At 47.3% G+C, this 72,089-nt stretch overlaps 2 protein-coding genes across 2 annotated transcripts in view; one reads left to right on the forward strand and one right to left on the reverse strand.

Moving 5' to 3' along the window:
* Positions 1 to 9,373, forward strand: part of fbn2b (fibrillin 2b) — a 202,553-nt gene extending 193,180 nt beyond the window's left edge. Inside the window, 2 exon segments of the mRNA XM_055658365.1 lie at positions 3,689 to 3,860; positions 4,658 to 9,373. Coding sequence (XP_055514340.1) covers positions 3,689 to 3,860; positions 4,658 to 5,032 — 547 coding nt within the window. The 3' untranslated portion in view covers positions 5,033 to 9,373.
* A 17,970-nt stretch (positions 9,374 to 27,343) lies between these two features.
* LOC129711018 (cortexin-1-like) lies at positions 27,344 to 49,074 on the reverse strand. Its single transcript, XM_055658366.1, has 3 exons — positions 48,755 to 49,074; positions 42,982 to 43,129; positions 27,344 to 28,398 (listed from the first exon to the last, which is right to left on the reverse strand). Exon 3 carries the CDS (start codon positions 28,253 to 28,255, stop codon positions 27,974 to 27,976), a length of 282 nt encoding a protein of 93 aa, XP_055514341.1. The 5' UTR covers positions 28,256 to 28,398; positions 42,982 to 43,129; positions 48,755 to 49,074; the 3' UTR covers positions 27,344 to 27,973.
* Positions 49,075 to 72,089: the final 23,015 nt, after the last annotated feature.

Genomic DNA, 72,089 nt, shown 5'->3' on the forward strand with positions numbered 1-72,089 from the left:
CGGGGTCGGCCATTTAGGACTGAGATGAGGAGAAACATTTTCACGCAGAGAGTTGTGAATCTGTGGAATTCTCTGCCACAGAAGGCAGTGGAGGCCGATTCACTGGATGTTTTCAAAAGAGAGTTAGATATAGCTCAGGGCTAACTGAATCAAGGGATATGGGGAGAAAGCAGGAACGGGGTACTGATTTTGCAAGATCAGCCATGATCATATTGAATGGCTGTGATGGCTCGAAGGGCCGAATGCCCTACTCCTGCACCTATTGTCTATGTTTCTAAGAAGGAACTACAGATCCTGGTTACTTGGGTCCAGAGATACGTCACTTATTCCTTGTCTCCAGAGATGCTGCCTGACTTGCTGAGTTGTTCCAGCATTTTGTGTCCAGCTATCATTAGATATTTTAGATCTGTTCACAAATATCTGAAATTGAACTCTTCCGTAGCCTGGGTTCCCATTTTTTTGAGGTTCCCAAAGGAGAATCACAACTTAAGCTCATCGTAGAACTAGGAAGAGCTTGTGTATGCTTTAGGGAGACAAAAGAAATCCCCCTCCCCTTTTACCCCCCCCCCCCCCACCCACCACCATCTTCCCTGCGCCCCACCTGCGTTCCCTCGTACACATCGCGGTCACCGTGGCGCAGCGGTAGAGTTGCTGCCTTGCAGCCAATGCAGCGCCGGAGACCCAGGTTCGATCCCGACCTCGAGTTTGTACGTTCTCCCCGTGACCTGCGTAGGTTTTTCTCCGAGATCTTCGGTTTCCCCCCACACTCCAAAGACGTGCAGGTTTGTAGGTTAATTGGCGTTGGTTTAAATGTAACAATTGTCCGGGGATCGCTGGTCGGCGCGGACCCGGTGAATCGAAATGTATCTCTAAACTAAACTAAACTAACTAACAGTGTGGCCCGGCTGAGTTACTCCAGCGCTTCGTGTCTGTGTGTGTGTGTATTCACTACGGGCAGTGTTTGGGGAGTGCCGCACACTTGACTCTTTGAACACAACCAGTTGGCCTTGCGGAAGATTCCCCATAACGTGACCTCAACAGGTCAGGACAGTGGCTGCCAGAATGAAGGGATATACTTGTAAAATGACTTACTGCACACACAAGTCATGGTGCGAGAAAGACAGTGGCAGGGCCGACCTGTGCAGCAACGTCCTCTACCGTCCTCATGGGGTAGTGGGGGCGCTTGATGGCAAGGTTGAGGTCCTTGGGGTTGATGCAGATCCGGATCTCGCTCTTGTCCTTCTTGGCGGCGACGACCATGGTGGAGACCCACCTGGTGGGAGCGCTCACCTCCTTGAGGATGCCCATGGTCACCATATCCCGCAGAGTTGATCCCACTTCTGACACCATGTAAAATGACTTACTGCACACACAAGTCTTTTTACTGTAACTGTTTATTAAACTGAGACTTTACACTAAGCTGTAGCTGTCCGTGGTCATCACTGGAGCTAGAGAGCGAGCTAGAGGTGGGGACACTACAATTATATGGTGCAATGGGGAGTGGTTAGTAGTCGCACTACCTACTGATCAAAGGTGTAAATGGCAAGGCATAAATAATTCCTTCGCACAACCTACTTCAAAGGTGATGCTGCCTGACCTTCGCTCCATGATGCTGCCTGACCCGCTGAGTTTCTCCTACATTTTTGTCTACCTTCAGTAGACGTTGCGATCACTGTCGTACACGGCAATGTAAGGAACGAGGGAAAACATGAAATGTAATTCTTCCCTCTCCTTGTTTCCCAAAAGGGAAGTTGTTAAACGATGCAAGACATTTACTTGAACCCCCCACCCCCTTATTATCAAGGTCCTTGTAATTATAATAAAAAATTGTTTGCACCAGGAAGGATAAATCATCTCTACTCCGTCAAATATGTTATTACATTTTCCACCTTCAACAGCAGGTACAGCTTGCATTAATAAAAGGCCTTTAATGTAAAGTACCAGACATCTGGACCAGCAATCCCTTGCTTCTATTCCCCGCTGCCTTCTCAAATCTTCAAGCTCGCTGACAGAGTCAGTAACTAATCTTTACTGGGCACCATCCAGACCTCACCAAAGCACCACCGTCGCATTCCTTCCTATAATCCACATGCTTCCTCGCTCACCCACCCCCTCTCCTCTACACGATCCTTTGGATTGCAGTTGCCACCCTGTTTCACGCCCATCCCTGCTGGAATCCCACACTCACTCAGTAATAAAACTCCTGTAGAGTGACTGTACCCAGAACTCTGCGGCTAGATTCAGATGGTATCAATTTAAATTCCTGATTTTATAATGGGCGGCACGGTGGAGCAGCGGTAGAGTAGCTGCCTGACAGCGCTTGTAGCGCCAGAGACCCGGGTTCGATCCCGGCTACGGGTGCGTGTATGTACGGAGTTTGTACGTTCTCCCCGGGACCCGCGTGGGTTTGCTCCGAGATCCTCGGTTTCCTCCCACACTCCAAAGACGTGTAGGTTTGTAGGCTAATTGGCTCGGTGTATGTGTAAATTGTCCCTGGTTTGTGTAGGAGGGTGTTAGTGTGCGGGGATCGCTGGTCAGCACGGACTCGGTGGGCCGAAGGGCCTGCTTGTGCGCTGTACCTCTAAACTAAACTAATAGCAGAAAGTGTGCACTGGAAAGATGATCTTTGATAGTATATTTAGAATGTTATAACTTGTAGGTACACAAAAGAAAACTGGAGAAACTCAGCTGGTGCAGCAGCATCTATGGAGCGAAGGAAATAGGCAACGTTTCGGGCCGAAACCCCATCTTCAGACTGATGGAGGGTGGGGGGGGAGGCAGGGAGAAGAAAGGGAAAAGGAGGAGGAGGAGGAGGAGCCTGAGGGCTGAGGGAGAGCTAGGAAGGGGAGGAGACAGCAAGGGGGTAACAGAATTGGGAGAATTAGCAGTTAGAGAGAACTGTCTCTGGAGGGAGGAGGAGAACTTCTGAATAGGCATCCATACATCTAGAGGTGTGTAAGAAAGAACTGCAGATGCTGGTTTAAATCGAAGGTAGATACAAAAAGCCGGAATTACTCAGCGGGGACAGGCATCATCTCTGGAGGGAAGGAATGGGCGACGTTTCGGGTCGAGACCCTTCTTCAGACAGGTTAGGGATTAGGGAAACGAGAGATATAGTTGGTGATGTGGAGAGATAAAGAACAATGAAAGAGAGATAAGCAAAAAAAAGTAAGGATGACAAAGGAAACAGGCCATTTGTTTGTTGGGTGAAAATGAGAAGCCAGCGCGACTCGGGTGTGGGGGAGGGATGGAGAGAGAGGGAATACCCGGGGCTACCTGAAGCTAGAGAAATCAATGTTCATACCACTGGGCTGTAAGCTGCCCAGACGAAATGTGAGATGCTGCTCCTCCAATTTGCGTTTAGCCCCACTGTGACAATGGAGGAGACCCAGGACAGAGAGGTCTGTGCGGGAAGGTGAATGAAAGTGTTTGGCAACTGGGAGATCTGTTGTAACTGTTCAAGAAGGAACTGCAGATGCTGGAAAATGGAAGGTAGACAAAAGTGCTGGTGAAACACAGCGGGTGCGGCAGCATCTATGGAGCGAAGGGGATAGATATTTCCTTCGCTCCATAGATGCTGCCACACCCGCTGAGTTTCGCCAGCACTTTTGTGTACCTCAGGTTATTGTTACTGGTGTGTTTAGATTTTGCACTGACTGCTTTTGTGTTTGTTGCTTTGTATGTACAGACACTGTATAACTGGAATGGGCTTCGGGAACGGCCAGTATCTGCCTGAGGAGGAGGAGGAGGTGGCGGAGGAGAATGTGTTGTCGCCCGAGACCTGTTACGAGTGTAAGATCAACGGCTATCCCAAGCGAGGCAGGCACAGGAGGAGCGCCAACGGCACTGGATCCCATGAGGTAATTCGTAGAAAGAAAACACACTGCGCAAGAATGCTACTCGCTTTCCAAATATTTCGCAGTCCAATACTCCAGATACTTGAGTATAGGGGCAGGGAGGTTCTACTGCAGTTGTACGGGGCCTTGGTGAGACCACACCTGGAGTATTGCGTACAGTTTTGGTCTCCTAATCTGAGGAAAGACATTCTTGCCATAGAGGGAGCACAGAGAAGGTTCACCAGACTGAGGGATGTCAGGACTTTCATATGAAGAAAGACTGGATAAACTCGGCTTGTACTCGCTAGAATTTAAAAGATTGAGGGGGGATCTTATAGAAACTTACAAAATTCTTAAGGGGTTGGACAGGCTAGATGCAGGAAGATTGTTCCCGATGTTGGGGAAGTCCAGAACAAGGGGTCACACAGTTTAAGGATAAGGGGGAAGTCTTTTAGGACCGAGATGAGAAAAAAAAATTTCAGTGGTGAATCTGTGGAATTCTCTGGCACAGAATGTAGTTGAGGCCAGTTCATTGGCTATATTTAAGAGGGAGTTAGATGTGGCCCTTGTGGCTAAAGGGATCAGGGGGCACAGAGAGAAGGCAGGTACAGGATATTGAGTGGGATGATCAGCCATGATCATATTGAATGGCGGGTGCAGGCTCGAAGGGCCGAATGGCCTCTACTCCTGCACCTAATTTCTGTTTCCAAAAATGAGAGTATTTTTGGCCTGATGTGGTTGTACTTACCTCATACTTTCTTGGAAATGTCAGAAAGGTATCCCTTGTAAGCAATGTAATCATTTTGTTTTTCAAACGACAGAATCACAAAATTAGTCTGGCGAGCTTGGACATCGACGCACCGATCCCGCTGAATGTGAATATCTCCAACCTGGGAATCCATGATCACATCATGGAATTCCTGCCTGCCATCGAGCCCCTGGAAAACCACGTGCGCTACATGATCTCCGGCGGGAACAGGGCCAGCTTCTTCCGGATACACCAGAAGAACGGACTCAGTTACCTCCATCTGAGCCACAAAAAGCCAGCACGAGGGAAGTACACTCTGGAGATTTCCAGCCTGCCTCTGTACAGGAAGAAAGAACTCCTGAAACTGGAAGATGAGAATGACGTTGACTACCTCGTGGGCGATCTCGGTGAGGCCCTTCGAATGAAACTCCAGATCCATCTTCTCTGATGTTCCTTACTCTGTCTCTCTCGGAGGGGGTGAAAAGCCCATTCTAAATAGCACCTCAGCACCAATCTGCCAATGTGATACTTGATGATGGGATACCGGGCTGTGTCAGCCCAACAAAACCTTATAACAATACTCCTATTCATACGGCCAACATACTGTCCCAATCTCACACATGCAACAGGTTTATCAGGCACTAATTGAGTAGGTAGAAGGGCTCGTTAATATTTAAGATTAGGGATTGGAGTATCCCAGTTTTCCTGTGTGAAGTTTAGGCCTAAAGTTGTAGGACAAAACGCGTTCCATTTGATCTTATTTGATTGTGCACGCCGGGTTGATTGCATTCGTCGAAGCAGGGAAGGTTCAACCACGTGAAGGTTGCATTCTCCCACCCCCTGAAGTCTAGTGAAACAAATTAAGAATATTTCATGATGGATTCGACTTTGTTGAAGTAAAATAAACACACCTGATTGGAAAGTTGATGAGGTCAAATGTCAGCAACCAAGTGCTACTGTCAGAGTTGGGATTTTTTTTTTTTCAAATTTAGAAGATCAATGGATAATATTTGTTTTACATTTACCTATCTAATGTCCTTATGATCGATTTAATCTTTGAAGAATTTTCCAGAGAAGGGCCCTATCCCAGTCACCAGCCCGTAATGTTCACATCAATCTCCCACCATTTCGAGCCCAGTTTTAGTTAATTTGACTTTATTTTTCCTAAATCTTTCAATTCTGTTTTTAGACAATAGACAATGGGTGCAGGAGTAGGCCATTCGGCCTGCACCGCCATTCAATGTGATCATGGCTGATCATCCCCAATCAGTATCCCCGTTCCTCATATCCCCCTGACTCCACTATCTCTAAGAGCCCCATCCAGCTCTCTCTTGAAAGCATCCAGAGATCCTGCCTCCACCTGCCCTCTGAGGCAGAGAATTCCACAGACTCACCACTCTCTGTGAGAAAAAGTGTTTCCTCATCTCCGTTCTAAATGGCTTACCCCTCATTCTTAAACTGTGTGGCCCCTGGTTCTGGACTCCCCCAACATCGGGAACATGTTTCCTGCCTCTAGCGTGTCCAAGCCCTTAACAACCTTTTTTTTTTTTGTTGAGGATTATATATCAAACCAGAAAACTCTGACCAGACTAAATTGTTTGCAGAAATGATGGTTGGTTTATTGCGAAGAATTTTGATTGAACCAAATTGCCCGCTGATTATTAAGCAACGCTAGGCCAGTGAAGTCAGACGAGTCTTTCCATCATCATTTTGTATCATTTTAACTTTATAAGAACTGGCAATGAAAGGCATTATCTTCAAGATTATGCTGGAGAAACTCAGCGGGTGAGGCAGCATCTATGGAGTGAAGGAATAGGTGACGTTTCGGGTCGAGACCCTTAAGGGTGAGGCAGCATCTATGGAGCGAAGGAATAGGTGACGTTTCGGGTCGAGACCCTTAAGGGTGAGGCAGCATCTATGGAGCGAAGGAATAGGTGACGTTTCGGGTCGAGACCCTTCCGGGTCTCGACCCGAACCGTCACCTATTCCTTCGCTCCATAGATGCTGCCTCGCCCGCTGAATTTCTCCAGCGTTTTCTGTCTGCCTTCGATTTTTCCAGCATCTGCAGTTCTTTCTTGAACATCTTCAAGTTCACTCCTCTTTCGATTGTAATTGTGGGGGGGGGTTTATTCTGCTTCACCGAGTCGGGATTCATTTAAAAAAAATCACAGCGTCATCGGTAATTAGGAATGACTGCATGTGTCACCGCAGGAGTTTCCGTAACATCCAAGCATTGTTGAGCCAGCACAGCCAATATCCCACCATCCTTTATCCTAGCTTCCACATTCCACAAGTGAGAGAGATCCACTCCCGAAAAACACTTCAGTATCAAGAGGCAAAGGAATGTTATAACCAGTGGATTCAGAATTCCCCATGTCCCAATGGCTTGATCCACTGGTGAGTCTACTGAATATTCCAGGTATATGTCAAAAAAAGGTCAGGCTCCCGCTGGCATCTTGTTCCACAGACGGTGTGAGGGTTTTGCTGGTAGGTGCCGGCTGTTCTTGCCCGCTGAAGTGTCCTCAGTCCAGCAAACTCGAGGCCTTCTAGTCTGAGGAAGGGTCTCGACCCGAAACGTCACCCATTCCTTCTCTCTGGAGATGCTGCCTGTCCCGCTGAGTTACTCCAGCATTATTGTGGCCGTCTAGTCCTTTCATTCCAGTCTGCAATGTTCCTATTTTACCGTCCTTGTTCCACTCTGCAATGATCGTTCTTTTGCCGTCCGAGAATCGTAGATTTTAATGCTCAGTCTGACAGCCCCCTAGCAGTTTTGGCAAGAGAAAGAGGTTCCTGCATTTGGTTACAATTAGGAATTACTTTACAGAAGTGTATAGTGTCATCTGAACGTTTGACCCTCTCCTTGCCCGACCACAACCAGCCTGAATGCTCCATCACCCCGCACATTCAACCCAAACACTGCCACCTAGCAGAGATAGCATTAGCTGGTGGGAAGGCCTACTCGTGCCTTGGTTTTGTGTATTCACAGGTTGTAGGAGTAGAATTTAGGCCATTCGGCCCATCGAGTCCACTCTGCCACTCAATCGTGGCTGATCTCTGCCTCCCAACCCCATTTTCCTGCCTTCTCCCCATAACCCTTGACACCCCGTTCTAATCAAGAATTTGTCTATCTCTGTCTTAAAAATATCCACTGACAACATATCCTTATGTTCCTATTCTCACCGTCCCAAAGGAAGAGATTTAGTCTCTTAATTTATCTGTCGACGGAGATAGAAGGGGATCTGGCCTATTCCCCACAACAGCTTGTTATCTTTGGAATCCCATCCTTTGCAACCAGCAGAAGAACACAATCAGTCCCGTACTTCAGTTCAGGCTGAGGTAGTGGAGTTATGCATGGGAGCTATTAAAATGATACATGCCATAGAAAAAATACATCTATCAATGCCCCAGATATAACAGGACACAAAGTATTCGTGTTCTGTTGAAGGGGAAGCACGAGGAGGTTCTATTTCACCCCCGACCCTTTTAACCACAAAAGACTGAAAACCAAGCAGGTTGAATTCCATCCAGCTCTCAATTGGCAAAGCCCTGGGGTGGGTGAATGATGTTTCACCAATAGCTCCCTCATCACGGATTCTGGGTTCCAAGACAGTCTTATTCATCATTGCTTCTAAACAACAGCAGGTAAACCAAAACTGGATATCAACATTTCTTTCTTAAAAGAGGCCCATACTAGCCTGAGCAGATCTTGTTCTTGCGGCCTTGTGCCACGCAAGTTGTTTCTGAAGGGTGCTTAACAGTGGCGGACTGGGTCTAAATATATTGGTTGCCAGGAGATAAAGGGGGCCCACTTCATCAGGGGCCCACTTGCCATCGGGCAAGCTGACACCCTGGCCAGTCCACCACTGGTGCTTAACATACAGGCTCCGATGTACTTTTATTTTGTGATGACCTAGACCGAGGCAGTCTGTGAGTAAACCTCTTGACAGAGTATGTCCGACTATTGGGGATATGGCACCTTGACTGAACTTTATAACAGCACGGAGCCCTGCAAACCATCTCATCGTGCCGGTCGGAGCTAGCTCTGTCAACTGGATTACAAAGGAATATTCCCTCTGGTCACTGCCTCGAAAATAGCTCGTAACGTTGAACCGTGCTTCAGGTTGAAGGACATGGTCATGCGAGCGGCGTTTTTGCCAGGGCGTGTAGAAGGACCGTTTTGCTCGACCACTGATTTCACCGCTCCAATCCCCCATCTTTTCCACGGAGATTTAACAAGTGAGTTAATCTTACCCGCTTCAAATAATCCCACTTGGACATGGCCCAGTGCAGGCAAATCAGTTTCATTAAGGTGCTAATGTTGGAGGAATAACACGTTTAACCTCAGACTTCCTGCATTCCTGTTGTCCAGTAGTGCAATTGACCTTACAATGGTGCTAGTATCTAAATTCAGGGTTCCTGCACTATCCATCCCATTTTATATTTATGTATAACCAACATTTTGTACTGTTCGTCAAAATATTTTTTGTGAGACCATATCTTGTAGCTTTTTTTTTTGTAAACATCCACTTCATGTAAAATAGAGGACGTGTTTATACTGTAATCAGCTAGTGACAAACTTGAAAAACAACTTTTTTTTTTAAATTGTAAACCTGTAATACTGTATACAGATTTTTCTACTGCAAAAGAGGGTTATGAATATAGTAATTCTGCCTAAAACACTGGACCCTCATCATCTGTCGACCATTCTGAATTTTGTATTAATGATGTGAAGCCAGAACTGCCAAAAAAATGAAGTACTGTTACACCACAGGCCCAGGCCAGCCTCGTTCATGTGTGTCCTGGTGTGTCATCATTTGGTGCGGAGGGTTTGGGGTGGGAGGGGGCTGGGGGATAAAGCAGAGCATAACAAACGCAACAGGTTCCCGAGTTGGTGCCCTTACAGCGCTCGCAGTGCCAGAGACCCGGGTTGGATCAGGCCTATCTTGGGTTATAGAAACATAGAAAATAGGTGCAGGAGGAGGCCATTCGGCCCTCCGAGCCAGCACCGCCATTCATTGTGATCATGGCTGATCGTCCCCAATCAATAACCCGTGCCTGCCTTCTCCCCATAATCCCTTGATACCACTAGCCCCTAGAGCTCCATCTAACTCTCTCTTAAATCCAGTGATTTGGCCTCCACTGCCCTCTGTGGCAGGGAATTCCACAAATTCACAACTCTGGGTGAAAAAGTTTTTTCTCACCTCGGTCTTAAATGGCCTCCCCTTTATTCTAAGACTGTGGCCCCTGGTTCTGGACTCGTCCGACATTGGGAACATTTTTCCTGCATCTAGCTTGTCCAGTCCTTTTATAATTTTATATGTTTCTAAAAGATTCCCCCTCATCCTTCTAAACTCCAGTGAACACAAGCCCAGTGTTTTCAATCTTTCCTCAGATGACAGTCCCGCCATCCCAGGGATCAATCTCGTGAACCTACGCTGCACTGCCTCAATCACAAGGATGTCCTTCCTCAAATTAGGAGACCAAAACTGTACGCAATACTCCAGATGTGGTCTCACCAGAGCCCTATACAACTGCAGAAGAACCTCTCTACTCTTATACTGAAATCCGCTTGTTATGAAGGCCAACATTCCATTAGCTTTCTTCACTGCCTGCTGTACCTGCACGGCAACTATCAGTGACCGGTGTACAAGGACACCCAGATCTCGCTGCACCTCCCCCTTACCTAACCTAACCCCATTGAGATAATAATCTGCCCCCTTGCTTTTGCCCCCAAAGTGGATAACCTCACATTTATCTATATCATTCTGATGTATCAAGCTGATTATATCGCTGTCACCAAAATTCAGTTCAATTTTAGGGCATGTCCCACTTTCACGACCTCTGCCGGTTTGCCCTTGACTCATACTCGCAGCATGGTTGTCCTGTGGTTGCAGGTAGGTGGTAATGTCTTGGCTTAGAGACTTAAAGCTGGATAAGATGACACAGACACGGAGAATCCTTCAAGAAGACGAAAGCCTTTATTTGCAAACATCAGCTGGAACATTCAGAGATGACATCATCTGTCCGTTCTCGAATTGCTCTCCGATTCACAGAAATAAGCAGTTTTAATTTCACTCTTTCAGCTTTATCTGCTACACCATCTTTCATGCTGTAGTCCTTTGCATCAATCTGTCTTTGATTCTAGTATTCACTGTCTCGCCAGCATTACGTCCGACCTTGGTTCCGTCTTATTAAACTTTGCATTTCCCGTCCATATCTCGTCCCTCACTCGACACTCTTAAAATTAACTTCTAATGTCCCAGCTTGTCCTGCCACCATTATGTTTCAGTTAAAGCCAAGGCCACACAAGCCAAGGCAACCCACACCATATTACAATGTTACATACTGGTTTACATGTTCACACACAAAGATACACATGTATTTATTAAGAATACAGATACACTACACAAAAGTAAAAATAAGTAACTTGTTTCGCGCCTTGATTACTAGATAAATGCTGCAAAACTAACAATCACGTGTGTGAGTACAATAAGCTGACTACGTAAAATAGCTGACATCGCTGTCTATGATAAATGATTTCATTAAGTCTTCTATAACGTCCACAGTAGCAGGCCGTCATGCTAGCCGTAGGCACTCGTGGCATCAAGTAGGTCGGGGCGTTTTTTCCAGCCTGATGGAAAATGTCCACGAGTAAAAAAGGTGGTGAATTAGTTCGTGAAAGTGGGACAGGCCCTTTAGTTTAGTTTACTTACAAAATTCTTAAGGGGTTGGACAGGCTAGATGCAGGAAGATTGTTCCCGATGTTTGGGAAGTCCAGGACAAGGGGTCACAGCTTAAGGATAAGGGGGAAATCCTTTAAAACCGAGATGAGAATAACTTTTTTCACACAGCGAGTGGTGAATCTCTGGAACTCTCTGCCACAGAGGGTAGTTGAGGCCAGTTCATTGGCTATATTTAAGAGGGAGTTAGATGTGGCCCTTGTGGCTCAGATTCAGATTCAGATTCAATTTTAATTGTCATTGTCAGTGTACAGTACAGAGACAACGAAATGCATTAAGGCTAAGGGGATCAGAGGGTATGGAGAGAAGGCAGGTACGGGATACTGAGTTCGATGATCAGCCATGATCATATTGAATGGCGGTGCAGGTTTGAAGGGCTGAATGGCCTACTCCTGCACCTAATTTCTATGTTTATTGTCACCTGTACTGAGGTTCAGTGAAAAGCTTCAAAAAAATTCAAATAAGGACCAAACCAATGGTCACACAGGAACAGAAACTGTATCAAAATCTCCAAACAACTTGATCATTTCCATCCCAATTCCAGCCCACTTGTGTCTCATCACATCTTGACTCAGGACATAGGAAGCAGCCAAACATCTTCAAGAAGGGGCTCGACCCGAAACGTCACCCATTCCTTCCCTCCAGAGACGCTGCCGGTCCTGCTGAGTTACTCCAGCACTCTGTCTCCATCTATCATCAAGTTCACCACTGACACCAACATCTTCGAGCTTTCGTCATCGAGCAGATGGTTCCACGCAGAATTAATCCACAAATAATCGGTTTCAGAACTTGAGAGACATTTGTCAGAAAGTTTGCCCCCAACTCGCTGCAAGCTGATAAAAACCAGAGCTACCATCATAAGGGATAGGAGTCGAATGAGGCCATTCGGCCCATCGTCTACTCCGCCATTCAATCATGGCCGATCTATCTCTCTCTCCTAACCTCCTGCCTTCTCCCCATAACCCCTGACACCCGTACTAATGAAGAATCCATCTAATCTCTGCCTTAAAGATATCCACTGACTTGGCCTCCTCAGCCACAACATTTAATAGTTAACTGAATGTTATTTAATATGCAGACTATTATTTTTGTAGGTACATGATGGAAGTATAGTAGACTATGTTAATGACCCCAAGGGTTCAAAGACATTCCCTGAAAGTGGATCAAGCAACATAACAGTAAAATAGACACAAATAGCTGGAGTAACTCAGTGGGACAAGCAGCATCTCTGGAGAGAAGGAATGGGTGACGTTTCGAGTTGAGTCTGAAGAAGGGTCTCGATTCGAAACATCACCCATTCCTTCCCTCCAGAGACGCTGCCTGTCCCGCTGAGTTGCTCCAGCATTCTGTGTCCATCTTCGGTTTCAACCAACACCTGCAGTTCCTTCTGACAACATGTACTGTTTCCCTGGGCAAATGCATGGAACCTTAGAATGCGGTTGTCACAGTGAATTGATGAATGGTCCCGGCTACCCGCGCCAGGCACAAGGACCCCAGTGAGCCGTGGCCTCACCCCGACAGCGGGCATGTCTCACCCGCATCGGAACCGGGAGATGGAAGCCACCAAGCCCGGCCACTGCTCATCCTGAAGATCGTGAACCGTACAGGAGGTCAGCAACGGTGGGGACCACGTGGGTTTTCTCCAGGTGCTCCGGTTTCCTCCCACACTCCAAAGACAATAAGTTCAAGAGGAGGCCATTCGGCTCTTCGAGCCAGCACCGCCATTCAATGTGATCATGGCTGATCATCCACAACCAGTACACCATCCCTTGACTCCGCTATCTTTAAAGAGTTCTATCTGACTCAATTTTCCAGCCTTCTCCTCATAACCCTTGCCACCCGTTCAACGACACCTCATTGAATATATTCCAAGACCACGGGAGATAGGTTCTTGGTTACAAGAAACAGGCGAAATTTGCAATAGAGGCCAATGATCTTACGGAATAGTGGGGTAGGTTCGAGAGGGTCTACGATTTACTGCTGCTCCTGATTCTTATGTTCTTTGTAGCCCATGACCACGGGATCAGATCAAAGCTTTGCGAACTTTTACATCCAGCTGTGAATAATAGAACAGGTTGAGGAAGTGCTGAATAAGTTCATCCCCCCCAGGGTTTGTTGCCCAGAATTTTTAGTGCAAAACACAATGCTGAAACACGGGCTTCATCCAGAAATGCCAAGTGCGTTATTCCATCTTGGTCCTCCGCCTAGTTACCAAGCATGGGTTTAACCAAAGGTCGACACAAAATGTCGGAGTAACTCAGCAGGTGAGGCAGCAATCTCTGGGGGGAAGGAATGGGTGACGTTTCGGGTCGAGACCCTTCTTCAGACTGATGTGGGACAGAGATAGAATGTAGTCGGAGGCTGTATGACTAGTGGGAGAACTGGGAAAGGGGAGGGGATGGAGAGAGATTCAATATGATCAAGGCTGATCATTGAAGTTGGAGTATGTTCGTACCACCTGGGGTGCAAGCTACCCAAGATGAAATATAGCCACAAGGGCCACATCAACTTGTGTTGGGCCTCACTCAATGACAATGGACTTAAGGCCCTCTGTGGCAAAGAGTTCCAGATTCACCACTGGGAGCGGGAAAAAAGTTCTTATCTCGGTGCTGAAAGCCACCGGGAGATGTAGTCGTAGGCTGTAAGACTAGTCTGAGAACGGGGAAGGGAGAGGGCTTGGAGAGAGATGCACTGTGTATGCTATCAGAACAAGGAGGAGATGTAGCTAAGACTATGGGTCCAGGCAACATCACATCTATGTTACACAAAAAAGCTGGAATTTGTGTTGGGCCTCACTCTGACAATGGAGGAGGCCCAGGACAGAAAGGTCAGATTGGGAATGGGAGGGGGAGTTGAAGTGCTGAGCCACCGGGAGATCAGGTAGGTTAAGGGGTCTGAGCGGAGGTGTTCAGCGCTTTGTTGCACTGTGTATGCTATCAGAACAAGGAGGAGATGTAGCTAAGACTATGGGTCCAGGCAACATCACATCTATGGTGCTAGAGACAAGCTCCCCAGAACAATCCATGCCAAGCATGACTACAACGTTGAGATCTAATCGACAAAGAGGAGACTGGTCCAGGTATATTCATGGCCACAACAAAGCAGGAACTCATCCAATCTGGTGTTTCCTCACTGGAATGACGTCCTCCTCCCCAGGGCGGAGCCAACCTTCCTGATGAGCTTGTTAATCCCGTTGGCGTCCGCGGCCTTCATCCCAGCCGCCCCAGCACACGGCAGCGGGGAAGATGGCGCTGGCTACCACCCATTGGTAGAACATCTGCAGCATCTTACTGCAGATGTTGACGGAGCGAAGTCTTCTCGAAAAGTACAGCCGGCTCTGTCCCTTCTTGTGCAGGGCGTCGGTGTTCCTGGACCCATCCAAAGGGAACATTCCCAATCAGCTTTCCCAATCGACACTATTTTGTGGAAGACAATAGACAAGACAATAGACAATAGGTGCAGGAGTAGTAGGCCATTCAGCCCTTCGAGCCAGTACCGCCATTCATTGTGATCATGGCTGATCATCCCCAATCAGTACCCCGTTCATGACTTCTCCCCATATCCCAATAGGGATGAGGAAGGGTCCATGAGGAAGGGTCCCGACCTGAAAAGTCACCTATCCATGTTCTCCAAAGATACCAGACACAAAATGCTGGAGTAACTCAGCGGGATAGGCAGAATCTCGGGTCGAGTCCCTTCCTCAGTCTGAAGAAGGGTCTCGACCAGAAATGTCACCCATTCCTTCTCTCCAGAGATGCTGCCTGTCCCGCTGAGTTACTCCAGCATTTTGTTTCTATCTTCGTGTGTAAGCCAGCATCTGCAGTTCCTTCCTACACAGTTGTCCAGAGAACTGCTGCCTGACAACAATAGACAATAGGTACAGGAGTAGGCCATTCGGCCCTTCGAGCCAGCACCGTCCTTCACTGTGATCATCCACAATCAGTACCCAGTTCCTGCCTTCTCCCCATTTCCCCTGACTCCGCTATCTTTAAGAGATCTATCCAACTCTCTCTTGAAAGCATCCAGCGAATTGGCCTCCACCGCCCTCTGAGGCAGAGAATTCCACAGACTCGCCACTCTCTGGGTGGAAAAGTTTTTCCTCATCTCCGTTCTAAATGGCCTATCCCCTTATTCTTAAACTATGGCCCCTGGTTCAGGACTCGCCCAACATCGGGAACATGTTTCCTGCCTCTAGCGTGTCCAAGCCCTTAATAATCTTATACGTTTCAATAAGATCCCATCTCATCCTTCTAAACTCCAGTGTATACAAGCCCAGTCGCTCCATTCTTTCTACATATGACTGTCCTGCCATCCCGGGAATTAACCTTGTAAACCTACGCTGCACTCCCTCAATAGCAAGAATGTCCTTCCTCAAATTTGGAGACCAAAACTGCACACAATACTCCAGGTGTGGTCCGCTGAGTTGCTCCACCACTTTGTAGGCACACAAAAATGCTGGAGAAACTCAGCGGGTGCAGCAGCATCTATGGAGCGAAGGAAATAGCCAACGTTTCGGGCCGAAACCCTTCTTCAGACTTTGTGCAAACAATTGGTCCACTCTGCCACCTAGTGGCCCTCGGCTGCCATTCTTCAAGAGAGCATTTGTAATTTAAAAATCCCTGGCATGTCTGCCATCAGACTTGTGGGTGAGCAGAGTTGTGCAGGAAGGAACAGCAGATGCTGGTTTAAACCGAAGATAGACACAAAGAGCTGGAGTAATAGACAATAGACAATAGGTGCCGGAGTAGGCCATTCGGCCCTTCGAGCCAGCACCGCCATTCAATATGATCATGGCTGATCATCCCCAATCAGTACCCCGTTCCTGCCTTCTCCCCGTATCCCCTGACTCCGCTATTTTTAAGAGCCCTATCTAGCACTCTCTTGAAAACATCCAGAGAACCGGCCTCCACCGCCCTCTGAGGCAGAGAATTCCACAGACTCACCACTCTCTGTGAGAAAAAGTGTTTCCTCGTCTCCGTTCTAAATGGCTTACCCCTTATTCTTAAACTGTGGCCCCGGGTTCTGGGCTCCCCCAACATCGGGAACATTTTTCCTGCAACTAGTCTGTCCAATCCCTTAAGAATGTTATATGTTTCTATAAGATCTCCTCTCATCCTTCTAAATTCCAGTGGACACAAGCCCAGTCGATCCATTCTTTCGTCATATGTCAGTCCCGCCATCCCGGGAATTAACCTGGGTGAATCTGCGCTGCACTCCCTCAATAGCAAGAATGTCCTTCCTCAAATTAGGGGACCAAAACTGCACCCGTTTATGGATCGAGGCCCTTTTTCAGATCTGTGCGGTTTATCCCCATGTGGATACAAGGAACTGCAGATGCTGATTTACAAACAAGAAAGGCACAAGGTGTTGGAGTAACTCAGTGGGTCAGACAGCGCCTCTGGAGAACATGGATAGGTGACGTTTCAGTTCAGGACCAATCTTCCTTGTAATCTTGTGATCATGAGGAGATGCTGCTGCTTTCATGTTTTCATCCCCTGCTGTGCGTTTGATCAAAGTCAGGTTTTGGGAGGGGTTGCCATCATCTCCTCCGGGCATAAAACATTTTTAAGGCTTACAACTTCTGAAAGAGCTTTGATATCGGAAAGTTAACTGGCGTGTGTGTCTACATGGAGCAGTGCAATAATATCCAGACAAACTGTTTACATTATATTAAAAGATATATATCAGCAGTGTAAACTGGATGAGAGTCCCTTCATTTCTTTCACCTCTTGCATCGACTCTATTTTTACAAACTGATCTAACATCAATTATGTATAAGAAAGAACTGCAGATGCTGGAAGAATCGAAGGTAGACAAAAATGCTGGAGAAACTCAACGGGTGAGGCAGCATTTATGGAGAGAAGGAATAGGTGACCTTTCGGGTCGAGACCCTTCTTGAGACCGATGTTGGGGAGGGGGCGGGGAAAAGGAAAGGGAGAGGCGGAGACAGTGGGCTGGGAATTGGAGGGGAAGGAGGGAGAAAGCAAGGACTACCTGAAATTGGAGAGGTCAATGTTCATACCGCTGGGGTGTAAACTACCCAAGCGAAATATGAGGTGCTGCCCCTCCAATTTGTGGTGGGACTCACTCTGGCCATGGAGGAGGCCCAGGACAGAAAGGTCGGATTCGGAATGGAAGGGGGAGTTGAAGTGCTGGGCCACCGGAGATCAAGTTGGTTACTGCGAACTGAGCGGAGGTGTTGGGCGAAGCGATCGCTGAGCCTGCGCTTGGTCTCACCGATGTAGAGAAGTTGACACCTGGAACAGCGAATGCAATAGATGAGATTGGAGGAGGTGCAGGTGAACCTCTGCCTCACCTGGAAAGACTGCTTGGGTCCTTGGATGGAGTCGAGGGGGGAGGTAAAGCGACAAGTGTAGCATTTCCTGCGGTTGCAAGGGAAAGTACCAGGGGAGGGGGTGGTTTGGGTGGGAAGGGACGAATTGGCCAGGGAGTTACGGAGGGAATTGCTCCCTGGTCCCGACCCGAAACGTCACCTATTCCCCCTCTCCATAGATACTGCCTCACCCGCTGAGTTTCTCCAGGGTTTTTGTCTACCTAACATCAATTATGTGTAGGAACTGCAGATGCTGGTTTAAACCGAATATAGACACAAAATGCTGGAGTAACTCAGCGGGTTCAGGCAGCATTTTTGGAGAGAAAGAATGGGTGACGTTTCGGGTCGAGACCCTTCTTCAGTCTCGAGCCGAAACATCACCCATTCCTAACATCAATTATAATGGCTCCTTTATTCAAAATATGTAAAATTTCATGAACAAACAAAGACATATTTATTTAAATATATTCAACTTTATTTAAGGTTTGGTTAAGAAATACAACACAGCAACCATTTCCCGCAAGGGCACATTCATCAACCAGGTAAAAACGACTTACATCCACAGAGTTGTACATTCACCGTACAGGTTCACAGCCCACATCATTCTCACGCAGTCATCCAGTGGAACATATCGAGGACCTTCTGATTTCACAATATCAGAAATTTTGCAAAATACAATGCAACACCACATTAACTGGTGGAATCTTTCATCCGGGAACAATCTGCAATGGCTACCACCCAAAGGGCTGGAGTAATTCAGCATGTGCTCAGATAGACACAAAATGCTGGAGCAACTCAGCGGGACAGGCAGCGTCGCTGGAGAGAAGGAATGGGTGACATTTCGGGTCGAGACCCTTCTTCAGACAGGGGGGAGAGAGAGGGAGACACAGGGATAAGGAAGTGTAAGGTGTGAAAACGAGACATCGAAGGGGATCCAGGAAAATCATTGCAAGCTAGGCGAAGGTGACAATGAAGCGTACAGAGATAAAATTTAATCAGGGTAGAAGGGGAAGGGAGAACAGGGAAGGGGGAGGGGATGGAGAGGGAAAGCAAGGGCTATTTGAAGTTAGAGAAGTCAATGTTCATACCACTGGGGTGTAAGCTGCCCGAACGAAATACGAGGTGCTGTTCCTCCAATTTGCGCTGGGCCTCACTCACTGTGACAATGGAGGAGGCCCAGGACAGAACAGGCAGCGTTGGAATGGGAGGGGGAGTTAAAGTATCTAGCAGCCGGTAATGCTTGCAATACCTGATTTGCGTGACTGTGATTCGACAGAGGTGACCATCGTGGCGTGAGGGCCTGCTTATTTCATTGTGCATTACGACATGCCAACTCTTTATGTCCGAACCCACTTCATACCACCCACGCTCCACGTTATTTTGGTCTTGGTTGCCATGTGAACACCTCTAGAAATGTGCCTACGTTCCAAGTAATAATGACAACAAGAGACTGCTAGCCATGTGCCTGGTAAATAATGCTCTGGTACCTCTGGGGGACTGGCTATGTATCAGACTGTGATTCTAACATTGACACCGCAATACGTCTGTCATTTATCATGTGATGCTTCTATTCTAGCGATTTAAAATCACAAATAGCATCACTGACAATAATTTAACTAATGCTACTCGTTGCAGGTTACGAGATGGCATCACCACCTCGAATAAATCAGCAAAATCTGTTTCAGAATAATATCTGGGTGCTTGCAAGTTGCTGGGGGCCGTGTGCTGTACCTGCCCGCAGGTGGACCTTGAGGCGTAATGTCTACGGGCCGAGACAGACCTTGTGTCCAAGGTGAGACAGGGGTGCAATGCCAGGGACCCCGGTTCGATCCTGACTACGGGTACTGTCTGTGCGGAGTTTGCACGTTCTCCCCGTGACCTGCGTGGGTTTTCTCCAGGATCTCCGGTTTCCTCCCACACTCCAAAGGCATACAGGTTTGAAGATTAATCAGTTTGGTATCATTGTAAATTGTCCCCCGGGTGTATAGGATAGCGTTGGATCCTGACTACAGGGTTTATCTGGGTGCTTCCCTTTCCTCCCGTACTCCAATGACGTACAGACTTGTAGGTTAATTAGCTTCTGCAAATCGTAAACTGTCCCTAGTGTGTAGGATGGCGCTAGTGTACGGGGGTGATCGCTGGTAGGCGTGGACCCGGTCGGCCGAAGGCACCGTTTCCACAATGTATCGCTAACGTCTGTCTGGGCCAAGAATGACCTGTGGATGGCCACTTTATTTTCCGATTCTGCCCCTTATCCTGAATGACCCTTCTTTAGACTTCCAGATATAATTGATGGAGTTTAGAAAGGATGAGAGGAGGTCTCATTGAAACATATAAGATTGTTAAGGGCTTGGACACACTAGAGGCAGGAAACATATTCCCGATGTTGGGGGAGTCCAGGACAAGGGGCCACAGTTGAAGAATAAGGAGTAAGCCATTTAGAACGGAGACGAGGAAACACGTTTTCTCACAGAGAGTGGTGAGTCTGTGGAATTCTCTGCCTCAGAGGGCGGTGGAGGCAGGTTCTCTGGATACTTTCAACAGAGAGCTGGATAGGGCTTAAAAATAGCGGAATCATGGGATATGGGGAGAAGGCAGGAACGGGGTACTGATTGGGGATGATCAGCCATGATCACATTGAATGGCAGTGCTGCCTGCCTCGAAGGGCCGAATGGCCTACTCCTGCACCTATTGTCTATAATTGATTAATGTGTAATGATTGTGATCTGAATCTGTTAATATTGCGACAGCTAGCCGAGAGGATGCAACACACCTATAGGTGGCACGTTGATGGTACAAGCTTTGATGATGTTACTGGTGAGATGAGCAATTCTCATTGCAGGCAGATGAGGTCTGTTTAACTTCATGTTTAGCATCATGTCCAGCACAAACATTGTGGGCCGAAGGGCTCATTCCTGTGCAGTACTGTACTATCCTCTATCTGTTCTTGTTGATGTACCGTTGAATATTCAAGATGTATTCAAGAGAGAGTTAGATATAGCTATTAGGGCTAACGGAATCAAGGGACATGGGGGAAAAAGCAGGAACTGGGTACTAATTCTGGATGATCAGAGGCCACAGTTTAAGAATAAGGGGTTGGCCATTTAGAATGGAGATGAGGAATAACATTTTAACCCAGAAGCTTGTGAATCTGTGGAATTCCCTGCCTTTTATCTAAGCCTTTTCACTATTCGGTACGTTTCAATGAAGTCCCCCCTCATTCATCTAAACTCCAGCGAGTACAGGCCCAGAGTCGTTAAACGCTCATCACCTACTTGTTCCGGGGATCATTCTTGCAAACCTCCTCTGGACCCTCTCCAGAGCCAGCACATCCTTCATCAGATATGGTGCCCAAAATTGATCACCATATTCCAAATGCGGCCTGACCAGAGATTCAGCATTATTTGTTTAGTTTAGAGATACAGCGCGGAAACAGGCCCTTCGGCCCACCAGGCCCGCACCGACCAGTGATCCCCGCACATTAATACTATCCTACACCCACTAGGGACAATTTTCACATTTTCCAAGCCAATTAGCCTACAAACCTGTACGTCTTCGGAGTGTGGGAGGAAACCGGAGATCTCGGAGAAAGCCCACGCAGGTCACGGGGAGAACGCACAATCACCATACGGACAGCGTCCGTGGCCGGGATCGAACCCGGGTCTCCGGCGTTGCATTCGCTGTAAGGCAGCAACTCGACCGCTGCGCCACCGTGATCGCCCTGTTACTTCCCTGTTTTTGTATACAAAGTCCTGTCAAAATAAATGGTGGCATTTGTTAGATAGGGGCCGAAGGCAGGCAGGTGGGACCCGAGTAGATGGGTCATAGAAACACAGAAAATAGGTGTAGGAGTAGAGGCCATTCGGCCCTTCGAGCCTGCACCGCCATTCAATATGATCATGACTGATCATCCAACTCAGTATCCCGTACCTGCCTTCTCTCCATACCCCCTGATCCCTTTAGCCACAAGGCCAACATCTAACTCCCTCTTAAATATAGCCAATGAACTGTGGCCTCAACTACCTTCTGTGGCAGAGAGTTCCAGAGATTCACCACTCTCTGTGTCCAAAATGTTTTTCTCATCTCGGTCCTAAAGGATTTCCCCTCTATCCTTAAGCTGTGACCCCCTTGTCCTGGACTTCCCCAACATCGGGAACAATCTTCCTGCTCCTAGCCTGTCCAACCCCTTAAGAATTTTGTAAGTTTCTATAAGACCCCCCCCTCAATCTCCTAAATTCTCGCGAGTACAAGCCGAGTCTATCCAGTGTAGGTCAGTGTGGGCAGGTTGACCAAAGGGCCCGGTTACACACTGTGCGAATCTACGACTGAATTATCCAGAGCTCGGCTCGAATTCCCGCTGTCATCGGCAATGCATCTGATCTCTGGAGAATGGATTTTCCCCTTGGGGCTGGGAGGCCGGACACTCTCCTGCCTGCTCTCAATTATCCTAACTATGTGGACAATTTCCCTCTTCAGACGCATCTAATGCTTATTGATTCCAACGCAACTCAATTGCTTCGGTACAAACTGAGATCAATAAATTCATATCAAGGAATCCAATTGCCCAGAAACAGACACTAATGTACAGTAACGGCCCAGTACCGCAGTACTCTTAATAAGTTTGTTTAATCTAAGAATGTATTTGAAATCTTGTCATTTGCTAATGGGTGCAAGACATGTTCGAGGGTAGAGTGGAATAATTCAACAGCATGCAGTTTGTTCATCTAATTCCCAGCCATCAAGTCCAACCTGGAGTATCATCCAATCTTAGCAATACGACTCTAACATTGCCAAATTGTCTCACTTTATGATTCGTCTAGTTTAGTGATACAGCATGGAAACAGGCCCTTTGGCCCACCATGTCCATGCTGACCAGCGACCACCCGCACACTAGTACTATCCTACAGGCTAAGGGCAAATAACCTACATATGTACGTCCTTACCTGTGTGGAGCTCTGGCCTGTAACTTGGTCTGATGAACCCCACAGGAAGTTTCTTGATGTAATTAATGTACATGTCATGAAGGAGGATGTGTTACAAGACCTAAAACAGTGATAGGTGGATGTTGTTAGCGGTCAGTATTGAAGACTCCTCTGAAATGATCTCACAAGCAACAGGAGCAGAGTTAGGCCATTCGGCCCATCAAACCTACTCCGCCATTCAATCATGGCTGATCTATCTCTCCCTCCTGACCTCATTCTCCCACCTTCTCCCCAATGGCACCCCTAATTTGAGGACCAACATTCTTGCTATTGAGGGAGTGCAGCGTAGGTTTACAAGGTTAATTCCCGGGATGGTGGGACTGTCATATGCTGAGAGAGTGGAGCGGCTGGGCTTGTACACTCTGGAGTTTAGAAGGATGAGAGGATATCTCATTGAAACATATAAGATTGTTAAGGGTTTGGTCATGCTAGAGGCAGGAAGCATGTTCCCGATGTTGGGGGGAGTCCAGAACCAGGGGCCACAGGTTTAAGAATAAGGAGTAAGCCATTTAGAATGGAGACGAGGAAACACTTTTTCTCACAGAGAGTTGTGAGTCTGTGGAATTCTCTGCCTCAGAGGGCGATGGAGGCCGGTTCTCTGGATACTTTCAAGAGAGAGCTAGATAGGGCTCTTAAAGATAGCGGAGTCAAGGGATATGGGGAGAAGGTAGGAACGGGGTACTGATTGGGAATGAACCGCCATTGAATGGCGGTGCTGGCTCAAAGGGCCGAATGGCCTAATCCTGCACCTATTGTCTATTGTCTAACTCAGCGCGCAGGCAGCATCTCTGGAGAGAAGGAATGGGTGACGTTTCGGGTCGAGACTCTCCTTCAGACTGATGTCAGGAGTGGGGCAAGGGTGTTGGGTTAAATTTGCACGGTTCATGTATTGGATACATTTATTACTTGAATAAAGTCTATTTTTAATTTTTTTTTTTAATTTTAATTAGCCGAGCTTCACCTCCCAGCAGAGCGAGATGTCCAACGGGGAATGTATCACGACTGGCCCGCTCCAGGCCACACGACTATCTGCAACTACCTATCCGGATTCTATCTCACTGGGCGACTGTTCTCTCAAGCACGATGCATGGATTCCATACGTAGCCTAATCTCTGACAAGCGAGACCTCCGAGACTGCAAAATAGTAATGGCCTGCTCTGGAGTTTTGACCTGTGGGAAAATATCAACGTTTCCACGTTACAAGAACCAGTAAGTCAATATTTAACTTCTTGGCAATTTACGATGCACTTATTTTGTTCCTAACGCATTCTCCAGGGTTCGCTCGGAGGACGTTATGATGCAGTACATTTTTTTCTCCCTGTGACAAGAGTAACAATAACATCTTTATCCTTGTCTGGCCTGGGTTATTTACTATGGCCAGCTCCATACACTGCAAACACTCTCTTTCATTCTCTTTCCTTCATTCTCTTTCCTACTTGCCTGTTAATCCAGGTTTTCAGGAAACCTCATTTGTTCCATTGTGCGGACTCACAGTTCAGTCCACACACCGTATTCATCTCTCACTACCGTGAGTATCGCAATTTTTTTTGCGGGATCACGCTGGGCGTTCAGAATTCCGATCCAAACTCCGCGTCAAAATTTACGTTGACGTGCAGGAAGGAACTGCAGATGCTGGCTGACACTGAAGAGAGACACAAAATGCCGGAGTAACTCAGCGGGTCAGGCAGCATCTCTGCAGATGCTGGAGGGTCTCAACCCGAAACGTCGCCTATTCCTTTTCTCCAGAGATTCTGCCTGACCCCAGGGCCGTCTTATCGCATGGGAACGCTGGGCAGTTGCCCGGGGCGTCACGGTCATAGGGGCCCACGCTCATCTATGTTTTGTCGAATGTTATTGTAGAACATGAAAACAGAGAAGGACATCACAAGTGCATGATGGCATGTTTGATTCGGCATAAAGAAACTGGAAGTGTAGGGGCCCCAGTGCACTGGGGGTCTATAATAATGACGGCCCTGCCTGACCCATCAAGATTTCGTAGATCTATCAACCTGCACTTTCGGTAACAAATCTCAAAAACGTCCTTAGCTGATGGAAGCAGTCGCCAATATTTAGTGCCAATAATCTGCTTTATCTGTGTCCTTCTCATGAACAAGTAGCAACATGTTTACACCCAACCAAGGGTGCAGTTGGCATACATGTCTTCCTGCATCTAGCCTGTCCAACCCCTTAAGAATTTTGTAAGTTTCTATAAGATCCCCCCTCAATCCTCTGAATTCCAGCGAGTACAAGCCGAGTCTATCCAGTCTTTCTTCATATGAAAGTCCTGCCATCCCAGGAATCAGTCTGGTGAGCCTTCTCTGTACTCCCGCTATGGCAACAATGTCTTTCCTCAGATTAGGAGACCAAAACTGTACGCAATACTCCACTTACCTTGAGATTTAATTTCAACCAACAGACAAGAACCCTTATGTCTGCTGCCTTGTGAGATAATTGGATCCATCTGGTACGCCACACATCACCCACAAATCGGAGATCACTTTGGGACCAATTAGTAACCGACTAATGTCACGTGCAAAAATCCCGCACCAAGAAATACATTTTACAGCCACTGAGCACTAATTTTCTTTGGTTAAGCATTCCCTTCAAATCTCTCCAAGGCAAGTCATATTTAGCCCCTAGTGTTCACAAGCTAACAAGTTATAGGACTAGAATTAGGCCATTCGGCCCATCGAGTCTCCTCCGCCATTCAATCCTGGCTGATCCCTGCCTCCTAGTCCCCATTTCCTGCCTTCTCCCCATAACCCTTGACACCCGTTCTAATCAAGAATTTGTCTTAAAAATATCCACTGACTTGGCCTCTGCAGCCCTCAGTGGCAATGTGAGTTCCACAGATTAACTACCCTCTGCCTAAAGTGATTTATTTTAGTCCTCCTAGTGAAAGATTCTTTAGTAACTTGTCAGTTTCTTTGTTGAACTAAATTAAGGCGCATGTTGCAATCAAAAGCGCTTGTACAATTGGTTGGGAAGAAAGCCAAACTGTAAGAAAGACGACTGCGCTTCCTTTGCAAGAGCAGCCAGCTCTTGCACAGTCGGTGCCAAAGCATCAACATGACCCTTATATTTTTTAATTTATTTTAATTTATCTTCCCCAAAGGCCGGGTTCTAGATGACTATATCGGACGATGCACACGTCAGCTTTAAAGAGAGGTTGTTTGCTTACTGTAGCTTTCTGCAGGTCTCGCAGGCTTTGTTTGAATGAGTGACCTATGTGATTTATTCCATTCTACACACGGAGAATATGTCTAATCAGTGCTGAGGATGATGAGGGTGTAATTAATCCCCATTAGTTGTATGTATATCAGGCCCATTTCTTATTCCAGCTTAACTAGAAATGTCACCAAATCATTATCCAGTTTGCTTTTCCCCTCCCAGGAAAATTGAGTAACTTGGAAACTCCCTCCCTCCGCCTGCCTGCCTGCAGAGTCTCAGATGGCTCTGGTAATGTTTGTGTGACACGTTAAGAAAAGGCAATGTATGCCACTGCTAAGTAAACAAAGTAGGGCTTTTTTTTTAAAGTGAAAATGCAACAATTTCTCAAATAATACCAATTGCAATAACTCAGCCGCTTTGTAAAGCTTTCAAAGAACCTGGCGTAGTTTGCTCGTTTCGGCGATCTTGCAGCCCTGCCCTGAAATAAAACAGCTGTTTCTATCCAGACACAAAATGCTGGAGTAACTCAGCGGGACGGACAAGATCTCTGGAGTGTAGGAACGGGTGATGTTTTGGGTTGAGACCCTTCTTCAGACTGAGAGTCAGGGGAGATGTAAACACAGAGATATGGAAGGGTAAGGTGTGAAAACACAGATCAAAACGGGCGGCATGATACGGGTGGCGCAGTGGCGCAGCGGTAGAGTTGCCGCCATGCAGCGCCGGAGACCCGAGTTCGATCCCGACTGCGGGTGCTGTCTGTACGGAGTTTGCACGTTCTCCCCGTAACCTGCGTGGGTTTTCTCCGAGATCTTCGGTTTCCTCCCACACTCCAAAAAGGTACAGGTTTGCAGGTTAATTAGCTTGGTATAAGTGTTAATTGTCTCTGGTGTGTAGAGGGATAGTGTTAATGTACGTGGGTCGCTGGTCGGTGGTGGGCCGAAGGGCCTTATTCGGCGCCGTATCTCTAAAACTAAACCAAACTAAACTAAACTAAAAGGGGATCGATGATTAATGAAATGCAGAATGGTACATTGAAGATGGACACAAAAAGCAACTCAGCGGGTCAAGCAGCATCTCCGGAGAAAAGGAATAATGTTTCTGGTCAAGACCCTTCTTCAGACAGTGGTAGCTATGGGGAAGGTGAGAACGAGGGATACAATCAGTAATTATAATGGGGGAAGGGGGGGGTCATCAGTTGACCAGGCAGCTCCAGTCGTAGGAACTGGAAGTGGAGACGCTGCCTTGGGTCACGAGCTGAGATCACTGTGCAACTCGCTGAATCTCACATTGCACACCAGTGCTGTCCCAACAACTGGCAGCAAACTCAAAGAATGAGACACCGTATAAGATTATTCAGAGTTTGGACACGCTGGAGGCAGGAAACATGTTCCCGATGTTGGGGGAGTCCCGAACCAGGGGCCACACAGTTTAAGAATAAAAGGTAGGCCATTTAGAACGGAGACGGGGAAACACTTTTTCTCACAGAGAGTTGTGAGTCTGTGGAACTCACTGCCTCAGAGGGCGGTGGAAAATTGAGGCCAGTTCTCTGGATACTTTCAAGAGAGAGCTAGATAGGGCTCTTAGAGATAGCGGAGTCAGGGAGATATGGCGAACTGGGAGGAACGGGGTGCTGATTGGGGATGATCAGCCATGATCACATTGAATGGCGGTGCTGGCTCGAAGGGCCGAATGTCCTACTCCTGCACCTATTTGTCTATTATCTATTGTTGGCCTCAGTGTACTACTGCTGTACACTTGTATTGTATCTGAGATACTTATCTAAGATGTATCTAAGTGCTTATGTATGGTGATACTGTACATGTGACAGATGAATTGGGGATGATCAGCCATGATCACATTGAATGGTGGTGCTGGCTCGAAGGGCCGATTGGCCTACTCCTGCACCTATTTGTCTATTGTCTACTGTTTGCCTCAGTGTACTACTGCTGTACCTCGGTACATGTGACAGATGAATTGGGGATGATAAGCCATGATCACATCGAATGGCTCGAAGGGCTGAATGGCCTACTCCTGCAGCTATCGTCTATTGTCTATTATTATACTGTACAGCGTAGAACGCCTCTTAAAAAATATACAGGAGAGGAGATAGTAGGGTGAGCGGGCGGCAGAGCGAGGTCTACAGCAGCTTCTCACTCCCGGCCTCACACCAAGGCGTAGTCAAACTGACCCCTCTCCAGCCCATCCTTGCCGTCCAACCAGGAGGAGGCCGGCATCCTGCTGTAGGGGTCCAGCAATATCCGGAAACATCGCACCACCAGGATGATCAAGAAAATGAGGAGGAAAATGACAAAGACAAAGACAGTTTTCTGCTCGGCTCCCATGGGGACTGAGTAGGCGGAGTCTCCGGCAAGGTAGGTGGCGGTGGACGCCAACAGCTCATCGTCCACCGTGGACACGTCATTCATGGCGGCGGCATCGTCCATCGCCCGCGCCTTTCGCCGCCTGATTTACGGTCAGCTCCTTCTAAATGTGAAGACGAGACCGTGCGCTTGTCATCAGGATGCCAGGGTCACCGTTGACTTGGCATCAGCTGCCAGGGTCTCACCAGCAGGCCACTCCTCCCCCTCTGCAAAAACCACAAACAAAACAGTTAACTCTTTCAGGATTGCTGCAGAACTCGTGACCTTTCGCTTAGTGTATTTTAGTTTGGAGATACCGTGCGGGAGCAGGCCCTTTGGCCCCACCGAGTCCATGCTAACCAATCATCACCAATGATCACACTTGTTCCAGGGCTGCCAAACTGGGGAGAGTTGTAGGGCCACGCCTGCACATTGGTATGGCGTTTTTGCATTTTTCAGCTTGAATTGTGCAATGAGAGTTGGCTTTAAATTGATTAGCTATGAATAAGGTTTGGCTAAATTACATTCCTAAATTACATTCCACAGTAAGCCAGGCTGATCAACAGGTGGGTCAGATTATAATCAAGCATTTGGCCCATGTTGACCAACCTGGGTCTCACTGCACACCTGGTACTGCTCCTGACCCTGACTCCAGTTGCATACCATCTCTCATTCCTGACCCTGAGTCCAGCCTTACACCTGGCCTCCTATTCTACCCTGATCATAACTGCTTACCTGCTTAGGTTCCCAGTGCGGAACACTTCCATTGTCCCAGCTTTGTCTGCACACCTAGTACTATTCCAGACCTTGACTCTGGATGCACACTTGGCCTTGCTCCTAGCCCCTCTGCGCTGACAATATATCTGGCCCACACATAAAGCCCCATATCTGACCCCCTGGACTTAACCTACTCCGTTCAAGTCCACAGGTGCTTATCTAATGCGGTAATCTTTTATGATGCACAAGACACCATTTTTTTACACACAGAGGCTAGATTCAGGAAGATGCTCCCGATGTTGGGGAATCTTAAGGATAAGGAATCCTTTCTGCCACACAGAGGGGTAGTCTGAGGCCGCAGTAGTCATTCATGGCTATATTTAAGAGGGAGTTGGATGTGGCCCTTGAGGCTAAGGGGATCAGAGGGTATGGAGAGAAGGCAGGTACGGGATACTGAGTTGGATGATCAGCCATGATCATATTGAATGGCGGTGCAGGCTCGAAGGGCCGAATGGCCTACTCCTGCACCTAATTTCTATGTTTCTATGTTTCTATGTTTATCTAACACGTCAGTTACTTTGTCAAAGAAGTCATCAATTGGTTGAACAAAATTTCTCATCAATAACATTTTACTCACTCAGCTGTACATTCTGTTACAATTTCCTTCATTTTCCTAACGAACTATCCTGAAGTCATTTTCACCCTCAATAGTTTTTAGTAATTTGCTGTCTACCCCTCAGCTGGGACTTTTCCGAAATGGAAAGTCCAATAATTGTATATTTAAGCAATAATATTCAATTTAATGTGATCTTAAGAGTACATAGTATTTTCTGTGGTGATCATAACACAACAATGACAAAAAGATCTTTGTCTTGATTGCACCTACCAACATGCATAAATTATTATATTACAGTTAATATGTACCGAGGGCAAATGTGTGTTCCAATGCTCCCCATTCCCAATTACTTTTACATTGAAGTGATTAAAATCCAAGTGAAGTTTAAATGGCATCAGAAAAATAAAACCTCCGGAATGGATGATATTCATTACGAGGTTGGTTGGAGTCAGTATCAGCACAATTACTATATTAAACTATGAATCTGCAAATGTCCTGGTTCAAAACTAAAGATAAATAATAACCTCCTCACACAGCAAATCGCTTTACGAGAAAGAAGCTTGCATCCCTGGAGAGAAGAAGCCAGCTATCAATGAGTTGGCATCAGTCTGAAGAAGGAACCTGAACCGAAACTTAAGGGCCTGTCCCACTTAGGCGACTCTTTAGGCGAATGCCAGGGACTAGTTTTAATGGAATTCACCTACACCTGCTCACAACCTACGACACCAAAAATTGTCGCCTCTGTCACCGAGAATATTTCAACATGTTGAAAATGTTGTAGCAGTCGCCTGTAGTCGCCCAAAAAATCGCCTATGTGGGACAGGCCCATAGTCTGTCCTCGCTCTCTCCACCGATGCTGCTTAAGCTGCGGAGTTCCTCCAGCATTGCTTTTTATTCAAGATTCCAGCATCTACAGTTTCTTGAGCTAGGATGTTCCCGGTTGCACACTGTCTCACACTGCCACATGGTTTAACTGCTTCGTAAACAGCTGGCATACGCATCATAGCGCTGTTTGCTTGGTATTACACACCACACTCCTCGCAATATCTGTTCCGTCAATGTCTCATTTGAGCTCAATCACTAGATATTCCTGTACACCGCCCCTTCACTCGACTGGCCATAGGTGGTGTACAGAAATATCCCACAGTGTTGTAGAGAATGGCGGGACATCACGTACCTCTCCAGTTCTTCTAAAGTATCTTTGGAGAAAGCAATTAATTGAACCCAGACCGATATATCAAACAGCACATTAACTGCCTGCCAGCCTATAATTAGCTGACCTTCATCAAAGTAATACACTTTGTATTATTTACATTAAGTAATAGGCACAGAGTCTCTTGCCCAGAGCAGGCGAATCGAGAACCAGTGGGCATAGGTATGCGGTGAAGGGGGAAAGATTTTATAGGAGTCTGAGGGGTAACTTTTTCACGCCAAGGTTGGTGGGTGTGTGGAATGAGCTGCCAGAGGAGATATCACAATGTTTAAGAGGCAATTGGACAGATACATGGATATAACAGATTTAGACGCAAAATGCTGGAGAAACTCAGCGGGTGGATAATTGGATAGTTGTATGGATGGGAAGGGAATGGTTGGATAGTTATATGGATGGGAAGGGAATGGAGGGTTATGGTCTGAGCGCAGGTATATGGGACTAGGGGAGATTATGTGTTCGGCACGGACTAGAAAGGTCGAGATGGCCTGTTTCCGTGCTGTAATTGTTATATGGTTATATGGTTATATGGTTATATGGGTGAGGCAGCATCTATGGAGAGAAGGAATAGGCTACGTTTCGGGTCGAGTCCCTTCTTCAGACTGTTGTCGGGAAGGGGGTGGGAAAAAGATGGGAAGTGGGCAGAGACAGTAGGACTTGTGGGAGAACTGGGGGAGGGGGAAGGGGAGGGGAAGGAGGGAGAAAGCAAGGGGGCTATCTAAAATTAGAGAAGTCAATATGGTGTAAACTACCCAAGCGAAATATGAGGTGCTGTTCCTCCAATTTGCGCTGGGCCTCACTCTGGCAATGGAGGAGGCCCAGGACAGAAAGGTCGGATTGGGAATGGGAGGGGGAGTTGAAGTGCTGAGCCACCGGGAGATCAGGTTGGTTAACACGGACTGAGCAGAGGTGTTCAGCGAAACGATCGCCGAGCCTGCGCTGGGTCTCGCCGATGTAGAGAAGTTGACACTTTGAACAGCGGATACAGTAGATGAGGTTGGAGGAGGTGCAGGTGAACCTCTGCCTCACCTGGAAAGACTGATTGGGTGCTTGGATAGAGTCGGGGGGGTGGGAGATATAGGGACAAGTGTTGCATCTCCTGCGGTTGCAGGGGAAAGTCCTCGGGGAGGGGTTAGAGGGGTATGGACATGAAGATGAACATTTTTAAATAGTTTTTTACAGACCAGGTAATTGTCAATCCCATCTCTAGCATGTTGAGCTTTTGCCAATGTTTGAAGCCAGGGTGTGATGAGTTCTCGAACAAAATGATCCTGGCAGATCCTAAAATGGCCATCGGCAAATTGGTTATTGATAAGTGATGCCTCTTAGCACAGTTGACAATCTCTTCCATCACATTACCGATGGGTGAAAGTGGGCGGCAATTGACGTTGGTCAATGAACACAAGGATTTTCGTAAGTAATAGGAGCAGAAATAGGCCATTCAGCCCATCAAGTCTACTCCGTCATTCGATCATGACTGATCTATCTTTCCCTCTCAACCCCATTCTCCTGCCTTCTCCCCATAACAATAGGCAATAGACAATAGGTGCAGGATTAGGCCATTCGGCCCTTCGAGCCAGCACCACCATTCAATGTGATCATGGCTGATCATCCCCAATCACTACCCCGTTCCTGCCTTCTGACCCCTGACACCCGTACTGATCAAGAATCTATCAATCTCCACCTTAAAAAATACCCAATGACTTGGCCTCCACAGCCTTCTGTGGCAAATAATCCCACAGATTCACCAGCCTCTGGCTAAAGAAATTCCTGCTCATCTCCTTTCCAAAGGCACGTAAATGAACATTGACCATTTTAACTGAACATTTGTTACCGTAAGTAAAGGAAATGTTCGATTAAAATCAATCCAATAACGTTAATAATGTTAATCAAACTAATGAAACCGCCTTCCAAGAAACTTAGGTCCTAAACACCAAAGATGGTGGTCCAGCCTGGGCTAGTTGGGCCGAAGGGCCTGTTCTCACGCTGTATGATCTATGATGCTTACACATTTCCCACTACGATGGCAAGGAGTTGAATGGACACCTAAGTTGCCTCATTGAAGCAACATAAAAGATAATATGCATTTCGTTGTCTCTGTACTGTACACTGACAATGACAATTAAATTGAATCTGAATCTGAATATTTTACCTTCATTATTGTTAATTAGGAAATCACATTTAATCCTGCCCCTCGTTTAGTTTTGGGCGTCACAGTGGCACAGCGATAGAGTTGCTGTCTCACAGCGATTCTGTATGTGCTGTCTGTATGGAGTTTGCACGTTCTCCCCGTGACCGCGTGGGTTTTCTCCAGATGTTCTGGTTTCCACTTACACTACAAAGACGCACAGGTCTGTGGGTTAATTGGCTTTGGTAAAACTTGTAAATCGCCCCTAGTGTGTAGGATGTGTTAGTGCGCGGGATGATGGCTGGTTGCCATGGACACGGAAGGCCGAAGGACCTACTTTCTACGCTGTATCTCTAAAATCTAACGTCTAAAGGCTCATTGAAGGGAAGGTAAGGTGGCAATGAAATTTAGGGAGAGAATTTTAGAAACATAGAAATTAGGTGCAGGAGTAGGCCATTCGGCCCTTCGAGCCTGCACCGCCATTCAATATGATCATGGCTGATCATCCAACTCAGTATCCCGTACCTGCCTTCTCTCCATACCCCCTGATCCCCTTAGCCACAAGGGCCACATCTAACTCCCTCTTAAATATAGCCAATGAACTGTGGCCTCAACTACCCTCTGTGGCAGAGAGTTCCAGAGATTCACCACTCTCTGTGTGAAAAAAGTTCTTCTCATCTCGGTTTTAAAGGATTTCCCCCTTATCCTTAAGCTGTGACCCCTTGTCCTGGACTTCCCCAACATCGGGAACAATCTTCCTGCATCTAGCCTGTCCAAACCCCTTAAGAATTTTGTACGTTTCTATAAGATCCCCTCTCAATCTCCTAAATTCTAGAGAGTATAAACCAAGTCTATCCAGTCTTTTCTTCATAAGACAGTCCTGACCTCCCAGGAATCAGTCGGGTGACCCTTCCCTGCCCCCCCTCTAGGGCAATAATGTCCTTCCTCAGATTTGTAGTTCTAATTGGCTTTGGTAAAACTTGTGTAGGGTGGAGCTAGAGTAACGGAGACCGCTGGTTGGCGCGGAACCTGTGGGCCAAGCGACTGTTTCCGCTTTTAGTTTCAGTGTTAGAACACAACAAGAAAACAGAAGTGATGAAAGAAAAGGTCCATTAATGTTTAAGACCGTGTCGGAATTGAACTTCAGACGCTGGTTTAAACCGAAGATAGACACAAAAAGTTGAAGTAACTCAGCGGGACGGGCGGCATCTCCGGAGAGAAGGAATGGGTGACGTTTCGGGTCGGGACCCTTCCGAAGAAGCTTTCTGTGTCTATCCGATGTTTAAGACTGAGTGATTTGCGGACATTTGTTGTGTTGTGAAGTGGCAGAGCGTTATACACTGTGACTCAGTGCACTGAAGTAGAGTGAGATCTGGAGCCAAGGTCACTGTGGGTGGGCCCAGGGGAGAGGTGGCACGACAGCCAAGCTCAATATCTATTGCACAGCTCAGTCATAAACTCACAAATAATAATGCTGCCATGAATAGACACTGGGCTAAGTGTGTCAGCAAGTCCAATGAGAGAGTCTTGGACCAGAAGGCACAGCCTCAACATAAAAGGAAGTCCATTTTGGAAATTTTTTACACACAGAGTGGTGAATCTGTGGAATTCTCTGCCACAGAAGGTAGTTGAGGCCACAGTTCATTGGCTATATTTAAGAGGGAGTTAGATGTGGACCTTGTGGCTAAAGGGATCAGGGGGTATGGAAAGAAGGCAGGTACAGGATACTGAGTTGGATGATCAGCCATGATCATATTGAATGGCGGTGCAGGCTCGAAGGGCCGAATGGCCTACTCCTGCACCTATTGTCTATGTTTCTATGTTTCTATGAAAGAGATGAGGAGGAGATTCTTTAGTCAAGTGTGGTGAATCTGTGGCTTTCATTGCCTCCGACGTCTGTGGATATTTACAATGTGGAGGATGATCTTGTGGGCTCATCGGTGCCAGCTTTGATGTGTTCTGTTCCTTTTCATATCTCCAGTTTCCCACTTCTCAGTCTGAAGAAGGGTCTTGACCCGAAACGTCACCCATTCCTTCTCTCCAGGGATGCTGCCTGTCCCGCTGACTTCCTGCAGCATTCTGTATCTACCCAGGTCGACAGAAATGCTGGAGAAACTCAACAAGTGAGGCAGCATCTATGGAGCGAAGGAAATAGGCAACGATTCGGGTCGAAACCCTTCTTCAGCCCCGAAACGTTGCCTATTTCCTTCGCTCCGTAGATGCTGCTGCACCTGCTGAGTATCTCCGGCACTTTTATCTGACTTCGATTTTCCAGCATCTGCAGTTCCTTCTTAAACACTGGATCTACCCAGATTTAGTTTGGTTTAGCTCACGTTTACAGCGTGGAAACAGGCCCTTCCATCTCCCGATCGAGTCTGCACCAACCACAAGCTCCATCCTGAGCACTGGGGACAATGTACAGAAGCCAATTAACCTACAAGCCTGCATGTCTTTGGAGTGTGGGAGGAAACCGGAGCACCTGGAGAAAACCCACGTGGTCCCCACTGTCGCTGATCCCCCTCCACCTCCTGTACGGTGCTTGATCTTCATGATGAGCAGTGTCCGGGCTTATTGGCTTCCATCTCCCGGTTCCGACGGGGGTGAGACGGGCCCGCTGTCGGGGTGAGGCCGCGGCTCACTGGGGTCCTTGTGCCCGGCGCGGGTAGCTTGACCCGCTGAGTTACTCCAGAACTTTGCGTCTATATTCGAGCCAGCACCGCCATTCAATATGATCATGACTGATCACCCAAAATCTGTGCCCCATTCCTGCTTTCTCCCCATATCCTTGAAACATATAAGGTTGTTAAGGGCTTGGACACACTAGAGGCAGGAAACATGTTCCCAATGTTGGGGGAGTCCAGAACCAGGGGCCACACAGTTTAAGAATAAGGAGTAAGCCATTTAGAACGGAGACGAGGAAACACTTTTTCTCACAGAGAGTGGTGAGTCTGTGGAATTCTCTGCGGCGGTGGAGGCCAGTTCTCTGGATGCTTTCAAGAGAGAGCTAGATAGGGCTCTTAAAAATAGCCAAGTCAGGGGATATGGGGAGAAGGCAGGAACGGGGTACTGTTTGAGGATGATCAGCCATGATCACATTGAATGGCTGTGCTGGTTTGAAGGGCCAAATGGCCTACTCCTCCTGCACCTATTGTCTATTGTCTATTGTCTATCCCCCGATTCTATTAGCCCAAAGAGCTAAATCTAACCCACTCTTGAAAACATCCAGTGAATTGGCCTCCACTGCCTTCTGTGGCAGAGAACTCCACAGATTCACAACTTGCTATATTTAAGAGGGAGTTAGATGTGGCCCTTGTGGCTAAGGGGAGCAGAGGGTATGGAGAGAAGGCAGGTCCGGGATACTGAGTTGGATGATCAGCCATGATCATATTGAATGGCGGTGCAGGCTCGAGGGGCCGAATGGCCTACTCCTGCACCTAATTTCTATGTTTCTATGTTTCTATGTTTCTCTGACAGGTGCTAATGTTATGTCCTTTTTATTCCATATCCCCATTGTGCATGGGCACCAGAGGTACGGGGCCCAGGGTTAGTGCTGCCCTTTGGACGAAGTCCAACAGCCTTCCCGAGGACTGACGTGCCTACGGGACAACTGGCAAAGAGGGAGCACCTGAGACGATCCATTTCAACTCCATTAGAGGTGTGGAAAATAATTGCAGCGTCGCAAAATTAAACGGAAGTCGACGGAAGCTAATGGGAAAATTGAAACAGGAACAAAATAATGCTGAAACTCAACAGCAACAGCAGACAGAGACGCGGTTAACGCTTTAAGTCTGAGACTTTATGTTTGTCAGAGTTAGAGATGAGGTCATGGTTGTTGAGTTTGCAGTCGTAGTGAAGGTGAGGGAGGGGGCTGGCCAGAGCAATTGGAGTCATAGAGTGATACAGCGTGGAAACAGGTCCTCCGGCCCAGCTTGCCCACATCTACCAACATGTCCCAGCTACGCTAGTCCCACCCGCCCGCGTTTGCCGCATGTCCGCAAATCTTAAACGGAAGATGAGGGTCCAATGATGCAGTCCGAGATCCAGCCAGCGGCTGCCATCGTTTGAGGGAAGGCGAAAGGGGACAACTGTCTGTCCTTCAGGTCTCTGCCAAGATCTGCTCCAAGCTGTCAAATACATTACGGTGGCGTGGTGAGGCTGTACAGGCCAGGTACTGATGACGAGAAGAGAATTATCAGCCAACGCTGACTCAGGAATCAAACTGTGTGACAGACTACAGGCTGGAGCCCCAGATGCACAGGCCTCCCTCCCTTCCTCCCAACAACAGGACTACACTGTTGGTCTGAAGAAGGGTCTCAACACAATACGTTACCTATTCCTTTTCTCCAGAGATGCTGTCTGACCCGCTGATTTTCTCTGTAAATTTGTGTCAATCTTCGGTGTAAACCAGCACTTCCTCCGTACACAAGACTATGATAACATACGGTGAGCGTTGGACGGCACTGGGGTTTAGAAGGATGAGGGGGCACCTCATTGAAACTTACAGAATAGTGAAAGACCTGGATAGAGTGGGTGTGGAAAGGATGTTTCCACTAGTGGGAGAGTCTAGGACTAGAGGGCACAGCCTCAGAATAAAAGGGGTGCACCTTTAGAAAGGAGATGAGCAGGAGGTTTAATCAGAGGGTGGTGAATCTGTGGAATTCATTGCCACACATGGCTGTGGAGGCCAAGTCATTGAGTACTAATAAAGCAGAGAATGACGGGTTCTTGATCGGGACGGGTGTCCGAGGTTATGGGGCGAAGGCAGGAGAATGGGATTGAGAGGGAAAGATAGATCAGCCACAATTGAGGGGCTGAGTATACTCGATGGGCCGAATAGCCTAATTCTGCTCCTATGACATGAATTTATGAAGACTCATACCTATTTCTAGCCCCTCCCCCCCACCTGTGTTCCTGCCCCTCCTCTCTTCCAGCTTTCTCCCCCCCCCACAATCAGTCTGCAGAAGAGTCTTGACCAGAAACGCTACCTAGCCACGTTCTCCAGAGATGCTGAGTTACTCCAGCACTTTGTATCTTGTTTTTGTTGTAAACCAGCACCTGCAGTTCCATGTTTCTACAATACTGTTATGGGCGGTACACAGTAAAAATTGCCAGACAACAGGATGGAGTGGAAGTCCCACTAAACACTCGTAGGAAGAAACTGCAGATAAACTGAAGGTTTAAACTGAAGACAGACACAAAATGCCGGAGTAACTCAGTGGGGACAGGCAGCATCTCTGGAGGGAAAGAATGGGTGACGTTTCGGGGTCGAGACCCTTCTTCAGACATGATGAAGCAAGCATGAACAGAAACGTGACCCAAGTCCCTCCCTTCGCTAACTGACTAAGCCCCTTTCTAGTTTGAAACAACTTGTGCAAATGCAGGCTTCACGCAGCAGGTGTATCTGTGACTAAAAAAAGAAAGGCATTTAAAATTCAGGCAGCAAATTTTCATCATAATCTGTCTACTCATCAAGACCAAATGAAAACAAAAATTCACCGCAGATGTTGGAAAACTGAAATTGGAACCAAAAATGCTGAAACACCACAGCAGCAGCAACAGCAGCAGCAGAGACACTGTTAAGGCTTTGAGTCCGAGGCCCTTGGTCAGAGTTAGGGAAGAGGCAGATGGAGTGAGTTTGCAGCAGCAGTGAAGGTGAGGGAGGGGGCTGGCCAAAGCAATTAGAGTCATGGAGCGATACAGTGTGGAAATAGGCCCTACGGCCCAACTTGCCCACACCAGCCAACAATGTCCCAGCTACACTAGTCCCACTTGCCTGCATTTGGCCCATATCCTTCCACACCAGTCCTATCCATGTACCTGTCTACCTGTCTCTTAAACGCTGCAATAGTCCCTGCTTCAACTACCTCCTCTGGCAGCTTGTTCCATACACCACCCACCCTTTGTGTGAAATGATTATCCCTCAGATTGCAAAGAAACCTTAAACCTTGATGTCCTCTGATCCTTGATTTACATACTCTGGGCAAGAGACTCTGTGCATCTAATTGTGTTCTGTCTTCCCCAGTTCTGGCTCAGTCCCAAGTCTCAGACTTGAAACATTTCTCTTTTTACTGAGATGCAAGGAACTGCAGAGGCCGGATTAGAAAAAAAAAAACACAAAGTGCTGGAGTAACTCAGCGGGTCAGGCAGCAACTCTGGAGGATTGGATAGGGCTCCATCTTGGATGTGTGGTGGCTGATGTGCTATAGACACGTCAATAGGATTCGCAATCGGACAGCTTCTACCCCTCAACACCCGAGTGAAAGTAACTCATCCTCAATCCCGAGGGACTTCTCAGAAGAAGATGTCTTTGAAGTCAAACATTCTTCAGAGTCGAAGCAGTAAAACAAAAGGCCCTTTGAAGGATATCAGAGGCTAGAATATTATTTTCAGACCATCTCATATTTAATTCAAAAATTATTATGAAAAACAGCATGAGGAAAACCGATGAAGAAAAATTACTTTAATTGCTTCAGTTTGGGGACAGGCCTAGTCCTAGTCTGAGCTAACTAGAGAATATTACACTTTGAGAGCCTTCAAATTGGCCACTCCCTCTTCTCCCCTCTCCTATCGGGCAAATTGTGCAGATTCAAGAACAGTTTCTTCCCAGCTGTTTTCAGGCAACTAAATCATCCTACCACAACCAGAGAGCAGGTCCCGAACTACTATCTACCTCATTGGTATCTTTGATCAGACTTTGCTGGCTTTACCTTGCACTGAATGTTATTCCCTTCCCATGTGTCTATACATGGCTCGATTGTAATCAGATCTTTCCGCTGACTGGTTAGCACGCAACAAAATCTTTTCACTGTACCTCGGTACACGTGACTATAAACTAAACTGAATTGGACTAAAATGAAAAATAGTCTTGTTTTTGTTTTCCAATGGAAAGTTTTCCAGTTGTATAGAAATTGAATGCAAATTAAATTGGATAGGCATATGGATGAGAAGGGAATGGAGGGTTATGGTATGAGTGCAGGCAGGTGGAACTAAGGGGAAAAAAAAATTGTTCGGCACGGACTTGTAGGGCCGAGATGGCCTGTTTCCGTGCTGTAATTGTTATATGGTTATATGGTTAAATTAATAAGCAGATGAATAAATAAGGAATCATACTTTGGGATTTTCATTTAGCTCCTCGATGCTGACTATCACTTGAGGGGCGGTTGCAGTCAGTTGCTCAAATAAGTTGACACATCTGCCAGAGAGTCATACAGCATGGAGACAGGCCCTTCGGCCCAACTTCCCCATCCCGACCAACATTCCCCATCCACACTAGTCCCGCCTGCCCGCATTTGGCCCACACCCCTCTATTAAATAGACAATAGACAATAGGTGCAGGAGTAGGTCATTTGGCCCTTCGAGCCAGCACCGCCATTCAATGTGATCATGGCCGATCATCCACAATCAGTACCCCGTTCCTGCCTTCTCCCCATATCCCCTGACTCCGCTATTTTTAAGAGCCCTATCTAGCTCGCTCTTGAAAGCATCCAGAGAACCTGCCTCCACCGCCCTCTGAGGCAGAGAATTCCGCAGACTCACCACTCTCTGTGAAAAAAAGTGTTTCCTCGTCTCCGTTCTAAATAATAATAATAATAATAATAATAATAATGTTTTGTTTATAGGGACAATGCATATTAATTAACATTTTGCATGTAAATATGTGAGATTGTAGCTAATCAGCAGCTAATTTCCGTTTCTAGTCCCAGGCAAAGGCAGGTGAAGTGTCTTGCCCAAGGACACAACGACAGTACACACTCCAAGCAGGATTCGAACCGGCCACCTTCAGGTTGCCAGCCGAACACTTAGCCCATTGCGCCATCTGTCGCCCAAATGGCTTACTCCTTATTCTTAAACTGTGGCCCCTGGCTCTGCACTCCCCCAACATCAGGAACATGTGTCCTGCCTCCTGTCCAAACCCTTCATTTGTTATAGATCTCTCCTCATCACCGTCTATATCTCTCGTTTCCCTTTGCCCTGACTAGTCTGAAGAAGGGTCTCGACCCGAAACATCACCCATACCTTCCCTCCAGAGATGCTGCCTGTCCCGCTGAGTTACTCCAGCATTTTGTCTTTATCTTCTGTTTAAGCCAGCATCTGCAGTTCCTTCCTATGCAGCTGGTTTAAGAACATGGGCGTTTAATCAAAACCCCTTGTCTCCCCAGTGAGGTTATGTTGTGTCTCTCCATGGGAGTCAGGCTGGTCTTTTAGACTGTTTAATGACTTTTCCGTGCCAACTGCAAGGCAACATTGGTAAAGAGCCAACCACTCACCAAACACTGCATAATTGGAGATCACAGCCCAGCCAACAGAACAAGGAACATCTACATACCCTTCACTGGAGCATAGACACAACATGCTGGAGTAACTCAGCACCACAGTCAGCATCTCTAGAGAGAAGGAATGGGTGACATTTCTTCAGACTGAGTCTCGACCCGAAACGTCACCCGTTCCTTCTCCCCGGAGATGCTGCCTGTCCCACTGAGTTACTCCGGCATTTTGTGTCTATCTTCGGTGTAAACCTGCATCTGCAGTTCCTTCTCACACAACGCTGCATTGAAGGATAAAGGGGAAATCCTTTAGGACCGAGATGAGAAGAACATTTTTCACACAGAGTGGTGAATCTCTGGAACTCTCTGCCACAGAAGGTGGTTGAGGCCCAGTTCATTGGCTATATTTAAGAGGGAGTTAGATGTGGCCCTTGTGGCTAAAGGGATCAGGGGGTATGGAGAGAAGGCAGGTACAGGATACTGAGTTGGATGATCAGCCATGATCATATTGAATGGCGATGCAGGCTCGAAGGGACAAATGGCCTACTACCGCACCTATTTTCTATGTATCTATGTTATGTCATTATAAACAGTGGCGCATGTGCACTATTCACATGTTGTCGGTTCCACATAGACAATAGGAGCAGGAGTAGGCCATTCGGCCCTTCGAGTCAGCACCGCCATTCAATATGATCATGGCTGATCATCCAAAATCAATACCCCGTTCCTGCTTTCTCCCCACATCCCTTGATTCCTTCAGCCCCAAGACCTAAATCTAAAACTCTCTCTTGAAAACGTCCAGTGAATTGGCCTCCTCTGCCTCCTGTGGCAGAGAATTCCACAGGTTTACAACTCTCTGGGTGAAAACGTTTTTCCTCATCTCAGTCCCAAATGGCCGACCCCTTATTCTTAAACTGTGACTCCTGGTTCTGGACTCCCCTAACATCGGGGAACATTTTTCCTGCATCTACCCTGTCCAATCCTTTAAGGATTTGTTATGTTTCTAAAAGATCCCCTCTCATCCTTCTAAATCCCAGTGAATACAAGCCCAGTCGACCCATGTTTAGTGTTTTCTGAGACATAGAAACATAGAAATTAGGTGCAGGAGTAGGCCATTCGGCCCTTCGAGCCTGCACCGCCATTCAATATGATCATGGCTGATCATCTAACTCAGTATCCCGTACCTGCCTTCTCTCCATACCCTCTGATCCCCTTAGCCACAAGGGCCACATCTAACTCCCTCTTAAATATAGCCAATGAACTGGCCTCAACTACCCTCTGTGGCAGAGAGTTCCAGAGATTCACCACTCTCTGTGTGAAAAAAGTTCTTCTCATCTCGGTTTTAAAGGATTTCCCCTTTATCCTTAAGCTGTGACCCCTTGTCCTGGACTTCCCTAACATCGGGAACAATCTTCCTGCATCTAGCCTGTCCAACCCCTTAAGAATTTGGTAAGTTTCTATAAGATCCCCTCTCAATCTCCTAAATTCTAGAGAGCATAAACCAAGTCTATCCAGTCTTTCTTCATAAGACAGTCCTGACATCCCAGGAATCAGTCTGGTGAACCTTCTCTGCACTCCCTCTATGGCAAGAATATCCTTCCTCGGATTTGGAGACCAAAACTGTACGCAATACTCCAGGTGTGGTCTCACCAAGACCCTGTACAATTGCAGTAGAACCTCCCTGCTCCTATACTCAAATCATTTTGCTATGAAAGCCAACATACCATTCGCTTTCTTTACTGCCTGCTGCACCTGCATGCCTACCTTCAAGAGACATTCATAACTGTCACTGTATGTCATGTTGTTACTTGTGGGCGGAGCACCAAGGCAAATTCCTTGTATGTGAATACTTGGCCAATAAACCTACTTACTTACCGATAGTACCACTTTGCCCCCCGAGACTTGGCTACTTGCCTATGGAGTGAACGTGGGTAACATCGGGAAGCTTCTTGCTCCCAGAGCTTCTGAATCCATCACGACAAGCAGGGACCTCTATTCCTTGTGGCCGATGAGAAGGCAGCCCCTGGGTATAAATAACGGTGGAATAAATAAAGGGGAATAAGTTCCAATCACAGACAGCACTCAATTGATTCTAACAGCGATATAAATGATTTGGAAACCTATTTTGATATTCAATCCTTGCTGCTTAATTAATAGAAGCATTTAACATTGCACAATATCTCTGATTACAGCAAATTTAGCACAAAGTTGATCAGGTCCACATATATATCTGGTTAGAATGAGGATAAACGGAGTTGTGAATCTGTGGAATTCTCTGCCACAGAAGGCAGTGGAGGCCAATTCACTGGATGTATTCAAGAGAGAGTTAGATTTAGGTCTTAGGGCTAACGGAATCAAGGAATATGGGGAGAAAGCAGGAGCGGAGAATTGATTCTGGACGATCAGCCTTGATCACATTGAATGGCGGTGCTGGCTCGAAGGGCCGAATGGCCTGTACCTACACCTACTTTCTATGTTTCTAATTGACAATCTCAAGTAAAATTAAATCACTGCTCATTGTGTTGTCGGTTAAGGTTTTCTTTTGACATTGATTTCACTGGCCCAAACTATTTATTGATCGATCAAACATTGTTCCCTCTCATTGCAGTGGAGGCCCAGAGTCATTCAATACCGCCAGGATGTTTAAATCACAGGGTAGCTGGTGACAGGATCGGTTCTGCCTCCAATTCTAGGGAGAGTTTGTAGTCTGCTGGTCCCAGCAGACGTGCCAGCTTTGAAACATTAAACATTGGCACCTTTTCCATTTGATGAGTAGATTCTGCAGATGACAACAGAATGCGGAAGGAAGGGGGACAAATCATCTGCCATTAAATATCAATGTCATAAGTGATCGAGGCAGAATTAGGCCATTCGGCCCATCAAGTTTCATTCGTGGCTGATCTATCTCTCCCTCTCAACCCCATTCTCCTGCCTTCTCCCCCTAGCCCCTGACACCCGTACTAGTCTCCGCCTTATGGATATCCATTGACGACCTCCACAGCCGTCTGTGGCAATGAATTCCACAGATTCCACAAGCATCTAGAACGGAAACGAGGAAACACTGTTTCTCACAGAGAGCGGTGAGTCTGTGGAATTCTCTGCCTCAGAGGGCGGTGGAGGCAGGTTCTCTGGATGCTTTCAAGAGAGAGTTAGATAGGGCTCTTAAAGGTAGCGGAGTCAGGGGATATGGGGAGAAGGCAGGAACGGGGCACTGATTGGGGATGATCAGCCATGATCACATTGAATGGCGGTGCTGGCTCGAAGGGCCGAATGGCCTACTCCTGCACCTATTGTCTATTGTCTATTATCCCAAGATGCTGGTTCTCCTGGTGAGTAGTGTTGTCGAAGAACATCAGAATCCTAGGAAAGCCATTCACCCCATCGTGCACCCTGCTATCCCTTATCCCTGCGACTGAGTAACGAGATGCTGGAGGAGGTAGTCGAGGCAGGTGTTAGCATAACATTTAAGAGACAGGTAGATGGGTAGGTTTAGAGGTTTATGGGGCAAGTGTAGCCCCAGGCCGCTTTGAGTTCGCTGGTGTCTGCCAGGGCACGAGGCATTGACTCGGCAGGAGGGGGAAGGAGGGAGAATGGATCATGAAGTGAATGGATCTTGTATGTGTGTTATTACAAAAGAAATGTAATCCCAATATAATTCTGGCTGAATCTGGCAGAATAAGTGACAATAGAATAATGCAGGTAGACAAAAATGCTGGAGAAACTCAGCGGGTGAGGCAGCATCGATGGAGCGAAGGAATAGGTGACGTTTCGGGTTGAGACCCTTAAGGGTGAGGCAGCATCTATGGAGCGAAGGAATAGGTGACGTTTCGGGTCGAGACCCTTCCGGGTCTCGACCCGAAACGTCACCTATTCCTTCGCTCCATAGATGCTGCCTCACCCGCTGAGTTTCTCCAGCATTTTTATCTACCGCTGAATGGATCATTGTTGGCTGAGGGGAAGGTGACAACGAGGAGTGCAATGAGTAAAATGTAATCAGGAGGCCAGTAAAACTAGTTGGAGAACCAGGGATGGAGAGAGTGGGAAAACAGGGGCTACTTGAAGTTGGAGAAGTCAACGTTCATACCGCTGGGGTGTAAGCTGCCCAAACGAAATATGAGCTGCTGTTCCTCAAAATTAGCGCTGGGCCTCACTCTGACAGTGGAGGAGGCCCAGGACATACGCACTATGGGAACTTCACTCACCCCACTGCAGGAACTATACAACAGGAGGTGCAACTCCAGAGCAAACAAAATCATGAGAGACCTCTTCCACCCCTGCAACGGACTGTTCCAGCTGCTACGGTCAGGCAAACGACTCCGTTGCCATGCGGTGAGAACGGAGAGGTTGAGAAGGAGTTTCTTCCCAGAGGCAATTCGGACTGTAAACGCCCATCTCACCAGGGACTAACTCTACAGAACGTTTTTCCTTCTATTATTTATTATGTAAAAGAATATGTGTGTTATGATTGTGTTTATAATTTGTTTGGTTGTTTTGTTGTTTGTCTTTTGCACAAAAGTCCGCGAGCATTGCCACTTTCATTTCACTGCACATCTCGTATGTGTATGTGACAAATCAACTTGACTTGACTTGACTTGACAGAAAGGTCAGTGTGGGAATGGGAGGGGGAGTTAAAGTGTTTCGCCACCGGGAGATCGCGTCGGACTAGGCGGACTGAGCGGAGGTGTTCAGCGAAACGATCGCCGAGCCTGCGCTTGGGCTCGCTGATGTATAAGAGCCCACACCTGGAACAGCGGATACAGTAGATGAGGTTGGAGGAGGTGCAAGTGAACATCTGCCTCACCTGAAGGGGTTGTCGGGGACCTTGGACGGAGTCGGGGAGGGCGGTATAGGGACGGGTGTTGCATCTTTGCGTTCAGCTTTGGTCTCCTAATCTGGGGAAAGACATTCTTGCCATAGAGGGAGTACAGAGAAGGTTCATCAGACTGATTCCTGGGATGGCAGGACTTTCATACGAAGAAAGACTGGATAGACTCGGCTTGTACTCGCTAGAATTTAGAAGATTGAGGGGAGGATCTTATAGAAACTTACAAAATTCTTAAGGGGTTGGACAGGCTAGATGCAGGAAGATTGTTCCCGATGTTGGGAAAGTCCGGAACAAGGGATCACAGTTTAAGGATAAAGGGAAAATCTTTTAGGACCGAGATGAGAAAAACATTTTTCACACAGAATGTGGTGAATCTGTGGAATTCTCTGCCACAGAAGGTAGTTGAGGCCAGTTCATTGGCTATATTTCAGAGGGAGTTAGATGTGGCCCTTGTGGCTAAAGGGATCAGGGGGTATGGAGAGAAGGCAGGTACGGGATACTGAGTTGGATGATCAGCCATGATCATATTGAATGGCGGTGCAGGCTCGAAGGGCCGAATGGCCTACTCCTGCACCTATTTTCTATGTTTCTATCTGCTGCGGTTCGAAGGGAAAGGCTTGAGTTTGCAGAATCCAACACTCAGACCAGTACCACTCGACGTTTCAAGGTAAATAATCCTGCTCAACGCCTCAGCCCAGCAGCCTTTATAGACATCGTTCAAATGTGACCTGTAACTGCGTGGGTGGAGGTTGGAAAAACAACCTCTCCAATCCTTCCATCCAATTTACCGAGAAACCAAACACACATCTAAAATATCTGGCCATGCGGAAATGTGTGTTAAAGCAACACATCGAAGCAGTCAACCATCTTCACATGGTCTGAAGGAGGGTTTCAGCCCGAAACGTTGCCTATTTCCTTCGCTCCATAGATGCTGCTGCACCCGCTGAGTTTCTCCAGCTTTTTTGTGTACCTTCGATCTTCCAGCATCTGCAGTTCCTTCTTGAACCATCTTCACATAGTGGGAGGGGAAAACATGTTTTCAAAAATAACAATTTTCAACCGAACCATCTGTCCCTTGGAAATTTGTAGCGATTCACCTTGTGAGTTATAGACAATAGACAATAGGTGCAGGAGTAGGCCATTCGGCCCTTCGAGCCAGCACCGCCATTCAATGTGATCATGGCTGATCGTCCCCAATCAGTACCCCGTTCCTGCCTTCTCCCCATATCCCCTGACTCTGCTATCTTTAAGAGCCCTATCTAGCTCTCTCTTGAAAGCATCCAGAGAACCTGCCTCCACCGCCCTCTGAGGCAGAGAATTCCACAGACTCACCGCTCTCTGTGAGAAAAAGTGTTTCCTCGTCTCCGTTCTAAATGGCTTACCCCTTATTCTTAAACTGTGTGTGGCCCCTAGTTCTGGATTACCCCAACATCGGGAACATGTTTCCTGCCTCTAGTGTGTCCAAGCCCTTAATGATCTCATTGATCACGGCTGGTATTTCTTCACTGAGGATGTTGTGCAGGGCTGTGCCCTGTCTGTGTGTGACACACAACATTGCCAAACAAATGGGGTAAAAAAAAGATCCGAAACGCAGTGTGTTTTTAAAATAAACCACCCCATTTACACAACGGAGACGAGGAGGCAGCAATTTGTGGGCATCAGACGACAGTGACTTTCCACTCAAGATCCTGACAGACCCACTCCTGATGCCATCTCCATGCCACTCACCATTCCAGGATGACACCCAGCGCTATGGTTAGCTTGCTGACTGGATCCCTCATTCACTCAGCTACCAATGTCAACAAAGGTCTGGCAATTGCCCTGCGGGAAGGCAGATTCCTCTCTTGGAAACCCCCTTCCCTCCCTCCACTGCCCTCTCTCCCTCCCTCTCACTCTCCCTCTCACTCTCCCTCTCTCCCTCCCTTCCTCTCCCTTCCTCTCTCCCTCCACCCTTCCTCTCCCTCCCTCCCTCCACCGCCCTCCTCCCCCTCCTCCACTCTCCCTCTCTCTCACTCTCCCTCTCTCTCTCTCTCTCTCTCTCTCCCTCTCTCTCTCTCCCTCTCTCCCTCTCTCTCCCTCTCTCTCTCCCTCTCTCCCCCTCCCTCTCTCCCTCTCTCCTCTCCTCTCTCTCTCTCTCCTCTCCCTCCATTCTCTCTCTCCCTCTCCCCTCTCTCTCTCTCCCTCCCTCTCTTTGTCTCTCTCTCCCTCCCTCCCTTTCTTTGCCTCTCCCTCTCCCTCTATCCCTCTCCCTCCCTCTCCTTCCTTCCTCTCTCCCTCCACCCTCTCTCTATCCCTTCCTCTTTCTCTCTCTCCCTCCCTCTCTCTCCTTCCCTCCATCTCTCCCTCTTCCTCCCTCCATCTCTCCCTCTCTCTTCCTCTCTCCCCCTCCCTCCCATCCTCCTTCCCTCTCTCCTCCCTCCCTCCCTCCCTCCCTCTCTTGTCCCTCCACCTCCTTCTCCCTCTGTCCCCGGTCTGCCCAGCTCCCAGCTAAACCCCGACCTCACACGGATGCGGTGAGATGACGGTTGTGTAGGAATGAGCTGCAGATGCTGCTTTAAAACGAGGACAGACACAAAAAAGCTGGAGCAACTCAGCGGGACAGGACAAGCTATTCCTTCCACGCAGAGATGCTGCCTGCCTGGCCCGTTGAGTTACTCCAGGACTTAGTATCTGTCTATGTTCAAGACAGCGAATAATCCCAGATAAATCGAAAGTAGAAAGCAACAAATGCACTGTGTGATATATTTTAAAAAATTTGGGTTGCAAAATTAATTTAAAAAATAAACAATCAGCATGAAGGTAAATTGGAAATTAAAACCTCACCTTAATGTCTCTGCAGTTCGCCACTAAGTTTGATGGGGAGATGTGTAGAGAGAGGGTGGTCAGACGGCAACAGCGTGCAAGGGAGACACCGCCTCAAAAAAAACACCACCAGCCTCAACCAACACAGCTCCGACCAGTTCCACAGATTAAAAAGCAAGCGATCAGATCCAGACTTCACATCTCCTCCTCCCACTAAACATAAATACAACCCCCCGGCTGCTTAGTTTAACCCAGTCATTGCTCGGGATGCGACCAGCTTCTCCAGACAACACTTTGATTCAAGGGAACTGTTGCTCCCCGCGGCACCGGCTCTCTCCCTGTCTCTCGCACACACACACTATCTCTCTCTCTCTCCCTGCCTCACTCTCTGCTTCTGAGATCAGAAACCTGCAAAGCGCTGACAGATACACGCACTCTCTTACACACTCACACTCTCAAGATTCAATTCAAGAGACTTTATTGTCATGTGTCCCAGATAGGACACACACACACACACACTCACACACACACTCACACACTCTCACACACACACACACACACACTCTCTCTCTCTCCCTGCCTCACTCTCTGCTTCTGAGATCAGAAACCTGCAAAGCGCTGACAGATACACGCACTCTCTTACACACACACACTCACACTCTCTTGTCATGTGTCCCAGATAGGACACACACTCACACACTCACACACACTGACAAACACTGACACACACACACACACACTCACACACACTCACACACACACATTCACACACACACACTCACACACACACACACACACACTCACACTAACACATTCACACACACTCACACTCACACACTCTCACACTCTCACACACACACACACACACACTCACACACTCACACACACACACACACACACACACACACACACACACACACACACACACACTCACACAACACACTCACACACACACTTACACACACACACACTCACACACACACACTCACACACACACTCACACACACACTCTCACACACACTCACACACACACACACACTCTCACACACACACACACACACACACACACTCACACACACACACACACTCACACACACACACACACTCACACACACACACACACTCACACACACACTCACACACACACACACACACACACACACACACACACACTCACATACACACACACACACACACACACTCTCACACACACTCACATACACACTGCCTGCAAACTCCACAGCACCTGTAGTCCAGACGTCGCTTGCATCTCCAACATCCCCACTAACCTGCCTCTCTGTGTCTCCCCCCCCTCAGCCTCTCTCTCCCTCTCTCCCTCTCTCCTGCATCCCAGTTTCCCCACTCCCTCGCTCTGTATTCAGTCACCGTGCTTCCGAAGCCTTAACAACCAGTGGCCGGGTCGCGGGGGAACGCAAGGCTTCCAACGTGTGAGTGAGTCTGTGTGTGTGTGTGTTTTTTTGTTACATGGCAAACCTCTCTGCATCCCGAAGCTGCGGGAGGAAAAACAAGAGAATCCGTTCGTGCTGTTTGCTTCCAGTGTGCCCGACAGAATATCTCAGGGCAGTGAAGTTATATCACAGGCAGAGCAGCAGATTGTTACACCTTGAAGGGCGGTGTCACAACCCGTGGCGCCACAGAGCGCAAAAATAAATTGGCTATGAACCAACTGTCTGACCAGAATCGCCATGCACATTGTAGGAGGAACAGTGAAACTCAACAGGGCCATTATTGGTACACAAAAACGCTGGAGAAACTCAGCGGGTGCAGCAGCAAGTATGGAGCGAAGGAAATAGGCAACGTCTCGGGCCGAAACCCTTCTTCAGACAGTGTCACACTCATTATTGTCATTATTGACTAGGGTGGGGGAGGGACAGAGAGAGAGGGGATGCAAAGGGTAGAGGAATCAAAAATCATACAACTGTCTGTTGCCGATAGTGTGTGTATAGATAAGTGACGTATGGACACTGTGTCTCCATTGACACTAACTGCCTGGTGAACCACACTGTGTGTACACAACACCCCACATCAAAGACCCAACCGAAGTGGAAACAAATCATCTTTGTCGTAAATGGGACTGTCTAAATGTCTAATCATCAAAGTACTTCATGATGTGTGAAGGTTTAGGGATGTTCTGGCCCGTACTTGCCCAGTCCATCATCGGCTCTGACCTCCCTATCACCGAGGGGATTTATCACAGTCGCTGCCTCAAAAAGGCTGGCAGTATCATCAAAGACCCACACCATCCTGGCCACACACTCATCCCCACCACCCCCCCGCTACCTTCAGGTAGAAACATAGAAACATAGAAAATAGGTGTAGGAGTAGGCCATTCGGCCCTCCGAGCCTGCACCGCCATTCAATATGATCATGGCTGATCATCCAACTCAGTATCCCGTACCTGCCTTCTCTCCATACCCCCTGATCCCTTTAGCCACAAGGGCCACATCTAACTCCCTCTTAAATATAGCCAATGAACTGTGGCCTCAACTACCTTCTGTGGCAGATAATTCCACAAATTCACCACTCTCTGTGTGAAAAATGTTTTCCTCATCTCGGTCCTAAAAGATTTCCCCTTTATCCTTAAACTGTGACCTCTTGTTCTGGACTTCCCCAACATCGGGAACAATCTTCCTGCATCTAGCCTGTCCAACCCCTTAAGAATTTTGTACGTTTCTATAAGACCCCCCCTCAATCTCCTAAATTCTAGCGAGAAGGTACAGGAGCCTGAAGACTGCAACGTCCAGGTTCAGGAATAGTTACTTCCCCACAGCCATCAGGCTATTAAACACAACTTCAAACAAACTATAAACTATAACAACCTATTGCATTTTATCTGTTTACTGATGTGTGTGTATATATGTATATATATATATTGGTATATGGACACACTGATCTGATCGGCAAATACAAGAATTTCATTGTCCTATCTGGGTTACATGACAATAAACTCTCTTGACTTGACTTGACTAAACTAATGCCACATCCATCAGAGAAAGCTGCAGAATCTAAATCATGGCATCGTTGGAAAGACGACACACCAGACACTGTAATGCCCCTGTCCCACTTAGGAAACCTGAACGGAAACCTCTGGAGACTTTGTGCCCCACCCAAGGTTTCCGTGCGGTTCCCGGAGGTTTTTGTCAGTCTCCCTACCTGCTTCCACTACCTGCAACCTCCGGCAACCACCTGCAACCTCCGGGAACCGCGCAGAAACCTTGGGTGGGGCGCAAAGAGGTTTCCGTTCAGGTTTCCTAAGTGGGACAGGGGCATAACATTCCCCACACTGGACTTTGATTTCGATTTTATATTGTTGCAGCAGGCCAGCTAAATATAGAATTGCCATTTTGAACCCATCTATCACCCCCCATCTCTTAGTCCTAAATTATAACTGACAGGTTTGCTGGGGCAATCGGCCCAAAATCCATGAAGGGCGGCACGGTGGCGCAGCGGTAGAGTTGCTGCCTCACAGCGCCAGAGACCCAGGTTCGATCCTGACTACGGGTGCTATCTGTAAGGTGTTTGTACATTCTCCCTGTGACCATGTGGGTTTTCTCCGGGTGCTCCGGTTTCCTCCCACACTCCAAAGACGTACAGGTCTGTAGGTTCAAGAAGGAACTGCAGATGCTGGAAAATCGAAGGTAGACAAAAGTGCTGGAGAAACTCAGCGGGTGCAGCAGTGGTGAATTTCTGGCACTCTCTGCCACAGAATGTAGTTGAGGCCAGTTCACTGGCTATATTTAACAGGGAGTTGGATGTGGGATCAGGGGGTATGGAGAGAAGGCAGGTACGGGATACTGAGTTGGATGATCAGCCATGATCATATTGAATGGCGGTGCAGGCTCGAAGGGCCGAATGGCCTACTCCTGCACCTATTTTCTATGTTTCTATGTTTCTATCTATGGAGCGAAGGAAATAGGCAACGTTTCGGGCAGAAACCCTTTATCTGTAGGTTAATTGGCTTTGGTGAAATTGTAAATTGCCTCTAGTGGGTAGTCTGGTCTCGGTGGGCCGAAGGGCCTGTTTCCACACCGTAACTCTAAACTCTAAAAGGTCTAAAGAATGAACGATGGTGATTTATTGTAATGTATCCCTCTGATCATCATCTATTTGATTCAGTCCATCTTGCTTTGACATAATGCAAAATGGCATCAGTGCACATTATTAAAAACTACTCAGTATCAAACAACTGATGTTGACAATGTTATATAACTTATGGGGTTTAAAGCGATATACAGCAGTATAACAAACAATGGTAGTACGTGTCTGAAGGGGTTTCCTGCTCCCCGCCATTTACCCATTCAAAATGTTCGCATAAACCCTCCAGAAATGGTCTTTTCAATGGTAACGAAAAATAAATAACATAAATCTATGTAAGTCCTTTAAAATGGTGGAATGATGCAAAATGCTTCACAGGAACACTTTCAATCAAATGGTGACAAACCTGTATTAGCCCAGGTGAGTACAATGTGATATAAATAAGGGCTGGTGGAATTAAGGGATATGGGGAGAAGGCAGGCACGGGTTATCCACGGGATGATCAGCCATGATCACAATGATTGGCTGTGCTGGCTCGAAGGGCCGAATGGCCTCCTCCTGCAACTATTTTCTATATTTCTACGTTTCTATTAAGGATGTTACCATTTAAGAAATAAACATGTTCCTAGATCATAACAGCTTTATCACGTAATTGAGGCTATTTAGAGCATTAGTTGTACAACAACTAACCTCTTAGAGCCCTCTGCTCTTGTTCATAAGCCATAGGAGTAGAATTGGGCCATTCGGCCCATCAAGTTTACTCCACCATTCAATCATGGCTGACATATCTTTCCCTCAACACCCTATTCTCCTGTCTTCTTCCCCATAACCCTTGACACCCGTACTAATCAAGAACCTGTCAATCTCCTCCTTAAAAATATCCATTGACTTGGCATCTGTGGCAATGAATTCCACAGATTCACCACCCTCTGACTAAAGAAATCCCTCCTCCTCTCCCTTCTAAAGATACGTCCATTTTTTCTGAGGCTGTGGCCGCTGGTCCTAGACTCTCCCACCAGTGGAAACATCCTCTCCACGTCCACTCTATCCAGGCCTTTCACTATTCGGTAATTTTCAATGAGGTTCCCCTTCATCCTTCTAAACTCCAACGCTCATCAAGTCAAGTCAAGTTTATTTGTCACATACACATACGAGATGTGCAGTGAAATGAAAGTGGCAATGCTCGCGGACTTTTGGGCAAAAGACAAACAACCAAACAAACTATAAACACAATCATAACACACATATTCTTTTACATAATAAATAATGGAAGGAAAAACGTTCAGTAGAGTTAGTCCCTGGTGAGATAGGCGTTTACAGTCCGAACGGCCTCTGGGAAGAAACTCCTTATCAACCTCTCCGTTCTCACCGCATGGCAACGGAGGCGTTTGCCTGGCCGTAGCAGCTGGAACAGTCCGTTGCAGGGGTGGAAGGGGTCTTTCATGATATTGTTGGCTCTGGAGTCGCACCTCCTGATGTATAGTTCCTGCAGGGGGGCAAGTGAAGTTCCCATAGTGCATTCGGCCAAATGCACTACTCTCTGCAGAGCCTTCTTGTCCTTGGTTAAACCATTGCACTAATGTGGTGATGGAACCGCAGATAAAAGTAGAGACATGGAATGCAGCAGAGACTACACCCAAGATTTAGAAACTTCATTGATTATACTATAATACGCAACCATCAGTGTAGCTGGAAATTTAATTTACTGTCAACTAATTTAGATTTTAGTTTTAGTTTTAGAGATATAGCACAGAAACAGGCCCTTCGGCCCACCCGGGTCCGCATCGACCAGCGATCCCCGGACAGTAACACCATCCTACACACACTAGGGACAGTTTTACATTTGTACCAAACCAATGAACCGACACACCTGTACGTGTTTGGAGTGTGGGAGGAAACCAAAGAACACGGAGAAAACCCACGCGGTCACGGGGAGAACGTGCAAACTCCGTACGGACAGCACCCGTAGTCGGGATCGAACCTGGGTCTCCGGCGCTGCAAGCGTTGGTAGGCAGCAACTCTACCGCTGCGCCACCGTGCCGCCCTTAATGTGAAGGTCTGGATGGAGAGGGATGTGGAGAGGATGTCTCCACTAGAGGGAGAGTCGAGGACCAGAGGCCACATCCTCATAATAGAAGGACGTTCCTTTGGAAAGGAGATTAGCAGGAATTTCTTCAGTCAGAGGGTGGTGAATCTGTGGAATTCATTGCTACAGACGGCTGTGGAGGCCAAGTCAATGGGTATATTTAAGGCAGGTTCTTCATTAGTTCAGGTATCAAGGGTTATGGGGAGAAAGCAGGAGAATAGGGTTGAGGGGGAAAGATAAATCAGCCATGATTGAATGGTGGAATAGACCATCAGTCTGAAGAAGGGTTTCGGCCCGAAACGTCGCCTATTTCCTTCGCTCCATAGATGCTGCTGCACCCGCTGAGTTTCCCCAGCATTTTTGTGTACCGGTGGAATAGACCTGATGGGCCGAATGGCCTAATTCGGTTTGTCTGGTTTATGACCATATGAACCCTTGGAAGGAGAGCGCAGGGCAGCACATGTCCCGCTGTGGGCATGGGAGAGCAGAGAGCGAACCTGTGGCCATGGGGCACAAGTTGTGTGTGTGTCAGCACCGTCCAGCAGACAGCTCTAATTGTGGAACAAGCTGCAAGTGCCTCTCTCACCGTGGCGTGTGACACTCTAATTAAAAATGAGTCCCACAGCTTCGATTAGCTAAACAGGGAGATACCACCGAGGCAATCAATTTGTTTACGCCAGCTGGTGCCTCGAAACAGGCTCTGATCCAACTGTGGTCGTGCCCCAAACCTAGGGTGCTCAGTCACTTGCAATTGAATTCGATTTTACTTTCATTAGAAATGTTTATATATATATATATATAGACTTTAGAGATACAGCAACAAGCCCTTGGGCCCATCTAGTCCGTGCAACCCAGCGATCCCTGTGCACTATCCTCCACACTCCAGGGACAATTTACAGTGTTACCAAAGCCAATTAACCCACAAGCCCGTACTATATACTTACGTCTTTGGAGTGTGGAGTACTGATCTTGTTCCTTTGTTTATTCTGGGCTATACAGAGTACAGCACTGTGTTTACCTAAAGTGGACACAATTTGCTGCCGTCTGAAGAAGGGGAGGCCATTTAGGACTGAGGTGAGGAAAAACTTTTTCACCCAGAGAGTGGTGAATTTGTGGAATTCCCTGCCACAGAGGGCAGTGGAGGCCAAGTCACTGGATGGATTTAAGAGAGAGTTAGATAGAGCTCTAGGGGCTAGTGCAATCAAGGGATATGGGGAGAAGGCAGGCACGGGTTATTGATTGGGGACGATCAGCCATGATCACTATGAATGGCGGTGCTGGCTCGAAGGGCTGAATGGCCTCCGTCTGCACATATTAGTCTGAAGAAAATTAGTCTGAAGAAGGATCTCGACCCGAATCATCGCCTATTTCTTCCCTCCATAGATGCTGCCTCACCCGCTGAGTTCCTCCAGCATTTTTTGTCTTACCTTCGATTTTTCCAGCTTCTGCAGTTCTTTCTTAAACAGAGGAACAGATCGGGTAGATGCACAAAGTCTCTTGCCCAGAGTAGGGGAATCGAGAACCAGAGGACATAGGTTTAAGGTGAGGGGGGGAAAGATTTAATAGGAATTGGAGATGTAACGTTTTCACACAAGACCCTTCATCCGAAACATCACCTATTCCTTTATCCAGAAATGCTACCTGACCCACTGAGTCACTCCAGCGTTTTGTGGCTATCTTTGGTGTAAACCAGCATCTGCAGTTCCTTCCGACACATTTAGACAGGCACATAGACAGGCACAGGTTTACAGGGATTCGGACCAAACGCAGGCAGGTGGGACAAGTGTAGATGGGACATGTTGGTCGGTGTGGGCAAGTTTCCACACTGTAAGACTCTATGCAAATAATAGGTAGACCCAAAATGCTGGAGTAACTCAGCAGGACGGGCAGCATCTCTGGAGAGAAGGAATGGGTGACGTTTCGGGTCGAGGACCTTCTTCAGACTGAGAGTCACGGCACAGGGCGGAACAGTGATGCAAATAATGTTCAGTTACTCCGGACTGTCAAAGCTGCCACAGCCAGACATAAAAACAGTTTTTATCCACAAGTAGTTGCTCTACACAACAGCCAAAAATCTGTAGCCTCCCTTTGATCCGGTATTTTGTTGGTTCACATGCTTGATCCATGGTGTTTTATCATTGTTTTTAAGATGGAACTGCAGATGCTGGAAAATCGAAGGTACACAAAAAAGCTGGAGAAACTCAGCGGGTGCAGCAGCTGAGTTTCTCCAGCTTTTTTGTGTACCTTTGGTGTTTTACCATTAATGTTTTATTATGATTAATGTTTAGTGTTTTCGGAGTCATTCGTAACTGTCACTGTACGTCACGTTGTTACTTGTGGGCGGAGCACCAAGGCAAATTCCTTGTATGTGAATACTTGGCCAATAAACTTACTTAGTTACTTACTGAAGTGGATATCCTCACTTTGCAACGGTTTGGGACAGTAACAATACAACAGCCCAATCTGTCGACTGCGCACAGCAGACTGAAAGCATTCGTCTTCTTAATCTATTTGTTCTAGCCCAGATGGGGCTGCCTTTAGCTGGCGGCTCCCATGTGGCCTGCGTGCTGCTGATAACTGACAACAGGCGGACTACCTGGGAGGCAGACACGCACAGGGAGCAGCGTTCCCATTAAACCCCCGGCAAAACTATGGCACCGATCACTTTATCATTGTTATTTTTCTGCACCTCGTTCATTCATATGTTCTCCATCTCTATATCACCGTCTAGATTTAACTCCTCTAACTTCAAGTAACCCTTGCTCTCCCTCTCTCTCAATCCCCCTCCCCCTTCCCAGTTTCCCCGCCTGTCTTACTGTCTCCAGCTACATTTTATCTCTGTATTGTATTCCACTTATTGTCATTGTCTCAGTCTGAAACATAGAAAATGAATTTCCCGTACAGGAGTATCGTTAAAAAAAATCCAAGCAAAAAATATTCAATATGATCATGGCTGAAAAATAAAATTGAAATTGAATTAAAAATTTAAAAAATGCACAAACACAGAAAGTCCACAACACAACATAACATAAATGGCTTTCCAAAGTCCAGCCTCCTCCCCTCCGTGTTCCCTCTGATCACCCTTTTTAGCCTGTCCAAGGGCCACATCTAACTCCCCTCTTAAGTCTGAAACATAGAAAATAGGTGCAGGAGTAGAGGCCATTCGGCCCTTCGAGCCTGCACCGCCATTCAATATGATCATGGCTGATCATCCAACTCAGTATCCTGTACCTGCCTTCTCTCCATACCCCTGATCACTTTAGCCACAAGGGCCACATCTAACTCCCTCTTAAATATAGCCAATGAACTGTGGCCTCAACTGCCTTCTGTGGCAGAGAATTCCACAGATTCACCACACCCTGAAGAAGGGTCTCGACCCGAAACGTCGCCCATTCCTTCTCTCCGGAGATGCTGCCTGACCCGCTGAGTTACTCCAGCATTTTGTATCTCTCTCTTGCCTATTCGGTTGCCTGGCAACCTGATTCAACTGACCACCAATCACCTCGTCCAGCAGACTTTCATCTTGCATCTGTTATATTATTGATCTTTTTATAAATTAACGCTAATAATGTCCGGAACTTTCTCACGCTCACATGACCTTTTCTGTCCAGACGCAAGTGTCAGAGTATTCACAGTTTTGATTTTGATGATGCCGTGGATGATTTTACTTCCATTATTTGGACAGTAAATGCAGCAGTAAAACTAGGTGAACTCCACTCAATAACCCACCCCTCTCCCCCCCCCTCTCTCCCTCCCCCTCAATCCCCTCCCCCTCCCCCCCCCCCCCTCTCTCCCCCTCTCTCTCCCTATCTCTCTTCTCCCTCTCTCTCTACTCCCCTCTCCCTCCCCCCTCTCTCTTCTCTCCCCCTCCCCCTCCCCCTCTCCCTCTCTATCCCTCCCCCTCTCCCCCCCCCTCCCCCTCTCCCCCTCCCCCCCCCCCCCCCCCCCTCTCTCTCCCCCCCCCCCCCCCTCTCCCTCTCCCCCCTCTCCCCCCCCCCCTCCCCCCCTCCCCTCTCCCCCCCCCCCCCTCCCCCCTCTCCTCCCCCTCTCCTCCCTCCCCCCTCTTCCCTCTCCCCTCACCCCCCCTCTCTCCTCCCAACCCCCCTCCCCCCTCTCCCTCTCCCCTCCCCAACCCCACTCCCTCCTCCCCCCCCCCCTCCTCTGACTTAACTGGCTTGTTATTGTGCTTCCCTTTACCTAATCTGCACAATGGTTTCCAGATGCTTCCCTTCACCTGTACTGTACCTGAGGTGCTTATCTCAGGTGTATCTAAGTACGTATGCATAGTGAAACCTTAGACTTTAGAGATGCAGCGCTGAAACAGGCCCTTCGGCCCATCGAGTCCACGCCGTCCAGCGATCGCCCGTACTACACACGAGGGACAATTTACAGAAGCCAATTAAGCCACAAACCTGCACGTCTTTGGAGTGTGGGAGGAACCAGGAGCACCTGGAGAAAACCCACGCAGGTCACAGGGAGAACGTGTAAACTCCGTACAGACAGCGCCCGTAGTCAGGATCGAACCCGGGTCTCTGGTGCCGTGAGGCAGCAAACGGGTTTGTAGGTTAATTGGCTTCTGTAAACTGGTCCTGGATGAGAAAACGGATAACACAGTGTGAATGGGCGATCGATGGGTCAGTGTGGACTGATCGGGCCGAATGGTCTGTTTCCAGACTGCATCTTTACAACTGAAACTACATTCCGCAGGAAGCGATGTGCAATAAAGCAGCGTACTATTCTTAAACGCTAGAGGCGGCAAACATGTTCCCGATGTTGGGGGAGTCCAGAACCAGTTTAAGAATAAGGAGTAAGCCATTTAGAACGAAGACGAGGAAACACGTTTTCTCACAGAGGGTGGTGAGTCTGTGGAATGCTCTGCCTCAGAGGGCGGTGGAGGCAGGTTCTCTGGGTGCTTTCAAGAGAGAGCTAGATAGGGCTCTTAAAGATAGCGGAGTCAGGGGATATGGGGAGAAGGCAGGAACGGGGTACTGATTGGCGATGATCAGCCATGATCACATTGAATGGCGGTGCTGGCTCGAAGGGCCGAATGGCCTACTCCTCCACCTATTGTCTATTGTCTATTAAACAGGTTAGAGATGTTGGGACTAGATGCCAGAGTTCTTTTCTGTTGCTTTGACATCAGTAAATTAGTACTAGCAAGGATTTGACGGCAATGTGTTCACAAGTGTGCTTAAAATAAGAGCTGAGAAATATAAGAATATTACTTAGACAGGAAAACATTTATGCAACACTTAGAGAGTGAAGAGGGGCGATTAACTCCTCCCGTTTATGCCCAAAGTATTGTGTACAGCATAGAAACAGAAGGAACAGCAGCAGAAGGAAGTCTTCATCCCATGGAGGCTGCAGCCCCAGTTCAGATGTTGATGGAACCATTCGTTCATCAGTGATAGGAGCAGAATTAGGCCATTCAGCCCATCAAGTCTACTCCGCCATTCAATCATGGCTGATCTATCTTTCCCTCTCAACCCCATTCTCCTGCCTTCTCCCCATAACCCCTGACTCCCACACTAATCAAGAATCTATCCATCTCTGCCGTAAAACCCCCCCAATGACTTGGGCTCCAGAGCCGTCTGTGGCAATGAATTCCACAGATTCGCCACCCTCTGACAAAACAAATTCCTCCTCATCTCCTTTCTAAAGGTACATCCTTTTATTCTGAGGCTGTGCCCTCTGATCCTAGACTCTCCACGTCCACTCTATCCAGGTCTGTTCACTATTCGGTAAGTTTCAATGAGTTTCCCCCTCATCCTTCTAAACTCCAGCGAGGACAGGCCCAGTGCCGTCAAACGCTCATTGCACCCCAGGCACCATCCTGCAAGCTCCCCATTCTGCTCCTTGAAACATAGAAACATAGAAACATAGAAATTAGGTGCAGGAGTAGGCCATTCGGCCCTTCGAGCCTGCACCGCCATTCAATATGATCATGGCTGATCATCCAACTCAGTATCCCGTACCTGCCTTCTCTCCATACCCCCTGATCCCCTTAGCCACAAGGGCCACATCTAACTCCCTCTTAAATATAGCCAATGAACTGGCCTCGACTACCATCTGCGGCAGAGAGTTCCAGAGATTCACCACTCTCTGTGTGAAAAAGGTTCTTCTCATCTCGGTTTTAAAGGATTTCCTCCTATCCTTAAGCTGTCACCCCTTGTCCTGGACTTCCCCAACATCGGGAAAAATCTTCCTGCATCTAGCCTGTCCAACCCCTTAAGAATTTGTAAGTTTCTATAAGATCCCCTCTCAATCTCCTAAATTCTAGAGAGTATAAACCAAGTCTATCCAGTCCTTCTTCATAAGACAGTCCTGACATCCCAGGAATCAGTCTGGTGAACCTTCTCTGCACTCCCTCTATGGCAATAATGTCCTTCCTCAGATTTGGAGACCAAAACTACACGCAATACTCCAGGTGTGGTCTCACCAAGGCCCTGTACAACTGCAGTAGAACCTCCCTGCTCCTATACTCAAATCCTTTCACTATGAAAGCTAACATACCATTCGTTTTCTTCACTGCAAACCCAAAGACGTGCAGGTTTGCAGGTTAATGGCTTCAATAAAAATGGTAAATTATCTTTGGTGTGCAGGATAGAGCAGATGTACGGGGAGATCGCTGGTCGGCGCCGATTAGTTGAGCCGATGGGCCTAAAGTCTAGAGTAATGTCAATATCCGTTTTTTATATAAAGCAGAACCAAATTGTACATAAACATTGGGTATAAAAAGAAGGGAAGGACAGTTCTGTTTCACCTGGTAATTGTTCAATCAGCGCTTCACTGTCGGAATGATATATTCGTCCCTGTCTCCGCTCTATTTTAAGCAGGCTTGTTGACATTTCGGGAGACGCCAAATTTACTGACGTCATTAACACCTCTGTGGGGTGGCATCATTTCTCAGATGAGATCAGCATGCTAACCAACGCACTCGAAATATAGCAGACAGGGGACCCTGAGCCAGCAAGATGCCAAGTCCCTGTCAGACTGAATCAATGTGTCCCGGGGGTGTGCGGATCGACCAGTCCTCGTGCCCTTCCCACACCGTCAAGCCTCACGAACCCAACTGGGAATGGACCAACACACAAGGAGTTTCGGAAGGAACTGCAGATGCTGCTTCTCTGCTGTTCCCCTCCCGTACAAATCATGCATTGTATTTCTGCCGACTGGTCAGCACGCCGCAAAAGCTTTTCACTGTACCTCGGTGCATGTGACAATAAACAAACATAGAAAATAGGTGCAGGAGTAGGCCATTCGGCCCTTCGAGCCTGCACCACCATCCAATATGATCATGGCTGATCATCCAACTCAGTATCCTGTTCCTGCCTTCTCTCCATACCCCCTGATCCCTTTAGCCACAAGGGCCACATCTAACTCCCTCTTAAATATAGCCAATGAACTGGCCTCAACTACCTTCTGCGGGGGCAGAGAATTCCAGAGATTCACCACTCTGTGTGAAAAAGGTTTTCCTCATCTCGGTCCTAAAAGATTTCCCCCTTATCCTTAAACTGTGACCCCTTGTTCTGGACTTCCCCAACATCGGGAACAATCTTCCTGCATCTAGCCTGTCCAACCCCTTAAGAATTTTGTACGTTTCTGTAAGATCCCCCCTCAATCTTCTAAATTCTAGCGAATACAAACCTACCATAAACTCTCCGTGACTCATTGGCCCTCACGGAATTAAAAAAAGATATTTTTTTTTTTTTAATTTATTTTATGAGAAGAAATTGTACAAGGATCAGACGATCGATATAACAGTTATACAATTATTGTGCAGCTTCATTTTTAACCATAGCCTAAATTTAAAAAAAAAAAGAAGAAAAAAAAGAGAAAAAAAAGGGAAAACAAAGAATGAAAAAGAAAAGAATGAAGGGAAAAAAGTGAAGTATAAAAGAGCAGGAAAAAGACCCCAAAGTTACCAATGAAGTGCAGGAGAAAATAAATGAAATAAGAAAAGAAAAGATGGAGGTATACCTTTTCTCACGGAATTTGGGAGCAGACAAGTCGTGCATGAATTCCATAGACGGCAGATCCAGCCACGGCATGATGGCGCAGCGGTAGAGTCGCTGCCTTACAGCGCTTGCTACGCCAGAGAGCCGGGTTCGATCCCGACTACGGGTGCTGTCTGTACGGAGTTTGCACGTTCTCCTCGTGACCCGCGTGGGTTTTCTACGAGATCTTCAGGTTTCCTCCCACACTCCAAAGACGTACAGGTTTGTAGGTTAATTGGCATTGGTGTAAGTGTAAATTGTCCCCTAGTGTGAGCAGGATAGTGGGGTGGGGGTGGGAGATTGCAACCTTCACGTGGTCCGCCCTGTTTCGACAAATGCAATTAACCCGGCGTGCACAACCAAATATGATCAAATAGAACAAGTTGTCCGACAACTTTAGGCCGTGCACGCCACACACAAGAAGAAGGGGAAGTGCGCGGGGATCGCTGGTGGGCGCTGGGTTCCGCGCTGTATCTCTAAGCCAAACTAAACTAAACTAACAAGCTTATTACTGTACCTCGGTCGATACACATGACAATAAACCAAGCATAAACTCTCAGAATTTTAGAGCAAAGAAATCCTGCGAGAATTGCACAGAAGACAGATCCGGCCACAACTAGAATACTGCGTGCAGTTCGTCAGAAAGGCTGTACTGGCACTAATTGGGAGCACAAGGGAGATCGCGGGAAGTTGTTGCCGATACCAGAGAAATTGAACAACGAGGAGAGACTGCACCGAGCATTTGCTGTTCATTACAAAGGGCAGAGACAGAGTACTTTGGAAGAAATTCTTTACCTCAGCAAAGGGATCAATGGCCAAAGACATCAATTTAAAGTCGTTAGTAGAATTATTATTTAGGAGTTATGGGGAAATGTTTTCACCCAGACGCCAATGAGAGATTGGAACTCACCAGCTGAAAAATCAGGCAGGAACATTTCCCTATTTACTAAGTATACGAATGTCAAAGAGTCAGTCATACAGTGTGTTTCATTTAGTTTAGGAAGGAACTGGTTTAAATCTAAGATAGACACAAAAAGCTGGAGTAACTCAGCGGGACAGGCAGCATCTCTGGAGGGAAGGAATGGGTGTCGTTTCGGGTCGAGACCCTTCTTCAGACTGATGTTTAATTTAGTTTTGTTAAGTTAGTTTATTGTCACGTGTACCGAGGTACAGTGAAAAGCATTTGCTGCTTGCCGGCCAGTCAGCTGAAAGACAACACACGATTACAGACACAAAATACTGGAGTAACTTAGCGGGACAGGAAGCAATTCTGGATAGAAAGATTGCATGACGTTTCAGGATGAGACACATCTCAGTCTGAAGAAGAGTTTCGACCCGAATCTTCACCAATTATTTTTCTCCAGAGATGATTTCTGACCTGCTGGGTTATGGGCATGTCCCACTTAGGAGATTTTTTGGGCGATTGTCGCAAAAGTTTCAACATGTTGAAAAATTCTCGGTGACGGAGGCGACAATTTTTGCTGTCGTAGGTTGTCGCCAGGTGTCGTAGATGGATTCCATTAAAACTAGTCGCAGGCAGTCGCCTAAAGAGTCTCCTAAGTGGGACAGGCCCATGAATCCAGATTTTTGTGCCTCTCTTCAGCTGGGAAGAAACTGTTCCTGAATCACAACGCACCAAAATGGGCCTTTATTCCTGTTTCCACACTGGCCATCCACAATAATCCTCCACTAATTCCGTTCCCTTTATTCTCCCCACGGACCCTCCCCAGATTCTACCATTCACCTGGACTTCAGGAGCAAGCTGCAGTGGCCACTGAACCTACCCGACCTGAGTAAGAGTGGGAATGGCACAGTGACGTAGCTGGCATAGCCACTGCCTCACACCGCCAGAGACTCAGGGCTCGATCCTGACCACGGGTGCTGTCTTTGTGGAGTTTGCACGTTCTCCCTGTGACCTTGTGGGTTTTCTCCAGGCGCTCCGGTTTCCTCCCACACACACACATAAGGTCATAAGTGATCGGAGCAGAATTAGGCCATTCGGTCCATCAGGTCTACTCCGCCATTCAATCATGGCTGATCCATCTCTCCCCTCCTAACCCCATTCTCCTGCCTTCTCCCCGTAAACCCCTGGCACCCGTGCTAATCACTCTGAAAGATGTGCGGGTTTGTAGGTTAATTGGCCTCTGTAAATTGTCCCTAGTGTGTACAGAGTGGATGTGGAAATGGGATAACATTCATCTAGTGTGGACAGGTGATCGATGGTCGGTGTGGATTAGGTATCGACCGTCACCGAACAAATCGCCAAGTGCGACAAGGCCCTTAATTCTGCTCCGTGTTATATCTCTAGGTACATGCGTATATAATGGAGGGGGTGGCCCAGGCCAAAGGGTCCCTTTAGAGTTTCAATAAGGGTCCCAACCTGAAACGTCACCCATCTATAGGTTCTCCAGAGATGCTGCCTGACACGCTGAGTTACTCCAGTACTTTGTGTCTGTCTTTTAAAATGGAGCAATCTATGGAATCTAGTGCCGTCACAGGGAGAATGTCATATTCCATTCCACACATTTAAAACATCCACTCATCACCAGTAAAATCAGCTCAAGCACGGATTTCTTTAATAATAATAATAATAATAATAATGTTTATATATATAGCACTTTTCAACAAAACCAGTATTTGAACCAAAGTGCTTTACAGAGATTGATTAAATTAATTGAACAGATCAAATGTCAATAAATCCATACAAAACAAAAAAGAAAAAGAAAAAAAAGACACAACAGTACACTATAGAAATCAACATGAAACGTTCCCCCCTTTAAACAATTTCTATTCAATGGTGTGTTTTGGGAAAGTGATCTCCACTGGGAAAGTTGACGTGGATAAGCTTTTTCCATTGAGAGTAGGGAAGATTCAAACATTTGATTCAAATTTTGGTCGCCCAATTATAGGAAGGATGTCAACAAAATAGAGAGCGTACAGAGGAGATTTACTAGAATGTTGCCTGGGTTTCAACAACTAAGTTACAGAGAAAGGTTGAATAAGTTAGGTCTTTATTCTCTGGAGCGCAGAAGGTTAAGGGGGGACTTGATAGAGGTCTTTAAAATGATGAGAGGGATAGACAGAGGTGATGTGGATCAGCTTTTCCCTTTGAGAATAGGGAAGATTCAAACAAGAGGACATGACTTGAGAATTAAGGGACAGAAGTTTAGGGGTAACATGAGGGGGAACTTCTTTACTCAGAGAGTGGTAGCTGTGTGGAATGAGCTTCCAGTGAAGGTGGTGGAGGCAGGTTCGATTTTATCATTTAAAAATAAATTGGATAGTTATATGGACGGGAAAGGAATGGAGGGTTATGGTCTGAGTGCAGGTAGATGGGACTAGGGGAGAATAAGTGTTCGGCACGGACTAGAAGGGTCGAGATGGCCTGTTTCCGTGCAGTAATTGTTATATGGTTATATGATCCCAATCTTATTTTCTCTATTAATTGGTTTTGAGATTTTTGAACTGAATCCCAGGTACAATAACTTAATGTTCTTTCGTTTTAAGCGTTACATCATTGCCAACATTCATTACATGCTCTCGTTTCTAACGCAGAATTATACATCATGAATCACATTATATTAATTAAATCAGAAAAAGTTAATTAAAATATGTTTGCAGTCCGTCCACCCTGCACCTAAGCTTACACCTTTTCACCAGCTTCCTAAGTACATTATCAGTTTATTATACTTAATCAAAGATGCAAAACAAATATTTTTGTATCCTAGCAACACAGAGAGAGCCCCGACAGGGCAGAATTGCGATTTTCCCATTAAAAATATTTGGCTGCTGAAGTTACTTCATATCTGCTGTAGAAGGGTCTCGAGCCGAAACGTCGACTATTCCTTCGCTCCATAGATGCTGCCTCACCCGCTGAGCTTCTCCAGCATTTCTTGTCTAACTTTGATTATTCCAGCATCTGCAGTTCTGTCTTAAACATCATCTCTGCTGTAGCATCAGTTACTGACCTGACTATTCAACTCGTAACAAAACCTAAAGCCCTCACATCGAACGATAAATGTAAGAAGGAACTGCAGATGCTGGTTTTAACTGAAGATAGATAATAGAAACAGGCCATTGTTAGCAAACTTCAAAGTCGTCTTGTTAAGTCTCATTGTCTGTAACCAGTCTTCACCTAGCACACAGCTAACAATGGCCAGTCTCCTTTATCATCAATACTTTTTTGCACATCTTTCATTCATTTGTTCTATATCTATCCATATCACCATCTTTGCCTCTCGTTTCCCTTTCCACTGACACTCAGTCTGAAGCAGTATCTCGACCCGAAACGTCACCTATTCCTTCTCTCCAAAGATGCTGCCTGACTTGCTGAGTTACTCCAGCTTTCTGTGCCTAACGTTGAACAATATCCTGAGTTAATAAAACTGAAGAGGCACACACACACACACACACACACACACACACACACACACGCGCACACACACACACACACACACACACACACACACGCACACACACACACACGCACACACACACACACACACGCACACGCACACACACACGCACACACACGTACACACACACACACACGCACGCCCACACACACACACACACACACACACAGAAACACACACACACACACACACACACACCACACACACACACACACACACACACACACACACACACACACACACACACACACACACACACACACACACACACACACACACACACACACACACACACACACACACACACACACATACACACACACACACGCACACACACTCATACACACACACACACACACACACACACACACACACACACACACACACACACACACACACACACACACACACACACACACACACACACACACACACACACACACACACAACACACAGCACACTTCTCACACACCACACAACAGCTCCTTGCAGTTTTTTAGCAAAGATCAGACTCCAACACTCCAAGCAGGTACACATTTGAAAGCACGGAAATAAATAGACAATGGGACGGAGAGCTGACAAACCAAAAGAGGATCACAGTGCAATGTGGGATCACAATGCAATGTGGGGGGGGGGGGATTAAATATCTCCCTCATGCTTGTTGCCATAAATTTATGAATCATTTATTACAAGTGAACCAGGATGGCGGGACTGTCATGTGAGAGAATGTGCAGCTGGGCTTGTACACTCTGGAGTTTAGAAGGATGAGAGGGTATCTCATTGAAACATATAAGATTATTAAGGGCTTGGACACGCTAGAGGCAGGGAACATGTTCCCGATGGTACACAAAAAGGCTGGAGAAACTCAGCGGGTGCAGCAGCATCTATGGAGCGAAGGAAATATGCAACGTTTCGGGCCGAAGCATTGCCTATTTCCTTCCTATTTCATGTGTGTGTGTGTGTATGTGTGTGTGTGGATGTGTGCGTTCGTGTATATGTGTGTGTGTGTATGTGTTTCTGTGTGTGTATGCGCGTGTGTGTGTGTGGGCGTGTGTGTAAGTGTCCCCGTGTGTGTGTGTATGTGCGTGTGTGTAATTGTGTGTATGTGTTTCTGTATGTGTGTGCGTGCGTGTAGGTGTCTGTGTGTGCGTATGCGTGTGTGTGTGTGTGTGTGTGTGTGTATGTGTTTGTGTATTTGTGTGCGTGCGTGTGTGTGTTGTGTGCGTGTGTGTTTTCGTGCGTTCGTGTGTATGTATGTGTTCGTGTATGTCTGTATGTGTTTCAGCGTGTGTGTGTTTGTGCGTGTATGCGTGTGTGTACGTGTTTGATTGTATGTGTGTGTGTGTGTGAGGTGGAGATTTGAGTGTGTTGAAGAGTTATAATGTCGCTGCAGCAATCTGTACTTGCGTGAGGTGCACCATGGCAACTACTGTAGGTGGAACATTCACAAGGATCAGCTCCAAGCGACAAAAATATATTTTGGAAGTGTTTTACTTCAAACGGCATTTTTAGTCATTAAATAAATGCTGTGTGAAATATTCTCCTGCTGTTGTTTCATGTGGGCCCCGGAGCAACAGATACTTAGAAGGTACACAATGTGTTGAAAAGTGGCATCACAGGTAGATAGGGTGGTCATTAAGGCTTTTAGAGATACAGCGTAGAAACAGGCCCGTTCTGCCCACCGGCTGTGTTCCCGAACATTATCCTATGCCCACTGGGGACAATTATTTTTACATTTACCAAGCCAATTAATCTACAAACCTGTACGTCAATGGAGTGTGGGAGGAAACCGAAGATCTCGGAGAAAACCCACGCAGGTCACGGGGAGAACGTACAAACTCCGTACCGACAGCACCCGTAGTCGGGATCGAACCCACGTCTCCGGCGCTGGAATCACCGTAAGGCAGCAACTCTACCGCAGCCCCACCGTGACCGCCCATTGGCCTTCATCAGTCAGAGCAATGGGTATAGAAGTTAGGAGGACATGTTGCAGTTGCATAAGACGTTGGTGAGAGGCTGCATTTAGAGTGTTGTGTTCAGTTTTGGGCACCATGTTTTAAAGGAAAGATGGTGTCAAGCTGGAAAGGGTGCAGAGAAGAGTTATGAGGATGTTGCCTGGACATGAGGGCCTGAGCTACAGGGAGAAGTTGAGCAGGCTGGGACGGTATTCCTTAGAGTGCAGGAGAATGAGGGGGTGATCTTATAGAGGTGTATAGAATCATGAGAGGAATAGATCGGGTAGATGCACAGAGTCTCTTGCCGGGAGTAGGGGAATCGAGGACCAGGTTTAAGGTGAGGGGGGAAAAAAATTATAAGAATCTGAAGGGTCACTTTTTCACTCAAGGGATGGTAGGTGTATGGAACGAGCTGCCAGAGGAGGTAGTTGAGCCAGGTAATAGCGCAAAGTTTAAGAAACATTTTGATATATACTTGGATACGACATGTAGAGAGGGATATGGGCCAAACGTGGGACTGGTTGGGCCTTTCCATGCTGTATCACTCTATGAACAAGATGACCTTCCGCACCGTGGCTGGATTCCACCGGTCATGTCCGTCCATCAGTCTACAGCCGCCTCAGCCAATGCCCTCAGGAAACCATCGAAGGAACAAATATACGCTCGGACATCCATTACGAGAAAACAACAGGGAAGGAAACTACCGGCCAACATACTGGATCCTAACGTGCTGTTTATTCAGCTCAAGACAACCCGATATGGATCAACAAGCGACTAACAGTAGACATTCCACTTCCAGTCATGTGATCATAGCAGAGATAGACACAAAGTGCTGGAGTAACTCAGCGGGACAGGCAGCATCTGTGGAGACAAGGAAGAGGTGACGTTTTGGGTCGGGACCCTTCTTCAGACTAGATCATTGTGTCTTAGGAAGGGTTCCGACCAGAAACATCACCCGACCCTTCTCTCCACAGATGCTGCCCGTCCCGCTGAGTTACCCCAGCATTTTGTGATGATCTTTGCTGTAAAACTGTCATGTGATCAGCGTCTTTCCACCGCATCATTCTGCATGCAGTAGAGTCATAAAACAGAGAAACAGGCGCTTCGGCCCAACATGCGCACGCTGACCTAGCTGCCCATCTTTGGCCCGCACCTATCCATCTATACATAATTAAAAGTCTTTGTCTTGTATGGGTACACGATGTGTCTCTGCGTGTGTCTCTGTGTCAATCTGGTTAATTCCTATCTTCATCCAAACGCTAGGCCACAGCCTTCCCATTTTCACACATCCTACTCACATTGTTCCCCTGGTGGCGATAAACATCTTCCCGTCGTATTTCCACCTATATTTCCAAAGTTATTCACGATTAAAGCTAAAAAATGCCAACTTTAACAAGATTTTTACTGTTAAAATCCTCTCTCCCAGCTTCCAACACACACCGATACAAAGTTGCAAGACAGGAACACTCTGAATTTCACAATGAGATATTTCAACAGGAGGGGGAGGTCCAACTGGTATTGTAATTGGAACTGCTGCAGCAGGCAGGGGAGGTGAATGGCTTCCATTGTGTTGGGGGAACGGGTGAGTGGTGGAATATTGCGTTGGATGACCACACCACTGGGGGAGCAGACCCAACGGGTCTGCACTTGGTCTAGTCCCCCTTAAACCTGTCCCACCCATGCAATGTCCCATCCACCCTCTCCGTCCAAAGTTCCTTTGGAGGGTTGCAAGGGAAGGTGAACAGCATGGCTTCAGGAGCAAGACACAAAATGCTGGAGTAACTCAGCTGGGACCGGCAGCCTCTCTGGAGAGAAGGAATGGGTGATGTTTCGGGTCAAGACCCTTCTTCAGACTCAACGTTTTATAGACTGACAGTGGCCACCACCAGAACAATGGGATTTTATTAATGCCCCCAAGCTGAATAGGCTGGTTATCTGAAACTGTTAAGCCCCAGGGACTGTACAAATGCAGGTTGGGTGAAACAAAGCAAGAATGTCATTGTCCTATACAGGGACACATGACAATAAACTCACTTGAACTTGAACTTGTTGAATATCTCCATTCGGACTGCAGCCCCTCCATAGTCCTTCTGTGGCTACGATGCAAGGATGCCAATGGCAGCAGCGACACCACCAGTAATGGGAACATACAGGGCAGCACGGTAGAGTTGCTGCCTCACAGCGCCAGAGACCCGGTTCGATCCCGACTACGGGTGCTGTCGGTACGGAGTTTGCACGTTCTCCCCGTGACCAGCGTGGGTTTTCTCCGGGTGCTTCTTCGGGTTTCCTCCCACATTCCAAAAAGACGTGCGGGTTTGTCGGCTAATTGGCCCTCCGCAAACTGTCCCATAGAGTGTAGGATAGAACGAGGGCACGGGGCGATTGCTGGTCGGCTGGTGGACTCGATGGGCCGAAGGGCCTGTTTCCCGCGCTGTATCTCTAAAACTAAACTGAACTCAACAATGGACGTGGCTCTGGGCTCTCGGCCCAGCTGGTGTGCCTGCGCGCTCTCTGGTATCTCAGACAATCCAAGCGACGATATTAGCAAAATGCCAAATGCCGTGACATTTCCATCTCCTTTTGTCTGTCGATGTTTAGTACTCCCAGCGTACGTCACTGTCACAAACTTTGCAGATGAAAAGCAATTTCTTATCGGGAATGATAAGGTGCCTTGCTGCTCACAGACTTGATTTCAAAGATGAATGTTTCTCCAGAACTGGCGTCGTATGCAATACAGTCTGGGTTTTAATACACCGCTGTGGTTTCTAAATGTTAGCGACTGTCAGACAATCCCACTGACAAAAACCTTTGCTAATTACCACGGACAAGAATGTTCTCAATGGTAGC

Source organism: Leucoraja erinacea, chromosome 29 (genome assembly GCF_028641065.1).
Source record: "Leucoraja erinacea ecotype New England chromosome 29, Leri_hhj_1, whole genome shotgun sequence".
NCBI classification, from domain to species: domain Eukaryota; kingdom Metazoa; phylum Chordata; class Chondrichthyes; order Rajiformes; family Rajidae; genus Leucoraja; species Leucoraja erinaceus.

Bases quoted from the DNA above. Each gene is read 5' to 3' on its own strand.
- LOC129711018 (XM_055658366.1), bottom strand. From the start codon at position 28,255: ATGGACGATGCCGCCGCCATGAATGACGTGTCCACGGTGGACGATGAG.